Raw genomic sequence first — 72,089 nt, 5'->3', positions numbered from 1 at the left:
TGCCAGCTAAGGGAAATTGCTTCTGGTGGGCTTATGGACAGGAATGGAGAAAAAGGCATTTGCCAAGTCAATGGCTGCATACCAGGTACCAAGAGATGTGTTAATTTGCTCAAGCAATGAAACCACATCTAGTATAGCAGCTGAAATTGGAATCACCACTTGGTTAAGCTTACAATAATCCACTGTCATTTTCCAAGATCCATCTATCTTCTGCACAGGCCAAATGGGAGAGTTGAATGGGGATCTGGTGAGAATCACCACCCCTGTATTTTTCAAGTCCTTGATGGTGGCACTAATCTCTGCAGTCCCTCCAGGGATGTGACACTGTTTTTGATTTACTATTTTTCTAGGTAGAGGCAGCTCTAGTAGCTGCCATTTCACCTTTTCCACCGTAGTAGCCCTCACCCTACCAGTCAGGGAGCCAATGTGAGGGTTCTGCCAGCTGCTAAGTATGTTTATGCTAATTATGCATTCTAGCACTGGGGAAATGATCACAGGATGTGTCTGGGGACCCACTGAATCTACTGTAAGTTGGACCTGAGCTAAAATTCCACTAATTACCTGACCTCCATAAGCCCCTACTTTAACTGGAGGACCACAATGATGTTTTGGGTCCCCTGAAATTAATGTCAGCTTAGAGCCAATATTTAGTAGTCCCCAAAATATCTGATCTGATCAGACATTTGATCATTCCCTTTCCCCAATGCACAGTTACCCTGGTAAAAGGCCAGAGGTCTCCTTAGGGAAGGATGGGAGAAAGATTCACTGCATAAATTGTTGGTAGTGTAGTGGGGTCCTTCCTCAAGCGGACCTGGCCTCCCCTTTATTCAAGGAGTTCTAGGTCTGTAAACTGGCTCAAGTCTGGAAATTGATTGAAGGGCCATCGTTCTCTGTTTTTACAATTCAAATTAGTCTTTTGTCCATTCACCCTAGAAGTTTGTTGCTTGTATAAATTAAGTAAGAAGGCAGTAAGCTTCCTATCAATTTCACTAGTAGGAACACTGTGATTAATTAGCCAATGCCAGAGCTCTGTAAGAGTCAGATTCTTCTGATTGCCGCTTTGCCTCTGCTGTCCTTTTTGATAGCTACACCCACCTTGCCTTTGATGGTTGAGTGCTGCGACTTGGCCCCTGCCACCTCAGAATCCAATTATTCCCATTGTATTTAAATTATGTGATTGAGTGACTGTGGTTCCTACTGTTAGATCTGACATACAGAGAAGAGCAATTACAGGGCTCTTCAAAGAGGCAGAGGCTGCCCTTACAAATCTATTTCACAAGGCATTGGTCAAAGGTATATCTTCTGGACCCTCCCAGCTGGGATGAGTAGGACTAAAGTGACTAATCCATTCCAAAATCCCAATCTCCCTAAGCCTTTGGATCCCTTCCTCTACTTTAAACCAAGGGAGATTAGGCATTTCCAGCTTGCTCACAGTGGGCCATCTTTTAATCCATAGTTTAGCTAAACAAGCAAATAAGCTATCAGAATCTTTTTTAACTCCCCAAGCTGCAACATTAAATGCACAGTCCCTACTTAGTGGGCCCAAATCAATAAATTCAGCCTGATCCAACTCTATGTTCCTTCCACCATTTTTCCCCACCCTTAATATGCATTCCCATGCTCGTTCTCTAGATTTCTGTTTATATAAATTGGAAAACTCAAGCAGTTCTTTTCGAGTGTAGAACACCTCCTCATGGGTCACACTCTTAACCTTACCTCTAGGGGCCTGCCGGGACTTTAGTCTAGTTATAGGTCTAGAAGGAAACATGGGTGTTGGGAGTGGCTCCTGAGAAGAATCAACATTATCTCGCCTGGCAAATGCCTCAGGGGAGGCCATCGCTGTTGCCTCAGGCAGCACAGGGTTTATCTCCTAAGACAGGTAGAAAGGCTGATGGCAGCATGGGTTGGTGAGGGTATGTTGCCACTACTGGGGTTGGGATAGCTGTTTCTTCTGGCAAGAAAGGTTCATCAGAGTTTACAAACTCGGTGTCCCCAGCTTCATCAGGTCCTCCCACACGTCCCCATTCCAAGTTGCAGGGTCCCATTCTGTTCCAATCAATGCCCTCACTTTAACAGTAGACACCTGGTGAGGCTGTGCATGCACCTTTCATTGCAGGTCAGCCACTTGCATGATAAGAGCTTGTGTCTGTTTTTTCACATTTTCAGTTCTTTCTCTCCAGGAAATAAGACTCTTGCTCAGGACAATCTTAGCAGATTTGAGGCTCAGTTTCTGCTTCTGAAATCAGGAAATAGAATCCCAAAGTGCTGGGATTATAGGTGTAAGCCACCATGCCCAGCCTGTAGGTGCTTATTTATTACAATTACATTGAGAAATTTCATCTACTAAGGAGCATTTTGCTTTTCAAAACATCCCTGATCTACATGATTTACCAAAAAAAAAAAAAAAAAAAAAAGTCTCATCTGAGAACTGTGAACTGTGGAAGAAATCAAAACTATTTTTTCTTTTAAAAAGCCACACCCACCCAGGAGGCGGAGGTTGTGGTGAGCCCAGATCGCGCCATTGCTCTCCAGCCTGGGCAACAAGAGCGAAACTCCATCTCAAAAAAGAAAGAAAGGAAAAAAAAAAAAGCCACATAATGAAACCACTCATGAAACCCTAACAATGTACTTCACATTGAAGTGGAAAAATATCCAAAAGGAGCAGCTTCAACTTCCATGAGGTGAAAGTGCACAATGAAGATTGCTTGCCTTTGCTGCATTTGGGAGTTATATGGTTATTTAGTAACATTGTTTAAGAACTACTGGATATTAATGCAATCCTGCATAAAAATATAATTTATTCGATGTGAAAAAATAAGACAGGTCTTATTACTAGGAACCACCAAGACCAATCATCATGAACATTTTTAAGATTGTGTTTTATTTTTAAAAAAATTAAATGTGTGCAGCTATTATCTTATGTTGAAAAGACTGAAAGTTTAAAACAACAGAAATTAATATTAAAAATTTTTTGTTCACACTTAAAAATATACTTTACATGTAAATATATAAGTGTATAATACATAAAATTAATGAGAAGATTTTACTAAATACATTCCATCAAAAAGTACTATAAATGTAAGCACTTATTTATAAAATCATTAAGTGTTTTCTATGGCAAGCCAAGGGTGGTGCTTAATTTGAAGCTATAATATTTATATATATTGATGTGAGGTACCATATAAAGATTAACATTTTAAAAATGCATTTGAAAGTAACCTGTAACTAATTAAGTGCTTGCTTATGCAGCCATGTTTGTTATGGATTATTTCACCTGTTCATTTTACTGAGGAGGTGAAATCAAATTTTATGGAGCAGGCTTAATTAAATTGATCATTCAATGATCCAGACTTTTCAGTAAGGCAACAAAAATAACCAAGCGGACTTTTCAAATATTCAACAATATTTAGTATCCACAGCATGAATTTCAACATCCGTTATATTTTGTTTCTCAGAAAATATAGGCTTTATTGCCCTAGAGTTCCCCTTATTATATCATATAAGCAATATCTTTTTAAAGAATAAAACATTAGCCATCAATCACATATTATAGAATACAAATGAGAGATTAACCTTTCCTGAAGAAAAAGAAAATTGATTATAAAGCACAGAAAGATGATGATACTGAATTCATTTATTTGCCATATGGGTGGATATGTATATAATTTGTTATATCTGTAAATATCTTATTAAAGATCCTATTTTTTGTTTCTACATTCAAATCTTCCTTCTTGCTTTTAATAGAGCATTAGCTCCTCTGAGCTTCAGCAAAACATGCGACAAGGTTAGAAACTGCAGAGAAATATGACACAGGTGTGATGAAAACTCCTTTGTATTAATTCATGAATTAATATGAGTCTCTGATGTTGCAGACATCTCTAGATTTTTTCCTCCTTATTTCTTTTGATTGGTACCATTTGACATTACTGTTCTTTAGTATGTTAGTCCTTTATTTGACATCAGAATTTATCATAGCTTTGGACACGTTGGATACTGATACTTTCTTCTTTTATGGAAATAGATGATCATACACAGAACTCTTGTAAATTATTTCTAAAAGCAGAAAGGAATAGTAAGATAAATATTGAAGGACAAGTGGATTCAAAGATTGAATTCATTTGTTATTTCTAAAAACAAAGCATTAAATATTCATGTTGCATTTGTTCATGACAGTTAAACTTCTTGAGTGGAATGCAGAGATCTTTTATTTCAGCACTGTCTTAATGCAGGATTAGTTTATTTTGGTAATATATTATTGTTAGAATTAAACCAGGCTTCAGGCTTTTCAAGTTTGATTTGGGCTTTTACTTTTCATGTCTATGTGTGGTCCTTTGGTCTCAAGCTTTGATAGATTAACGATGACCACAGATTCTTTCCAATCAGTATTCCCATCAAGAGGCAGAGGCTATTTCTGACACCGGCCTGTGACCGGTTTGACCAATTGTATGTGGCAGAAGTGCCACCATGACAGTTCCAGGTCTGGGCTGTAAGAAGACTGACCCTTTCCACCTTGGAGTTTCAGGGCTCTGAGTATCTTGTAAATGTTGACTACCCCATCGACCACCTTGTGAGGCCCCGGGGATACATAAAGGGGCTCAGCAAAATCCAGGCTTCCAGATGCCTCTGTCAAGGCACCAGTATGTGCCTGAAGCCCTCGTGACCCCTCCACACCAGACATCAGTCCAGCTGCTGGCTGACAACCACTGAGTAAACCGAGGGATGGCACCCAGAATGGAAGAATCACCCAGGGGAGACCTGCCTGAATTCCTGACACACAGTGAAATGAAATGAGATGGTGGCCATTTGTAACCTCTTGTTTTGAGGTAGTGAGGCAGAACAAAATGGCCAAGGGAATGGTTAGTGTCACAAAGATGGCCAATAATATTAATGGTATTAATTAACTTGTGAACAACAATAAAGCTAAAATTTAAATTCTGAGTTTCTAGTTCTATATGTAGTCGACCCTCTGTATCTGCAGATTCCACCTCTGTGGATTCAACCAACTGTGGATCAAAAATATTTTTTTAAATTGTGTCCGTTCTGAACATGGACAGATTTTTTTCTCATCATTATTTTCTAAACAATACAATAGAACAACTGCATTTACATAGCATTTACATTGCATTAGGCATTATAAGTAAATTAGAAATGATTTAAAGTAACAGGAGAATGTGCATAGGTTATATGCAAATACAGTGCCATTTGATATCAGGGACTTGAGCATCTGCTAATGTTGGTATCTTAGGAAGGTCCTGGAACCAGTCCTTCATGGACACCATAAACCTTCAAAATGTCCTAATGACCTCCAAACCAACCCAATGAAAATTTAAAATAAACACATTGATTAAAAAAACTTATTCTAAATCAGTGACTTGTGTATTAACCATTTATGTTATTGACTTAATTTTCAACTTTAATCCATAGTGTAGGTCAAAGCAATGTATATTTAATAACCTGTGCACTTACGAACTAGGTATTTTAAACAGCATTTTGAGTAAAGGAACCTAAATTAAGAAGATAGTATGCTACTTTTTGAATGTGGTGGTTGACCTCATCAGACAAGATGTAGTGGCAGCCGGTGGAGAGTGTGTTTCATAGCCCTGGCCTCCTGGGTCACTCAGTTCCCTTTCATTACTTCATCTCTTTATTGTCTTGGAGGCTTCTGCCTGGACCCCTCATTCTTCTCCATGGTAAACCCTTCTCGTGCAGCTTCATGACTTGCTTAAGGTCACTCACTCAGTGACATTTTCCTTTTGACCGTTCAATAACAAGATGCTTAATTCCTTCCTTCTTTATAACTCCATAGACCCAGGGGCAAGGACAATAAATCTCTGGATGTGCATCTTCACATAGAGTCAACCCACTGTAGTCCTGGTGACCAGTGACTGTGCTTCATGTAGTTCAATGCAGAGGTTGCAGAGGTGCAGGCTTCTTCAAAATCTTGTGGTTTTATTGTCAAAACACAGGACCTTTTAGGGTGCAGGGAAAGAAAAGGCTTCTCACTGACTCAGCCTATGTGTAACAGGGCAGGAAGGGGTGGTTCCTATGTGTGCAGGAGGGAGAGGGTAACCAGCCATATCGGCGCAATGCCCAAAACACCATTTTTAACCTGTAAGTCATAAGACAAAGGCAGGAACCAAACAACAAGAGAGCAATTCAGTTTCATTATAGACACTACTACCCTATTCATCTGCATAAAGCATCTGAGATAAAGCTATTTTGATAAATAAAATCATGTTCACAATGCAGAAAACAGTGAGCATCTGAGACTCATGGAACTCTAGAAACTGAGAAACTGTATTATTCAAACTCCTAATGTGGTGTGCCTGGGGCACACAGACCTGGGTAACATCTTCCATGTAACCAAGGACACACGTCCAGTGAGTGCCTGAGACAGGAGGAGATCTCTTTGTCTAAGCTCTCATGGCAATGATCTTTCAACCACATCATACATGATAAAGAAACTGTAGAGGGAAGAGAAATTTGAAATTGAAGATATTTACCCATCTTCCAATGGTTTCTAGATTTTTCCTACTTTCTTTCTGACCTGAAATTTTTTCATTTAAAGCACATCAAGTTTAGGCCTCTGAATTTGGAAACACGCACGTATACCCCAAGCATGAACTTTGGATTTACAAGTGTTGAGAAGTATTAACTGTGTGTTTAATGGGATTTTGTTGTTGTTGTTGTTTTTTGCTAAGTGGAATGTGGGATTTGTTCTGGCTTGCCAAGTATTTCATATAAATAGTTTTCTTAATGAAAAGAGGCTTGAGAAAGATTCTTACTTTGAAAAGGAGATTATGATTAAAATTCTTCAAATTGTAGCCCACAGGGACAAATATTATTATGGACTAGGTGATTCGAAGAAATAATTTAAAAATCAACTCTACTAATTAAATTTCCAAATTCATGCACAAAGACTTGGCTTAATTAGTAATTCCATATACATATATGCAATAGAATGAACAGCTTCCTTAGCACCTGAACTATGAGTCATTTTTGCCCAAAGCAGGTGAGGATAGTGAGCTACTCTACAGGATAATGGAGACTTGGGGGTGGGGCGTGAAGAGTCTGGCATTATATTAAAAGGATATTTTATTTACTGAAGTAGTTACCTGTCAACTAATGCTATTTAAGCGCATTCTTTTAAATAGGAAAAAAAACCCCTGGGTTTTATGTTCTTCAATTTCTTGAATTAAGATGATTAAAAGTGGAGATTAAATATAATCTTTATTCCAAAGTCACTCCTGTGTACTATGCCAGATACTTAGGCAGCAGTTAAATTCCTTGAGTCCACTAAAATTGCATTTGCCCTGTTACCATTTCAGCAAAAGAAGCTATTTTCATTTGTGAATACATGATTTAGTTATAAATATTTCAGGCGTATGTTTTTCATCTTCTATTTGCTTACTGACTCTTTTCCCCCGAATTTTCTGTAGCCTTGGTGTATAGGATTGAACTATATTTCTTTTCTTTTTTTTTTTTTTTTGAGACAGAGTCTAGCTCTGTCACCCTGGCTGGAGTGCAGTGGCGCGATCTCCGCTCACTGCAAGCTCTGCCTCCCAGGTTCTCGCCATTCTCCTGCCTCAGCCTCCCGAGTAGCTGGGACTACAGGCGCCTGCCACCACGCCCAGCTAATTTTTTGTATTTTTAGTAGAGATGGGATTTCACCGTGTTAGCCAGGATGGTCTCGATCTCCTGACTTCGTGATCCGCCTGCCTCGGCCTCCCAAAGTGCTAGGATTACAGGCGTGAGCCACTGCTCCTGGCCTGAACTCTATTTCTTATAACCTGGTTTGTGTAAGTGCACAGGATGAAGAGTTTGGGGGGGCTGAAGGCAGAACTTGCTAGGAAGGCTGACTCTTTTTTTCTCTATGGAAATTTCTTCAAATGCCCTGCATCAAGTGACACTCCATGGAACCAAGGGAGTATCACACTGCAGTCATTTGCAGCTTATTTTCCAATTACCACCCTACCTTGGAGCTCTGAATATGTTCACTGGGCCATCAACATCCATTCCTGCCTCCTCTTGTGTGCCTTATGGTATGGTAGAGGCTGGAAAACTAAAAGCCTATTTCCCAGACTCCTTTGTGGACAGGGTCATGGATGCAAATTAGATGCATTCATGCTCTACCTGCAATTCATCTCTGAACTGAAATCCCATATCCTGCTGAGGTTTCTGCAGGCAAGCAAGGTCCCAGGGACACGAGTGTGGACAAGAGCTGTGGAGGCAGCCTTGTGGATCCACTTTCTGGTCACAAGTGCGGTCAGGAGGTATTGAGCTGGTTGTAGAAGAGGAGATAGCGGTGGTAGTGCCTTCCAGGTTCTTAGATTGAAGCTATAGCAGTGGTTTCTACACAAGAGAGAGCCATTATTAGACCTGACTCCTACCATTCTAGCCCTTGCAAAAATGTTATATTCCTTGTATTAAATCTTCTCCTTAAAATACGTAAAGCAATTTATTGCCCTGAATCTATCTGATATGCCTAGCATATGGCAAGCCCTGGAAGGTTTTCCTGCTGATGCAGAGATCCCCAGGTGGCATGCAGGATTTCTTATTCCCAGTTGATCCTTGATTTTTCCCAACCTTCCCACTTGGCCCTTAAGTTCACTTATTTGTTTGTTTGATATGGGTTTTGTTTGTGGTCATGGCAGTGGTTTATTCTACTGGATTTGGAGGGAGGTAGAGTCTTAGATTCATTTTTATTCCGCCATCTTTCCCTTACATTGAAAAGAATGATTTAAAAACTCATCAAAAAGAAATATACTTCAGGTTAATTTTCTTTGACAAATTTCTTTGACAAATTCAGGTCTTCCCCGAAGGCCTTATAAATTCAAAGTGAAAAGAAAACGTACAATTAATTATATTTGTAATCAATTTGTTTTGGGTCTGTTTTATGGTACAATATTATATTTTGTATATGCACTTTTTGCACCAGAAAGTTTTTAAAAATACATATATCTTGGCCACTTTAAGCATTTGCTCTTTGGATCACTGACTATTTACAGTGTTTATTATGCACCAAACAAAGATGAGTGAGACAAATTATCAGCTTTATTTCTCCAATGAATATTATTGCTTCAGAAACTATCACTATATGTTTCTAAAATATCAATACACTAAATATAGTAACCTACCTTTCTTAGACCTTATTGAAATGGAAGAATGATGAAAATTGATATATATTGATTCTGTTACTGATACTGTCTGATAGTGGTCACAGAAAATTTCATAAGCAATTATCATTCAACTTTTACATCTGGGGAAACAAAGATCAGAAACATAAAATGACTTCAAAATCATTTTCCAGGCCACTGAATAATGGAGCTGAATTCAAAATCCATGGTGTTTTCACTTTCCTGTGCATTTCTTCAGGAGATACAGTTTACAAAAAGGTAAATTTTAGAAAAAAATAATATACATGTTATCTTATATCTGAATGGTCTTACTACATCTCAAAGTAATTTGTAAGTTCATTATTTCATTTAGTAAACATTGCCAGGAGATAGACTGGCAGGAGTGGAAGTATTGTGTCCATTTTATACATGTAGGCAATAGAAGTATCTAATCTAAGTTTTTACCTTTTACTAATTATATCAAGTTATTGTTTGTTTTAATGTTTCAAAAGTCACGTGATTGCTAGGTAAAACACCGACAAATTCTTTAAAGAAGGACAATAATTTTTACTTTTCTCAACTTTCTTGGATAAATACATTTAGAAAAGTTAACAAAAATTAATTAGAGAAACTGCTCTCTGACAACTTTTATGTATAATATTTATGTCAATTTTACTTAAATGGCAATGTTCAATTTTTCAAAATTTGATTTAAAAAATGTGCACAAACATCAAGAAAGAATGTATGAGTAATGTTTTAATCAGTTTTTTAAAATTTGCCTGAGGAATGAGTATCAGGAAAAAGGATATAAATGCATCCATAAAATTTAAAAATAAATGTTACTGCATTATGGCACTAATCTGTGAGTTAGGACTATTACAGAAACATAATGCTGCTTAGTTCAAAAACAAACACGCTTACTCTGGTCCCCTTCCCTTGGCTGTGACTTTACCAACCTCAGTACTTTTCCAAACATCCTCATTAACTATGGACTTGAAGAAACAGCAAGCAGCATGCCAGCTCCAGAGGGCATTGCTCCCTGTGTAACTGAGCTGCATCCAGAGAAAGAAAAGAAGTGAATGCATACATGGAAGGTGCATCACACAGACATGGCATTCAAAATACATGTGATGCCCTTGAAAGAAGAAAATCAGAGTGATCAAACAGGGAGGTTCAAAGAGACCTTGGGAATCACTGACACTGTTCCTTCTGCCAGGCAAAATTATACTAAACCCACCTGGGATTGTTTCAAAGTAAGCTATTTGCCTTTGGTTGTTTTTCTGTTTTACACTAGTCAGAATTTGTTCATTTTTAATCTCAAAGTTATTTCATACTTCAGCTAGTTTTCAGAATTGTTGAAATTGCTTATTTGTTGAGTTGCATAATACACCTTGCCCACATTCAATCCTCTGCCCCATTTAAACTTGCATATTTTGATAACCCCTTACGTGACCATGATGAATTGTGATTACCTCCTGAAATGTCACAGGCAGGTGAAAGTATGACTCAATTTCAACTTGTTATCCTTGATGCATTTCACATTAATTTACATATATCTTTCTCTAAGATTACAGACAAGAGGGAAAATGGAAGAATAATTTCATGGATCTCTTAAGAACTGTTCAGAACATTAGTTCTTTCAAAACTGTGGTTGCCGAAAATTCAGCTGAGATAACAGAGAGCTCCCTTCACGGATGATACAGGAGCAATTCAGATCCTACTGCTTTCACACAAAAAAGTATCAAAATCTAATTCCTAAAAATGCAAAATGTTGCCAAGTCTGCCAGCTATAACTTAGCAAAGCTTTCAGGGATTTCCAGTGTGCACTTTCATCTTCTCACCAGCCATGTGTATATACACAGTGACTTCCAATGTTCCATGTTTTCTTCTTCCAAAGACACATTTAAACAACATGTTGTTGCTAATTTTGGGATTTTGCAGTGGGTGCATGTAACTATGAACAATCACGATGCTTTGCAAATCATTAGCTATCAACATACAGTGGATTTTGCAGTACAGAGACAGCTTGAAGTAATAAACACTTGACAATCCTAAATTTCTAGAACTTGATGTAATTTACTAAACGAAGAATATAAAACCATTTCTATAAACAGAGCAAAATGAAGCCCCAATAGTGAGGGCATAGAGCAGGAAGAGCATGTTGAAATATGACTTTTGCATTTGTATGTATGACTGAAAATAAGAGGTGGCAAGCTGCCTATTCTCAACTTTACCAACTACACACATTTTTCTGTGAGGCAGTCTTGCTATTCAGGATTGCCTTAAGGAATCTGAGGAGATCAACTGCAATTGTAAACAAAGAGGGCACTAAACCAAGCAGTGTCAATGTATTACCATTAAGAAAGGATCCAATAAGATTGCTGATATTAAAAATTGACTCTTAACATCTTCATATTTTAAACGTGGTGTTGAAATAAATATTAAATAGGACAAAACCAGTAGCCAAGGAGATGATGACAAAAGACTTTCTCAATCCACGTGAACTGCTTGTTTTGATTACATCCTTTACCCAGTATTATGTTTAAGGGATTTGGCTATAACAAAATAAGTGTCTATTTCAAAATCTGATGATGAATTTCTCCCATGGATGCATTGGTTTGTAAAGATCAAAATTGAATGATTAAGCTATGGTAAAATTTCTCTAATATTCTACTCAATGCGCTACAACATCAGTCCCCAACCTTTTTGGCATCAGGTACTGATTTTGTGGAAGACAGTTTCTCCATCCAGGAGTGGAGGGCGGGGTCAGGATGATTCAAGCACATTACATTTATTATGCACTTTATTTCTATTATTATTACACTGTAATATGTAATTAAGTAATTATAAAACTCATCATAAAGTAGAATCAATGGGAGCCCTGAGCTTGTTTTCCAGTAATTAGATGGTCCCATCTGGGGGTGATGGGAGATAGTAACAGATCATCTGGCATTAGATTCTCATAAGGAGCATGCAACCTAGATCCCTCGCATGCACAGTTCACAATAAGATTGGTGCTCCTATGAGAATCTAATGCTGCTGCTGATTTGACAGGAGGCAGAGCTCAGGAAGTAATGCAAGTGACAGGGAGCAGCTATAAATAACAGATGAAGCATTGCTCCATGGCTTGCTGCTCACCTCCTACTGTGTGGCCCGGTTCCTAACAAACCACAGACAGGTACTGGTCCCTGGCCTTTACAACCAGTAATATTCATAAGAGCAAACATTTGGATGTTTACTGTATTCCAGGAACTTTTTATAGTGTTTTACATGGACTCACTTAATTCTCATCACAAGCCTACATAGAAGGTATGATTATTATTCCCATTTTGCAGATGAGGGAATGGATGCACAAAGAGATTAAGGAGGCTACCCATGGCCACATAGGAAGAAAATAGCAGAGCCACCATATGTACCAGGTAGCCGGGTCCCAGAGCTTGATATATTCTAGTGTCTCCCTGGAGATCTCTACAAATTAATCAACCAATAGGTGACAAGTTTCTAATACTGACTGTAATAGTCACTTAGCCAAGACACCCAGTTGTCATAATTATCTGTCCTCTTTCAATATTTCTTTTCCATTTCTCATGCTTGTTTCTGTTCTGCAATGCTAATCAATTTTTCATGTGGCTGTCTCTGTGCCAAGAACATCCTTTCTCAATAATCTCCTAGGAAGTTTTCATGGTACATGATTTACTACATAATTAAAAGAAAATGGTTTGCTTTGACACCTACTTGTAAATTGCCTCAATTTGGAAATGAAAACACAGCTTTTTAGGCTCAACTATAAGGACTTTATTTTCTAAACTGAATATGTTCACAGTTTATTTTTACAGTAAGGAATATATAGATCATAAAATATAATAAGTGTAACTCTTTCTTTAAATATAAATATATTCATATTTTTATTTTCCTATTTTTAAAATATTTTTCTTTATTTTATATTTAGATTTAAAAGCATGATCATGAGTTAATTTATTAACACTGCTATTTATGATGTTGCTTGTTTTTCTGTGTGACAATGATGTACATTTGCTGAAACAAAAATTAAGACTCCCATCTTGACTAACAGCAAAAAAGAAGAAAAGAAGCTAAAGAAGAATTTAACCAGTGTAACCCGTTCATCAATTCTTAGTGTTCATCAATTCTAACACATTCATCAATTCTAACACATTTTGAGAAGTGGCAAGCTTCTCTCTGACATTGTGTCCTTTTCTGAGAAATGTCCACTGAACTATAGCTGGCATTCTATGTGAGAAGCATGTGCCAGAGATTGCAAAAGAAAGATCATGTGATGTCAACCCAAGCCACAAACTGGTACATGAACCTGTTGGCAAATCATAGTTTATCACTCCCTGTCCATGAGTCATTTGAAATGGGAGTGCCAATTTTAGCAGATGTGTTTTCTGTCTCCATAACAAGTTGTGAATATGAATACTTATTTTCATAAATAAATCTGATTGTCAATATAATCTGAGTTTTCTTAGTGTTACAAACATCTTACTGCCTGCATAAATTGAAGCATCTTATAGGATGACTTTTGTAGCATGCAAGATCAGAGTGAAGTAGGGCAACTTGAGTAACAATTTATGGTAAATTGGTAAATTATACAAAATGATTATTTGTTGTCTTTTATTATTTGTTATCAATTTTAAAATTTCAAATATTTAATAAGGAAGGATAAAAAGACTAGAAACAGAAGAATATGCCTATTTTATGGGCAATGAAAAGACAGTGTAGACTCTAGGAGTTTACAATGGAGGTTGAGGTATAAGACAGCTTTGTATAGGTCAATATTAATAATTTATCTTTTGGGACCAAAATTAAACCATGTGGTCTGCAATCCACCTGATAAAGCTTCATGGAAAAGTTAAATCTTGATCCAGGCCTTAAAAATATAGAATTGGAGTAAAACCAAGGTAGTAAGTAAGATGATATTGAAGAAATAGATTTCGGTATGAGAAGATAACAAAATAAGAAAGCATAACATTTTTGTGAGTGATGTACTCTTGGCATTTGAGAAGTCTTTAAGAAAATTAACAGCATCAGTTAACAGGCTGGTTTGGAAGAGGAGGATGAGAAAGTTGGGAGTAATCAGGAAGTTTTGTCCAGAATCCGAATGTGAGGAGAGCAGCTTATGTTGAGATTAAAGCATTGAATCGGAGCATGCTTCATAAGAATTATCAGCAGAACACATACATTGATTGCGTATGACAGTTCCAACAAGAATTAGTCATCAGAAAATTCTCGAGAAAGTTTACTGGACTTCATGGGGAAGGAAGATGTTAATGAATATAGGGAGATGACAAGTTTGTTTTCTGTACATGTCGTTTTTGATGAGAGAGTTGCTTATTAAAGTAAGTACATCATGTTCCTGGTCTTTATAACTTTGTAGGAAAAGAAAGATAAGTTCCTAGAAGCCAAGATGTAGGTTTTCGATTTCTTCTGTAACTCCGGCAATTACTGCAGATGTTTAGCAAATATTTAATGGTGTTATATGAGCTGGAAATATGGGAGAGAAATTAAAATTTCAAGAATAAAAATGTAGACAAAGTGTTTATCATGATTATAAAAGGGATAGTTACATACATAAAACCTGATCTTCAAAATTAGTGTTTGTCTAGGTAGGAGAGAAAAGGATTGAGGCCATAATTCTGGAGTAACAGGATACAGAGAATGTAGCTGAAGCTATAGAAGAAGGAGAAGAAAGAGGAAATCAAGAAGTAGAGGATTGTTGATGTCAAGAGACTATTCAAAAAGAAGTATATAAAGGTCAAATGCAACAAAAATATATTTGAGGCCAGGAGCGGTGGCTTACACCTGTAATCCCAACACCTTGGGAGGCTGAGGCGGGCTGATCATGGGGTCAGGAGTTTGAGACCAGCCTGACAAACATGTTGAAACCCCATCTCTACTAGAAATGCAAAAAAATTAGCCGGGCATGGTGGCATACACCTGTAATCCCAGCTACTGGGGAGGCTGAGGCAGGGGAATTACCTGATCCTGAGAGATGGAGGTTGCAGTGAGCTGAGATTGTACCACTGCACTACAGCCTGGGCAACAGAGCAAGACTCTGTCTCAAAAAACAAACAAACAAACAAAAAAAACAACAAAAAAAGATATTTGACACTAACGAATGACAGAAAGCTATTAGTTTCAGCTAAAAGTGATTTTGCAATCTGCAATCTAATTCTCACTAGCCCTTTAGACTTTGCATAACTTTGTATTTTAGACCCTGTTTTATAAAGTTTTGAGAAGTTTGGCCATAGGCAAATCAAGAGTGTTCTATGGATATAATAGCCTGGTATTAGACAGCATTGGTTCAATTGCATTGGTTCTTAGCTGGCCTGGCACTTAGAATTCCCCTCACCAAGACAAGTCATTGCAGCCAATTCCAGAGTTTGTGTAAAACATGTGTCAGCTGTTCATGCTTCTGCTAGTTTGATACCATAACCAGAATGGAGATCAAAATTAATGCTCAAACTAAAATTTCACCAAGAGGCTTGTAGCATGAAAACCCTTTCCTGGCCGGGCGCAGTGGCTCACGCCTGTAATCCCAGCACTTTGGGAGGCTGAGGTGGGTGGATCATAAGGTCAGGAGTTCGAGACCAGCCTGGCCAATATGGTAAAACCTTGTCTCTACTAAAAACACAAAAAGTAGCCAGGCATGGTAGTGCATGCCTGTAGTCCCAGCTACTCGGGAAGCTGAGGCAGAAGAATTGCTTGAACCTGGGAAGCGGAGGTTGCAGTGATCCAAGATCATGCCACTGCACTCCAGCCTGGGTGACAGAGCAAGACTCTGTCTCAAAAAAAGAAAAAGAAAAAGAAAACCCTTTCCTCTCACTCTTGGAAAATTAAAAACAGACTTCTTGTGCTTAGGACTAAGCCCCTTCTCTCTTCTGCTTTAGTTCCCTGTTCCTTAAAAATAACTTGATATTAAATAAAAGTCTTCAAGCATTAAAAAAATAAATTATAAAGAATTGTACAATATTAAGGCACAACTAATGACAATAAAGTAGCAGTGGTAGTAGTAGCCACAGTTATAGTAGCAGCATTAGTTAGGTAGTATAGCATTAGGGTAGGGTGGTATATGGGAGGTACAGGTGATGTCATTATTACCAACTCTCCCTTGTGATTTGAAACTTTCTTTGTGTCCACTACAGCCATAGAACTCCCTAACATGGTGGTGACTACTTTTCTGTTTTACTAAGTTTTATAGATTGTATTTACCTTTATAAAAATAGTGGCTGAATTTTGTTCTGCCTACTACTGAGTAATGTTCACACACACACATACACACACACACACACACATATATATATATATTCTTCCTAAGGGTAGTGGAGGCTGGGATGTCGTAGTGAACGCAAGCATCAGAAAGTCTGTTCCTTTAAAAATATCCTTCTTGGCCGGGTGAGGTGGCTCACACCTGTAATCCCAGCACTTTGGGAGGTCAAGGCAGGTGGATCACGAGGTCAGGAGATTGAGACCATCCTGGCTAACACAGTGAAACCCAGTCTCTACTAAAAGTACAAAAACTTAGCCAGGCATGATGACAGGCACCTGTAGTCCCACCTACTCGGGAGGCTAAGCAGGAGAATGGCGTGAACCCAGGAGGTGGAGCTTGCAGTGAGCCAACACTGCGCCACTGCACTCCAGTCTGTGCAACAGTGCAAGACTCCATCTCAAAAATAAAATAAAATAAAATAAAACAAAATTAAATTAAAAATAATAATATATTTCTTGAAAGGCCATTATTTATTTGGATTAACAAACTCTTTTTTTGAAGATTGCAGAATCCCATAGGATTAACTTGCCTTTAATCACTGATATAGCCTGGCTGTCATCTTGAATTGTAATCTGAATTTTAATCCCCATGTATTGGGGGAAGGACCTTGGGGGAGGAGATTGGATCATGGGGGCAATTCCCCCATGCTCTTCTTGTGATAGTGAGTGAATATTCACAAGATCTGATGGTTTTATAAGGGACTTTCCCCCTTCTCTCTGCACTTCTCTCTCCTGCTGGCTTGTGAAGAAGGACATGTTTGCTTCCACTTCTGCCATGATTGTAAGTTTCCTGGGGCCTCCCCAGCCCTGTGGAACTGTGAGCCAATTAAACCTCTTTTCTTTATAAATTACCCAGTCTCAGGTATGTCTTTATAGCAGTGTGAAAATGAACTAATACAATCACACCTCAATATTATATGAGATTGATAAATTCATTGAATTCAAATTTGGATTAGTTGGGAAAAGTAGAAGAAAGAAGAGAGGGGTAGGAGAAGGACAAAATGCAAAGACTAGGAGATAAGCACTAACAAAAGCCTGACAGAACCCTGATCTCTCCCTTTTAATCTTAGGAACCTCTGGAAGCATTTCACAATGGGCTTAAATCCATGCTCCTTTTTGATGTCCCTAACAATCTCAAATACATAGGATTTTGTGAAATTTTCCTCTTAGGTGCAAAGGGAGGGAAGGGGATTAGATTCCTCTGCAATCTAATTCTCACTAGCCCTTTAGACTTTGCATAACTTTGCATTTTAGACTCTGTTTTATAAAAAGAATAGCTTGAAGAGAATTTATAAATGCCTAAACTTGAGGAGACAGTTTTTCTAATTAAAAGAAACTAAAAAAATAGTAAAGAGAAATATAATCTGGCAGGATCAGGTGATAATGGCAGGCAAGAGGAAACATCTGGAAAATGTACGGGGGGTAATCACAGGCCCACTTTTTCTGGGGACTGAGCTTGACTCCTGCTACTGAGATTTACAGCCTTGAAGAAATATGAGTTCAACATCTGCTTATGTATTCCCAAATGGTGCATGCAGCTAAGAACAGTGCTTATGACACTGATTACCTTAGAAACTGCATTGTCCATTCCTGCAAATACTTTTTTTAATTTATTTTTTGTTGTTGTTCAGACAGAGTTTCCCTCTTATTTGCTCAGGCTGGAGTGCAATGGTGCTGCTGAGACCAGCTAGGCCGGGGAGACCCTAACCTAGTGGCGCTAAGGAATTAAAAACACACACACAGAAATATAGAGGTATGGAGTGGGAAATCAGGGGTCTCACAGCCTTCAGAGCTGAGAGCCTTGAACAGAGATTTACCCACATATTTATTGACAGCAAGCTAGTGATAAGCATTGTTTCTATAGATTACACATTAACTAAAAGTATTCCTTATGGGAAACAAAGTGATTGGCCGAAATAAAGGGATGAGCTCTGGCTAGTTATCTGCAGCAGGAGCATGTCCTTAAGGCACAGATCACTCATGCTATTGTTTGTGGTTTAAGAACACCTTTAAGTGGTTTTCCGCCCTGGGTGGGCCAGGTGTTCCTTGCCCTCATTCCAGTAAACCCACAACCTTCCAGCATGGGCGTCATGGCCATCATGAACATGTCACAGTGCTGCAGAGATTTTGTTTATGCCCAGTTTTGGGGCCAGTTTACGGCCAGATTTTGGGGGCCTATTCCCAACATGGTGCAATCTCAGCTCACCACAACCTCCACCTCCCAGGTTCAAGCGATTCTCCTGCCTCAGCTTCCTGAATAGCTGGGATTACAGGCATGCGCCACCATACCCACCTAATTTTGTTTTTGTATTTTTAGTAGAGATGGGATTTCTCCATGTTTGTCAGGCTGGTCTCGAACTCCCGACCTCAGGTGATCTGCCTGCCTCGGCCTCCCAAAGTGCTGGGATTACAGGCATGAACCACCGCGCCTAGCCCATTCCTGCAAATACTTATATATTCTCCATGCCCAAATGGAACTGCTATTGTAGTAAGTCCTACATGGCAACCTCCAAGTCCATTTGAAAATTTCCATTATTTTTAGGCCCCAAGGGCCAATCTGATTACACATAGAAGCCCCATCTATTGAAAGATGAAATAAAATGAATAGCATTGTCGAAAAATTTCCTTGTGTTAATGCTTTAGTGGTTATTTAAAAAAGATTTCAGATAGAGGGATAACAACTGAATTTATTCTTTAGGCATTTAGTACAATACGTTGATAAATATTGTATGGCAATGTAAATTCATATGTTATATGAAATGATACATTTTAGGATTTTTATGATTTCCATGTTATACCCACATTTTTAAAAGTATGCTAAGAAAAATATTCACTAGCCAACTGGGACATTTCCCTGTTCACTTATTTTCTGTAATTTAGCACACATAATTCTTTTTAAAAGGTTATCATTAGCCCTTCTTTTCTTTTTTTTTCTTTTTCTTTTTTTTTTAAGACAGAGTCTCGCTCTGTTGCCCAGGATGGAGTGTAGTGACATGATCTCTGCTCACTGCAACCTCTGCCTCCTCCCAGGTTCACGCGATGCTCCTGCCTCAGCCTCCCAAGTAGCTGGGTTTACAGGCACGCGCCACTGTGCCCAGATAATTTTCATGTATTTAGTAGAGACAGGGTTTCACCATGTTGGCCAGGGTGTCTCAAACTCCAGACTTCAAGTGATCCAGCCGCCTCGGACTCTGAAAGTCCTGGCATTAGAGGTGTGAGCCACCGCACTTGGCCAGTTCTCATTTTCTTAATGTAAAATAATCTATGATTTAAGACTATTGGCACTGTTCAACTTACTCATCTATCTGCTTTTTTATAAAGCATTCAGTGGCTAAATGTGATTGGTTTAAGTGTAAACAAACAAACAAAAAAATCACTTAGGACAGAGAGATAAAGCCATTAAAGTGTAACTGCCTATTTTTCCTTCTGGCTGTTAAAGTGTGATCAGTAATTGACTCACAGGTAAATCGTTTTGAGAGGTTTCAGTTTGCTTATCTGGCCTTGCCTGATATCAGAGGTGCTCACTGGTTGTTTTTAGATCTGGCAAGAGTTAGCTAGTCAAACCTCTGTACTGAATACTGATGCTGGAAATCTTAATTCTGTATTCCTATGACTTGGAAAGGAACCAACTGCTCTAGGATTTGTTATTGTAGAAAAAAATTCCGTTTAAAATGACTGAATACTCACTTTTATTATTGACTAAGTCTTGGAAGGTAGTGATTCATTAGGATTTTTTTTTTCCTTCAAACATTTAGTTTTAGTTTGAATTTGGCCCCAATTCTGAATGACAAATGTGTAGCTTTGAGCTGAGTTACTTAACTTCAAGTAACAATCATCTTTAAGCTATTTTATTTTTGTTTTACGTAACCTATTGAAATCCTACATCTTCACTTAATGGGATAGTATAATTTAATTAATTTAACTAATTTAATCCATGTTAACAAATTAATTCCATCATCTCAGTGACTTAATAAACAAGATATCTTATCCATTCACCCCCAACTGTGTTGCAGGTCCAAGGATTCTCCAGGGAAGCTCTCTTCTGAGTAGTAACTCAAGAATTGAGTCTGTTTCCATCTTCAGTCTTCACATTATCAACATAATCACTCTGGCAGAAGATGAAAGAGGGAAAGAAAACTCATGCCTCAACTTTGAAAGAGCATTCCTCCTTCTGTCTAATTGGCCAGAATTAATCACATGGTCCCAAAATAACTGGAAGGGAGGATGGGAAAGAAAGCCTTTCTATCTGACTAGGACAACGAAATGAGATTCAGACAATCAACAAAAATCCTCAACAACATTGTAGTTTGTCAAACCTAGTAACATGAAAAAGGATAATACATTATTCCAAGCAGGGCTTATCCAGGGAATAAAAGACTAGTTCAACATTTAAAAATTAATGTAATTCGTCTTATCAACCTAATGAAGAAGGAAAAACATGTGAGCATCCACATAGATATAGAAAAAATACTTGACAGAGTTCAGCATGTATCCATGATAAAAACTCTTTAACAATCTGGAAATAGAAGAATACTTCCTTAAGAAAAAATGAGTCTACAAAAAAAGTTATAGCTAACATCATACTGCATGGTGGAAGACTGAATTCTTTCTCCCTAAGATTAAGAAGATAAAGCTGTCCACTCTTACTACTCCCATTAACATCATGTTGAAGGTCTTAGCCAGTGCAATAAAAAAACTTATAAAATAAGCTGGGCATGGTGGCTCACATTTGTAATCCCAGCACTTTGGGAGGCTGAGGCAGGCGGATCACGAGGTCAGGAGATCGAGACCATCCTGGCTAACATGGTGAAACCCTGTCTCTACTAAAAACACAAAAAATTAGCTGGGCATGGTGGTGGGCGCCTGTAGTCCCAGCTACTCAGGAGTCTGAGGCAGGAGAATGGTGTGAACCCTGGAGGCGGAGCTTGCAGTGAGCAGAGATTGCACCACTGCACTCCAGCCCGGGTCACAGAGCAAGACTCTGTCTCAAAACAAACAAACAAACAAAAATAATAAAATGAATATAGAATAAATAAGTAAAATTAAAACAATTTTCATATGACATAATTATGTAGAACATTCTAAAAAATCTATAAACAAGCTATGAGAACTATTGTGCAAACTTACCAGGTCACATGAAATAGGGTCAATATGCAAATCTAAATCACATTTATATCTGCTAGCAATGAACAATTGAAAATGAAAATTTTAAAATTACACACAAAAAAATTAGGTATAAATCTAACAAAATATGTTCAAAGTATATGCACTGAAAACTATAAAACACTAATGAAAGAAATCAATAAAGATGAAAAAAATTAAAAAGAGAGATATATCATGCTTATTAGTTGGAAGAATTCAAACTCAAATTTGCTGAGATATTAATTGTCTCTAAATTGATTTATAGATTCAACACAATTCCAATTAAAATCCCAGCAGGATTTGTTGTAGAAATCAACAGGCTGTGTGTAAAATTTATGTAGAAAGGCAAATAGTCAAAAAAAATTGTAACAAAGTTGGAGGATTTGTTATACCTAATCTCAAGACTTATTACAGAACTACACCAATCTAAAAGGCATGGTATTAGCCTAAGAGTGGACATATAAATAAATGGAATATAATAGAGCCAGGATCAGCAAACCATAGCTCCTGGGGCCAAATTCAGCCTAGCAACACAGGTGCACTTATTCAATTGTATATTTTCTATAGCTGCTTTTGTGGTAAAGAGAATTAAGTAGTTACAAACAAACATTATGTGGTCCACAAAGCCTAAAATATTTATTTTCTGGACCTTTTACAAAAGGAAAAAAAAAAATAGCTTGCTGCCCCTGGAATAGAATGTACAGAAAAACACTCACACATCTATGGTCAATTGATTTTTGACAAAGGTAAAAGACTATTAAATGGAGAAAGTATAATCTTTTTAACAAACAGTGCTAGAACAATTGAAAATTCATATGCAAAACAAGCAAATAATTTGATGCATTGCATTTTTAAAATTAATAAAATTCAAAGTGAATTATAAATTTAAATGGAAAATCTAAAATTATAAAATTATTCAAAAGGATAAACTAAAAAAAAAAATGACAGTACCAAATACCAGTTAGGATTTGGAGACAATGGAGACATATATTTCTGGTAAAAATGCAAAATGGTACAGCAAGTTCACAAAAGAATTGGGAAGTTCTCAGAAAGCTAAACATATAATTATCACATGACCCAGCAACCTTTCTCCTAGGTATCATTCCAACTAAAATAAAAACTTATGTTAACACAAATACTTGTATGCGAATCTTTAAATTGGCTTGATTCAGAATCAACAAAAACTGGAAACGACTCAGTCACGCATCAGCCGGTGACTGCAGAAGCTGTGATATATCCACACAATGGAATTCAGCAACAAAAGGAATAAACTACTGATACAAGCCACAACATGGATGAATTCTGAAGTGATTACTGTAAGTGAAGTATGTCAGATTCAAAAGACCACATATTATATAATTCAGTTTTGAAATATGCAAAACCATAAGTATAGAGAAAAGATCAGTGGTTGCCAGGGAAGTGTTGACTTTAAAGCAACCTGGGGTTTTTTTTTTGTTGATAAACTATTGTTTATCTTCATTTTTTGATGATCACATGAGTGTATGCGTTTGTCCAAACTCACACAACTATGTCCTAAAGAGGAAGAATATTTGTCTGCAGATTTTAACTTAATGAAAAAATAAATATTTATTATCAAGTAATATAGGGCATAAATTATTTAGAGCAGCAGTCCCCAAACTTTTTGGCACCAGGGACTGGTTTTGTGGAAGATAATTTTTCCATCCATGGGCGGGGGATGGTTTTGGGATGATTTGAGCATATTACATTTATTTTGCACTTTATTTCTATTATTATTACATTGTAATAAATAATTAAATAATTTCACAACTCACCATAATGTAGAATAGGTAGGAGCCCTGAGCTTGTTTTCCTGCAACTAGATGGTCCCATCTGGAGGTGATGGGAGACAGTGACAGATCATTAGGCATTAGATTCTCATAAGGAGCATGCAGCCTAGATCCCTCACATGTGCAGTTCACAATAGGGCTCATGTTCCTATGAGAATCTAATGCTGCCACTGGTCTGACAGGAGGCAGAGCTCAGGCAGTAATTCGACCAATGGGGACCAACTGTAAAATACAGATGAAGCTTTGATCCCTTGGCTGCCACTCACCTCCTGCTATGCAGCCTGCTTCTTAACAGGCCCTTCCTTGTCCAGGGTTGGGGACCCCTGACTTAGAGTATTACTGAATAATGGCTTGATCTTGGAGAAAGAAAACTTGGGTGAGATACCAGTTCTACTAGTTCTGAGTAATATGAACTTGGGCAATTTGCTTACCTTACTGTGCCTTAATTTTGTTGCTTATCAATAGGAATAGTAATTATACCTATACTTTAGGGTAGGAGAAACAAATCAGGTAATGCCTGAAAACTACTTAAGGCAGCATCTAGCAAGTAGTACATATGGTACTAATGTGTAGGAATAGCAGGATGCTAGCATATGTTCCACACAGATTCTTACCCACTGTCTTATTTCAACTGATTCATGTTTCGCTTAAATACCTACCATTTGTCAAGTACCAGAGGGAGTCAAGTGCACAGCTCTTGCAGAGTTTATGATCTCACTGAAAAGATGAGTTACTCATATGAAAATATTTAATTAACCAAGACCTCATCTGGTCTGCAACATACACTGCCATGATATTACACAGAGGCACTGCATGCAGTCTTGGGTACAGAAATGCAGGGGATTAAGGTCTGTCGAGGCATTTGCCCTCAAGGTTATTACAACCTAGATGTAGAGATAAATATGAACACAGATCTCAAATCACTAACATATTTTAAAATGAAAGTGCAGGCCGGGCGCGGTGGCTCATGCCTGTAATCTCAGCCGAGACGGGTGGATCACAAGGTCAGGAGATCAAGACCATCCTGGCTACCATGGTGAAACCCTGTCTCTACTAAAAAAAATACAAAAAATTAGCCGGGCGTAATGGCAGGCGCCTGTAGTCCCAGCTACTAGGGAGGCTGAGGCAGGAGAATGGAGTGAACCTGGGAGGCAAAGCATTCAGCGAGCCAAGATCACGCCACTGCACTCCAGCCTGGGCGACAGAGAGAGACTCCATCTCAAAAAAAAAAAAAAAAAAAAGAAAGAAAGAAAGAAAGAAAGTGCAATAGGAGAAGTAAAATTTATCCCATTTCAGCAGGTGTAGCTAAAAGGAAAAAAATAAGTACAATGTACCCCCAAATTATTTATTTAGGAGGGTTTAGAGGGATAGACAGAGATAAGAAAAAAAGGCATTTTTTAAAAAGAGAGTACATATGTTTAAGTGTCAAAAGGAAATTGTGGTCAAAGACAACTTGAAATGTTGGAGAAATTCTTCTAGACTGGTTAGTTGAATCTTGAATTAAGAGAAATGGAAATTTTATGGATAGTTTAGAAAAAAATGAGGACAAAATTATAAACAATTTACAGTAGAAGAGAGTTTATTAATCCAAAATAACACTAGGAAATATAGTATTGCTATGTCTATGGTATCATGTGGGTGGAAGCTATTTTACCCACATTCTTTTTTTTTTTTATTTTATTTCATTGTTTAGAAAACAGAAGGGCTCGAAAGAAATTTAAGACATTCTGTCCTCCCTCCTTCCTCTCGGAGTCTGGAAGCATCTGTTTTAAAACAGTGTCAGAGTCCCTGTGTTGATTAGCACCGCCTCTTGTTCAGTGGATTCTCACATACTTTCCTGCAAGCAATTCATTATTTCTTCCCACTCACTTACGCAGCTTCCTCTAGCTCACCAAGCAGAGGCCAGACGTGAGTGGCTTTCTCACTGTCTGATATTGGGCTCACCTCCCACACTGTCTCAGAGCAGTCTCGTCCAGTGGGCAGAACACCGATTGGAATCCAAATCATTCCAAACAATGTCCTTAGCCCACAGTTCGAAGAATTCTAATACCAAACACACTGGACTGTGTGTGTTGGGGTGTGGGAACACAGCGCTGTGGCAGATTCTATGTGGATATTTGACGAAACAACATGCATGGACATCTATGTAAGAACAACTGTCAAATGTCTATTGAGAGGAAAAACAGTATTTGGCTTATACAGCAGCTAAAGAAATGTGTCTGCGATTACAAAAACGTTTGTTCTTTCAGAGGAACAGTTTGTCTTTATTGTTCTTATCATGGCTTTAGTTTTTGGTTTCACTCTCCATCCCCACTTAGCACCAGCAAAGAAGGTATAGAAACGTGGGTAAATGATTTCACCTTGCTTGGCCTCTTGAATATAACTGAAGAATGGGTTGGACTGTGGTTGTGTTTCTTTCCAGCTACAGATTGTCCAAGTCCAAAGACTTGAGGGCTGGGAGTTCACCCAGAGAGCAGGTGAAAGAGCCCCAGCTCATGGTAGCTGCTCAGCACACGTTCAGTTCTTTTTCCCAAGGTGGCCCCTTAAATTCCTGTCCAGCCTTATAAATGCATGATCCTGCAAAGGAATAATTAGAGGGAGAAGGTAAACATTGACAAGAAACATAAATAACCCCAAAAAACAAAGAATTATAATATGAAAGGGTCACTACACCACCCCCTCAACACCAACTTGGTTTAGAAAGACAAGCAATGAAAAAATACAGAAGTTCATTGTACTAAAGATAGGAAGAAAAAAAAAACGAGGATAAAACCATGAACTAGAAAATCAGCCTCTGGAGTCCCGATGACGGGAATGAACAGGCCTATTTGCATCTCCTTTCACACCCCTATTATCCGAACCCAGGGAGTGTCATTGTGCCCTTGACCAAAACGATCCCCCATGCTGGGAAGCCTAAAGCCAGGTATTCATGATTGCAAAAGTACCAGATGTTGCAATCTTGGCTTATTGTTTATGCACATAATTAGATATACGTATTTCTATTTTGAGCTCTGCTGATGCGTTTTCAGCTAAATGGCCTAACAAGCACGTTATACATATAGAGAATTAAAAAGTCAGATTTTCCACAGATTCCAGCAATACTATGCATTAACTTCCTCTGAGGTGCAGTTTATGCACATGAAAACACCAGAGCCCTAACTGCTGCTGGGTTTACCTAAACTAAGTTAAGACCTCAGAACAAAGTTATTTACTTAGCACGGAGCCAAATGACCAGTCTGAAGTTTTTAGGGAGATAACCTTTAACCTAACTCCTGGGGGAAAAACAAAGCAATGAAATAAGATTTGTGTCTTTTGTGAAAACAAAAGTAACTCTTGCTCTAAAATATCCACCCCCTTCTTTTAAGGAACAATCAAAACCCCCAAAACGCAAAACCTCAAGTTATCTCTGAAAACACAATTAAAAGCATGAATTTCCAATTCAACTGCAAAAGAAAAAAAATTATTGGTTCTGCCATGCTCTTAATGTATCCTAAATACTGATTGCTATCAACTGACAGAGTTACAGAGAATGTGGTCAGAAGACAAAGCACACAAAGAAAATTGCCTGCGAAATAGGGGTTTTAAATTCTCAAAGGCTCATATTTTCCCCAAATGATTGAAGGGGGAGATTGTGGGAAGATGAATGGTATTGAAAAGAAAGTACACCTCAATATAAGAAAATATTTTTAAAAATCGAGTTGGTAGCTCATCCCCAAACCTCCAGACTGTCACTGTGTGTGTGTTTGTGCCATGTGTACTTTTATGGCTTTTTTTTTGAGACGTAGTTTCACTCTGTCGCCCAGGCTAGAGTGCAGTGGTGCGATCTCCACTCACTGCAAGCTCTGCCTCCTGGGTTCACGCCATTCTCCTGCCTCAGCCTCCCGAGTAGCTGGGACTACAGGTGCTCGCCACCATGCCCGGCTAATGTTTTGTATTTTTAGTAGAGATGGGGTCTCACCGTGTTAGCCAGGATGGTCTCGATTTCCTGACCTCGTGATCCACCCGCCTCGGCCTCCCAAAGTGTTGGGATTACAGGCGTGAGCCATTGCCCCCGGCCAACTTTTATGGCTTTTTAGGCTCAAAGAAACAATGACTTTGCACTAAGAAAAAAATATATATTTATGTATGTATGTAACTATATATACTATACATATGATACTATTTGGAATAAATATATCTAACATATTGGTGGAGAAAAAAACATGGTTTTATTTCTATAAGGAGGAGAGAAATCTGAAAAAGAGAACATTTATTTGTATGAATGCAATAAATTCTAGAGCAAACTTAAACAGTAAAATAGTATAACATTGAATCATTTAAAAAATTTACTAGAAGAGTGCCAATGAAGGAATGCACTATTAATGAATTTATTTGGATGTGAGCTATGTTAATTGATTACCAAATACTACTGCTTTTTTGAAAAAAAATCGAATTTTTTTTTGCTCTGTGACCCAGGCTGGAGTGCAATGGTGCGATCTCTGCTCACTGCAACCTCTGCCCCCTGGGTTCAAGCAATTCTCCTGTCTCAGCCTCCCAAGTAGCTGGGATTACAGGTGCACACCACCACACTTGGCTAATTTTTGTATTCTTAGTAGAGCTCGTGTTTAGCCATGTTGGTCAGGCTGGTCTCGAACTCCTGACCTCAGGTGATCCGCCCCCCTGGGCCTCCCAAAGTGGTGGGATTACAGGTGTGAGCCACCACACCTGGCCAGAAATTTTTATAGTCAGCATAAAAGTGTGTGTGTGTGTGTGTATATATATATATATAGTGTGTATACACACACACACACACACACATTCTATATATTTTTTTCTCTATTTTCTTAGAAAAGAAATCTTGGACAGGCACGGTGGCTTACGCCTGTAATCCCACCACTTTGGGAGGCCGAGGTGAGTGGATCACAATGTCAGGAGTTCAAACGCTGTCTCTACTAAAAATACAAAAATTAGCTGGGCATGGTGGCGCGTGCCTGTAATCCCAGCTACTCGGGAGGCTGAGGCAGGAGAACTGCTTGAACCGGGACCCGGAGCTGGAAGTTGCAGTGAGTCGAGGTCACGCCATTACACTCCAGGCAGGGCTACAGAGGGAGACTCCGTCTCAAAAAAAAAAAAAAAAAAAAAAAAGAAAGAAAAAGAAAAAAAGAAAAGAAAAGAAATCCAAGGAGAACAGGAGGAAAAACAAACCTAATATTTTAAAGTCAAGCTCTTCTCAGAGTCTCTCATGGAAAGAAACCATCACTCCGTCAGCCAAGAGCGAGGCCAGAGAAGGGAGGAGCTGCTGGGGAGAGAGGACTGGCCAGAACCCGAGTCTCCTGCACCATCATTAGGATGAGGAATTCTGGGCTGTCATAGTGAATATGGGAGCTGCATGAAGAAGAAGAGCAGGGCATTGGTTTTGTTTTGCTTTAACGTGCCATGCGGCCTCCTGGAACCATCCCCTCTAACATGGAGGGGAAGCAGGAACAGGCTGTGGATGTGGGCACACAGCCAGGAAAGAGGCAGCGTCACCTCTGCTCGCCTGGGCAGGATCCTTGCCAGGTGATACCTTTCAGCGCCTGAGGATGTGAACACAAATGACAAACTCCTTTCCACGCGCCGTGGTTCTAATCCAAAATTGCTACCCTTCTTCAGTTGTTAGGGGAGTAAACATGTGCTGCTTTGCACACATTGGTTTTACTCCTTTGACTTCTTCCTTTCTCCTTTTAAAAAAGTGGTACCCAGTATTTTCTCACCAGTATTCTATTGCCCTGTTGCAGCCAAATTTTATGGTGGCAGAAAGAATTAGCAAACCAGGCCAAGAAACACACTGAATTTGATTTGATATGAAATTGTACATTGCATTTCCAACTATTTCCATCATTATAGTAATTGATTTATTTCTGCTTTTATGCTGACTATAAAAAGTTTCTATTTTTTCAGAAAAGCAGTAGTATTTGATAATAAATGAACATAGCTCAGATCCCAATAAACAAAATCATTAATAGTGCATTCCTGCATTTGCCAAGTTTTAATAACTTTTTTAGAAGATCGAATGTTTTATTATTTTACCCTTTAAATTTGCTGTAGTATTTAATGCATTCACACAAATAGATTGACTCTATTTTAGATTTCTCTCATCCCTATAGAAATAAAACCACGTTTTATCTCCACCAATACATTACATTATATTTAGTACACATAGTATAACAATGTATAATATATAAAATTATGTAACATGAATTACATAAACATCACAAACAAAAAATTTCTGTTAAATATTTTTACTTAGGTGACTATTTCAAGATATGCAATTGCCAGATATCCTTTGTTTTATCTTCACTCTGTTATTAAAATGAAATCTATGGATTTGTCACTCTCTCTATATGTATATAAACCCCCTTGGTTGCAAAATAAATCTTTTTACAAACTGTGCTCACCACATGACAAAACACTTATCTGGATTTTAGATGGTAACTGTGATCTCAATCAAAATTATGCAATGATAATTGCAAATACTGTTATCAAAAAGTACCATAGTTTATGAAGTTAATGTTTATTTTTCTGTAGCTACCTACTATTCTCTTTCTGATATTGCCTAATTCCATCACAGTTTGTCTATGTTCTATGTGTCAAAGACTTAAACAGAAATGAAACTTCAGGTGCATAGAGTAATAATTCTACCTCTCTGAGAAAAAAGAGGTGAAATTAGGTTATCTATGAAACTCCTGTGGGGCCAGAAATGTGAATACAAAGGCACAGCCCCGTAGCGAGTGACACCCGGCATCCCACAGTCCACCTCAAAAACAGCTAAAGGAGTCATTGCTCCATGACCTATTTTGCCCACAAGACAGTTGGATGCCATGTGACAGTCTATTTTAGGGATAAAATTATTGTTAAATCAGAGTATCCTTCATGACCCCTTAAATCTGGGAATTGGAGTTGCTCGATTTTTCGGCAGTCATTAGAAAGAAACTTGCTGGCTGTGTCTACATATGTAATGATACAAATGCAAAAGAGAAGTTCCCACTTCATTTTTATGGCAGAGAGTCTGAGAAATTCTGTTCACTCTATGTGTTTGGACCAGTAGGCTATGTGAAAGGAAAATATCTTATCCCCAAAATCACAGAGGAAAACTCAAGCCTGGAACTGCTTAGGGGAAACCTGCCTCCCATTCTATTCAAAATCACTCTTCTGCTCACTGAGACAGATGCATATCTGATTGCCTCCTTTGGAAAGGCTAATCAGAAACTCAAAAGAATGTAACCATTTGTGTCTCATCTATCTGTGACTTGGAAGCTGCCTCCCAGCTTCATTTGGAGTTTTCCTGCCTTTGCTTCAAGTTGTCCCGCCTTTCCAGACCGAACAAATGTACTTCTTACATATATTGATTGATGTTTCATGTCTCCCTAAATGTATAAAACCCAGCTGTGCCCTGACCACCTTGGGCACATGTCTTCAGGACTTCCTGAGGCTGTGTCACGGGTGCATCCTCAACCTTGGCAAAATACACTTTCTAAATTAACTGAGACCTGTCAAATTTTGGGGGTTCATAGCTACTACTCATTAATTTGGCCAAAGCTTATTACTCAGGACCATTTTGATAAGAATGATTTAACTGAAATCTAAATTAAATGAATTCGATTTTGTATTTTTTATTTATTTATTTATTTTTCTGAGATGAAGTTTCGCTCTTGTTGCCCAGGCTGGAGTGCACTGGAGCACAATGGTGTGATCTTGGCTCACTGCAACCTCTGCCTCCTGGGTTCAAGCAATGCTCCTGCCTCAGCCTCCTGAGTAGTTGGGATTACAGGCACCCGCCACCACGCCCGGCTAATTTTTGTATATTTAGTAGAGACGGGGTTTCACCATGTTGACCAGGCTGGTCTTGAACTTCTGACCTCAGGTGATCCACCCGCCGCGGCCTCCCAAAGTTCTGGGATTACAGGCTTGAGCCACCGTGCCCAGCCCAACATTATTTTCTTTCTTTCTTTTCTTCTTTTCTTTTCTTTTCTTTTTTTTTTTTTTTGAGACAGAGTCTTGCTCTGTCACCCAGGCTGGAGTGCAGTGGGGTGATCTCGGCTCACTGCAAGCTCCGCCTCCCGGGTTCACACCATTCTCCTGCCTCAGCCTCTTGAGTAGCTGGGACTACAGGAGCCCACCACCACGCCTGGCTAATTTTTTGGTTTTTTTGTATTTTTAGTAGAGACGGGGTTTCACCACGTTAGCCAGGTTGGTCTCGATCTCCTGACCTTGTGATCCGCCCGCCTAGGCCTCCCAAAGTGCTGGGATTACAGGTGTGAGCCACCGCGCCCGGCCATTTTCAGGTATCTTTATAGCAATACCCCACTTCTAAGTACCAATTTTCTTAGACCATTCTTGCACTGCTATAAAGAAACACCTGAGACTGGGTAATTTAAAAGAAAGGTGGTTTCCTTGGCACACAGTTCTGCAGGCTGTACAAGAAGCATGACAGCACCTGCTTGTGGGGAATCATCAGGAAGATTCCAATCACGGCAGAAGGCAAAGGAGGAGCAAGCATCTTACATGGTGAGAGCAGGAGTAAGAGTGAGAGGGGAGGTGCCATACACTTTCAGCGCCAGATGTCTCAAGAACTCACTATTGCAAAGACAGCACCAAGGCCATGGCGCTAAACCATTCGTGAGAAATGCACCCTTATGATCCAGTCACTTCCCATCAGGCCACACTGCCAGTATTGAGGATTACGATTTAATGTGAGATTTGGTGGGGACACAGATCTAAACCATACCACCATTTCTTCAATTAAAAAAATAATAACTGAGAAGGCTTTATTATTGGAATTTATGATAGGTACTATAATACTAAAACATGAAATTCCAGGTCAATAGTGGATACTTAATAAATATCTGTTGAATGAATGAATGAAAAAAAAATCTGTTTGATTCTACTTTATCTCCTTCTTATTTTTCATATTTTACCCCCATTTTAGTTTATACATTATCTTTTGTGGAATGAGAAGAAATGAAGAGCCTGTGTTCACAAGATGTACAAAACTATTGAAATCTAAATACTCATGGAATTACTCATGTGGGTGTGTGTTTGCATTTTTTTATAATTTAAGTTCTGTTTCATTTGATTTTGTTTTCAACAAAAATCCAAACTGTCTTTATATTGGTAAGACTGGTAATTTTGCTAGACCTTTTCCTAATATTTTCAAAGCTGTACTAACATGAAAACTATACATGTGCATGGATGCCTGTATTCTTTGTAAATCTTGGTATTTATTTATATTATTCAATTAAAATGTTAGCTTAATTCCTTTTCATGTGGTATATTTTTGTGTACTTGGTTCTCAGTGAGACATTTAGTTATAAAATTGTAGACTCCGTAGTAACTTTCTGAAATATTTATTAAAAAATTTTTTAAAAAAATCATTCATCTAAGTGATTATCGACATATAATTTTTATCTATCACTCATTAACCTTACAATTTTTAGCTTCAATAAAACTGACCCAAGATTGAGGACTATGGCAAAACCAGGTGAACCCATCAGATATATCTATCAGATATGCGGTGACCTATTATAAAGGAATGCTTGTCATTTCATGCCTAGCATATCAATATTTTTTTTTTTTGTAGACGGAGTCTCGCTGTCCCCCAGGTTGGAGTGCAGTGGTGCGATCTCGGCTTACTGCAGGCTCCGCCCCCTGGGGTTCATGCCATTCTCCAGCCTCAGCCTCCTGAGTAGCTGGGACTACAGGCGCCCGCCACCTTGCCCGGCTAATTTTTTGTATTTTTAGTAGAGACGGGATTTCACCGTGTTAGCCAGGATGGTCTTGATCTCCTGACCTCGTGATCCACCCGCCTCGGCCTCCCAAAGTGCTGGGATTACAGGCGTGAGCCACCGCGCCCAGCCTTGCCTAGCGTATCAATTTACTGCAATGTTATTTTCATGGAAAATGCTGTTTAACAGGTCTAAAAGAAAAGTTTTCTATATTTTCTGAGTTAATTTGCTGACCTCTGTCACCAAATTATCTAAAATAATGTATTTTTAATTGCCAAAAGCATGAATGTCTGCATGTGTATTTGTATGTGTAGAGAAATAAAGAAAACTGCATTGTTTTATTTAGTGCATTTATGTGAAATACGTGTCTGAAAGAATGGACGAGACACCACCATCAGTACCACGCCACGTCTATAAAAACAGAAGCACTAATCAAAAGCTGTTTTATTAGAACCTGCCTTTGGTTTTTCTTGGAAGAGTAGATTTCATCAGATTTTAGAGCAGTAATGTACTCAGTCTTTCATAGCACAATATTGAGGGTCTGATTATTCCCCCAACTCATGGATAAATATTCTATTATTATAAAAATATTTCATTGTTATTATGGGTCCAGGGAAGGGGGGGGGGGTAAAATCTAGAGACAGAGGTAAACTTACCATTAAAGGTAGAGATGGGATCTTAAAATATTAATATTCCCACTAGTTGCTGGAGATTCCTTTCTGATTTTCCTCTGTGTTTCCCCTAATGTTTCCATTCAGACCAAGACAAAAACTAGGATGTGATTTGGAATAAAAGGTGATCTCCTACGAATCCAGACTTGCGCAATGGCTGGGCCCTCATTGGCTCCCTGAGGAACAAAGGTAGGTGAGCCTTACTACTGTTCTTAGGAACCTGGCGTTCACAGGATTGCAGGGCCCTGGTACATTTGTGAGCGAGTGCATGGACGCATGTTTACAGGAATCTCGTATGCTATCTCTCAGACACAGATAAACTTGTCAGCCACTTACCAGGCATTGAAAACTGTTCCAGACCCAAAATATCATCCCATCAGTCCACCAGCCACTCAGAAATTCTCTAGAGTTGAGTCACCCCTTATCTAGGCCAAGTTCCTGTTAAATACCAATAGCTTTAATTAGGGGCGAAGTAACATATTAACCCATTAGTAAATCTCAGCTGTTTTGCAGCCAGCAGGACTTTCAAGGAAAGGGGCAGATGGCAGAATGCATGATTCCAGATTGATGCAGACCATGGGTATTGAGTGAAATGTGAAAATCATGGCAGGGCACAGTGGACAATGCAATTGTATGTGGTGAGAATGAACATCTTGCCATTTTGAAGGATACCAAGATAAGGCTTTATCCTTGAGAGACAAGACTTGCAATAACTACAGTGCCACATCTACTGTGATAACAGCTATAAGTCAGACATTAAAACATGAGTAAAACCTAATACATTTCTTCATAAAGGTATCATCAACTAAGCTCAGAAAATCACAATAAAAGTACACAAATAATAAAAGCACAGCAATCGATATAAAGTATCAGTAAATACTTGTCTAAATGAACAAGCATCCCTGTAGAAGTACTAGTAATAGAACATAGAATTTCAAAGAAGGGTGAAACAGTGTATCTAGCTGTACTTTTCACTAAAGACTTTAGAAAAATTAGGCCGTTTTAAAGGCTGGGTAAGATGTTAGCAGGTTGATATAAAAGGAAGGAGGAAAGGGACAGCACATCTGGTACACAGAACAGCATTAACCATGGCACAGGGCTGGGAAAGTTGAACAGATATTTAGGAACCTGCTTAGAGTTCACTTTGGTTATAGCACAAGAAACATAGGAGAAACAGTGGAGAAAAAGGAAAAAGGGATAGCCCTGTTTTAAGGGAGAACACTGAAAACCATTAAATGTTGGACTAAGGTGCGTGTATTTAATGACAGAAATGCACTGAAGTTTTTATTGGAATTTTTAAAACAGAAAATGACATCATTGTTACCCAAGTTAGAAAATTTCAGTCCTACAAAATGGAAGTCACATGCAAGATTAGTGACAGGAAGAGACACCAGGGTCCATCAGATGTCCAGGATGGATATCCAGGACATGTGGCAGAGGATCTTTAGAAAAGTGACTAGGCTGTGAGGGCAAAGAGGATGAAAAAGGGTCAGAACAATTTTTGAGTTTCAATTCTACAAAGCTGTCACAATGGGTAAAAAGGGCAAAAGAGAAGACAATGTAGTGTTTGTTCTCGTTTGGTTCACAATGGACACATAAAGGAAAATGTTCTCCAGATATCCAGTGAAAGATTTTGGCAGACAGTGGAAAATGTAGCTTTTGGATTCAGGAGGTCATCAGGTATAAAGGACAATGTCTGTGTGGGATTTACAGGGAAGTCGACAAGGGTTGACTAAGAAGCCAAATGGAGGATCCAGGTAAGCTGGGGAACATGTGGAGTCAGCGTGATCTCCAAGTTTACATGACACTTCTAGGAACAGGAGAAAAGATGAGAGACTTTAGGAATTACTCAAGTATGAGAATTAGCAAAATGCTCAAGTAGATGAGGGAGAAAATCACAGAGAAAAAATGTCTCAATAACTCAATTAACTGGAATCATTTAAAAATCACTAGGGCAATTCCTTGCTGGCAAGCTCAGTCATTTTCTAGAAATGATGTCATATGAAATAAAGGCTACAACCTTTATTTCTAGCTTCTCATCTATAAATTACCTTGAGAATCTTAAAAAATGAAAATAAAGATCATCTTCTAGCTTAAAGGAAAATATCTGTGTTCATGTGAGGCAGACTCTTGCTTCGACCCTCATGACATGGAACACGTGTGTCCTCTTGTACCCCAAACAGGTGTGGCTTCATCAGGGTTTCCTTTCTTTCTTTCTTTCTTTCTTTCTTTCTTTCTTTCTTTCTTTCTTTCTTTCTTTCTTTTCTTTTCTTTCTTTCTTTCTTTCTTTCTTAACAGCATAAAGAGGTGTTTTTTTTTTAATTGTGTGTATGTAACATTAGGCAAAATTATTTAAAGTCAATAAATTTTTATTCGAGGAATTCCATCTTGTGATTTCTTTCATTCTCCATCAAGGTCACTTTAGATCCTCTAAAGAACTGGTGTCAAAATTTATCTTCAAAAGATTTGTCTTCAAGTTAGCCCTTTTTACTGAAACTGATGCTTATTTTAATCCAGTTGTCCTGTCAGCCCATAATTATTTTATTTTGGTTTTTGTCATCTCCTTTTTACATGGATATACTGATGAAGACTTCAAAATTCACCTATGGAAAAATCAAGAATCTTTGAGGTCTAATTTCTTTAACCAACTTACTTTAGGGTCATTTTTAGTATAGGTGGATCTGCCTCGTTCTCAATTTGATGCCCTAAGCAATCATACTCAATAGTACAGATGTGTGGAATATGTCAATACCTTTAACTCCAGACATCATGTTCTCAAGATAAAAGCTTTTAAAACCAAATGCCATCTTCTGTATCAAGTCAACATGAAATTGGAATACAAATTTAATACAGCTGAGGATTTCCCTCATATCCCATGCTTTTTAACTATCTATTCTACAGTCCTAGAATCAATCTTTTTGAAATTAAGAGTCAGGGTCTGTCTTTGCTGCCCAGGTTGGAGTACAGTGGTGCCATCAAAGCTCAGTGCAGCCTGCAACTCCTGGGGTCAATCCTCCTGCCTCAGCCTCCCATTCCTGAGTAGCTGCAAGTACAGGCACATGCCCCTAAACCCAGCTAATTTTTAATTTTTTGTGGAGATAAGGTGTTACTTTCTTGCCCAAGCTGGACTTAAACTCCTGGCTTCAAGCAGTCCTCCAACCTCAGTCTCCCAAAGTATGGGGATGGCAAGCATGAGCCACTGAGCCTGGCCTGGAACCAACCTCTGTGGTTATCAATACTCCCATCAGTTAACTGTCTCAGGTATCATAATATCCCTTCTTATATGTATCAAAACTCATACTGAACAATGAGTTCCAGGTTGCAAAAGAGGACTTATTTTTTGCACCTATCCACAAGTCTTTGTCCACAAGTTAAACAAAAACATACAGAAGTGCAGTCATCGGGGTTTTCTTGACCACTGAACTCCAAACATCATCTTTGCCTGTGTGAGCAAGAAAACAAATTCTAGTTGGACTTTTTAGTAGTTATAGAGAATGACAACCAGCAAAGCAACTCAAAAGATTAAAAGCAATGCTCGAATTGACTCCTAATAATTACTCCTATTACCAAATGGCAGTCAGTGATTGTTTTCTCCCATTTCTCAGTTTTTCACATGCTTTCTGATTATAATAGATTTGTGAATCAGCAGGGGAAGAATGTAGTATGAGGAACTTAGATATTCTTGTGATTGCTGCAGAAAACAAAATAACTGATGAGTCGAAGAAAACTAGTCTGTGTAATGGATTTTGTGGCCTTTGAAATTATTCCGGCCGGGCGCGGTGGCTCACGCCTGTAATCCCAGCACTTTGGGAGGCCGAGGCGGGTGGATCATGAGGTCAGGAGATCGAGACCATCCTGGCTAACAAGGTGAAACCCCGTCTCTACTAAAAATACAAAAAATTAGCCGGGAGCGGTGGCGGGCGCCTGTAGTCCCAGCTACTCGGGAGGCTGAGGCAGGAGAATGGCGTGAACCCGGGAAGCGGAGCTTGCAGTGAGCCGAGATTGCGCCACTGCAGTCCGCAGTCCGGCCTGGGCGACAGAGCGAGACTCCGTCTCAAAAAAAAAAAAAAAAAAAAAAAAAAAAAAAATTATTCCAAAAGTTCATAAAGTGTTTTGTTTCATTCATTTTATTTATTTATTCTAAAGATTTTTCATTAAATATTTAATCAAATTAAATAATTATAATAAATAGCATATAGGCTGTGTAGAATGCTCTGGAGAAAAAGCAAAGATAAAGAATGGGTGGACTCTGCCCTCAGGGTGCTTCTGGTCTGCTAAGAAAGATAAGGCATATACAAGAATAACTACAATGCAAAGTAAAATATTGTCAAGAGCAACTTGCATTTCTCTTACAGAGTAACTGTTATAACCAGAATGACCTTTCCACGATAAACAACTATAAAAATTAAACACAGGCACTATAGGGCTGTGATACTTGAAAGAATGAAAACACATAAATTGAGCTTCCTGATGGCTCCAGCCTTTTGCCTGGAGGCACTTTCTAGAAATAATGCGGAGATGTGCTGTCCAAGCAGAGAAGAGAGATCTCAATGAAATGGGTAGTCAGAAATCAGAGTTCAAGGCTGCCAGGCAGGCTGCATGTACAGGAAAGGGAAAAGTACAGGAAGAAGTGGTGCTGAGAAGCAGCCATGGAAATGTACATCGCTTTCTCCTTAAGTTCTTGGAGGAATACCAAGCAGCACACAGAGACCTCACTGAAAAACCAGGCATTTATCTGAGACCTGAGAGTGCAGTAGAAGTGCATCTATCTACTCTAGACCTGTAAGACTGACTTTTTTTTTCTTTCTTTTTTTTTTAGACGGAGTCTCGCTCTTGTTGCCCAGGCTGAAGTGCAGTGGCATGATCTTGGCTCAGTGCAACCTCTGCCTCCTGGGTTCAAGTGATTCTCCTGCCTCAGCCTCCCGAGCAGCTGGGACTACAGGAGTGTGCCACCACACCCAGCTAATTTTTGTATCCAATCTCTTGACCTTGTGATCCACCCGCCTCAGCCTCCCAAAGTGCTGGGATTACAGGAATAAGCCACAGTGCCCTGCCAAGACTGACTTTATATCCACCTTTACAAAGCTTTTACAGACCATTGGAAAATGAAGCAAAAACTGTTAGTAAACTGTCTACCAAAACCAAACAATCACTCATAAAAAAAATCTTGGCTTTTGATAAAGTGATATTTCACAATATCCACCATAATTTTCATTTTAATTACTAGATATAAAAAAGTGACCAATAACTAATGAATTTTTTGAAAGTCAGTAATTATAGACCCAGAAATGACAAAGAGGTTGGAATTAGCTGACAGATATAAAGGAACTAATGAGCTTAATGAGTGAACAGATGGGGAATCTCAGTAGAGAAATGGTAATTGTACAAAATGTTTACATGGAAATTCCAGACCTTAAAACCTAAAATATCTAAAATTAGTTAATCACTTAACTAGTTAGTAAATTGGATACTGTGGAAACAATATCAGAAAAGCTGAGGAAATCGCATTAAAAAATAACAAAAAGCACATAGAATAAAAATGCTGAAATATTAAATAATGACAGTTTTAAAGACAGTGGGGCAATATCCAATGTTCTCAAATACATGCAATTGGACTCCTAGGAAGAAAGGAGAAAGAAATTGGGATAGAAAATGTATTTGAAGAAATAGCCCCAAATTTTCCAAATTTGCTGAAGATATCAACTCTTAGATCCTAAGCATTCACTAAATTACAAGCAGATTGAACATATACACAATAAAAACTTGTATAACTATCATAGACATATCTCTGAAAAAAACAATGATAAAAAGCAAACTTTTTTTTTTTTTTTTGTTCAAGACAGTCTCACTGTGTTACCCAGGCTGAGTGTAGTGGGACAATCTCGGGTCACTGCAACCTCCACCTCCTGAGTTCAAGCGATTTTTGTGCCTCAGCCTTCCAAGTAGATAGGATTACAGGCATGAGCCACCATGCCCAGTTAATTTTGTGTGTGTGTGTGTGTGTGTGTGTGTGTGTGTATGTGTGTGTGTGTTTAGTAGAGATGGGGTTTCACCATGTTGGCCAGGCTGGTCTCAAACTCCTGGCCTCAAGTGATCTGTCTGCCTTGGCCTCCCAAAGTGCTGGGATTACAGACATGAACCACTGCTCCAGGTCTGAGAAAACCTTAAAAAGCAACAAAACACTAAGTATAATACACCACAAATAGAAGGAAAACATAAATAAAAAGTATTGTATTTCTTATAAAAAAGACAGCAATGCAAGCCAGAAGACAAGGAAATTCTATCTTAAAAATACTGAAAGAAAAGATAACATGTCAATCTAGAATTCTATAACCAGTGAACATTTTTAAAAAATGATGTTGAAATAAAGACATTTTAAAATAAACTAAAGTTAGAAGAATTCAGCACCACAAACTTGCATTGAAAGAAATGTCAAATAAGGTTCTTCAGACTAAAGGAGAAAAATGTCAGATGGAAATTTGGATTACACTTTGAAATAAAAGCCATGGAAGTAGGAACTACACTGGTAAAAATAAAGACATTTTCTTTTTTTAAAACTTGTTTTTAAAAATTGAACCTTAAGGCCAGGCGTGGTGGCTCATGCCTGTAATCCCAGCACTTTAGGAGGCTGAGGTGGGCGGATCACAATGTCAGGAGTTCGAGATGAGCCTGGCCAGCATAGTGAGACCCCATCTCTACTCAAAGTACAAAAAATTAGCCGGGCATGGTGGTGCACGCCTGTAATCCCAGCTACTCGGGAGGTTGAGGCAGGAGAATCCTTTGAACTCGGGAGGTGGAGGTTGCAGTCAGCCAAGATAGCACCATTGCACTCCAGCCTGGACAACAGAGCAAGACTCCATTTAAAAATAAAAAAAATTTAACCTTGTTATCATGGCTATCCTTATTCAAACCCCCTGAAGCTTTACTGGTGCAATTACCCTCATAATTGCCCACAGACTTACTCTGTCCTTACTATTCTGCTTAGCAAATTCAAATTACGAGTGAGTCCACAGCCGAATTATACTGCTCTCTTAACGCCTTCAACCATTACTTCCACTAATAGCTTTTTGATGACTTACAGCAAATCTTACCAACCTTGCCTTACCCCCCACCATTAATCTAATAGGAGGACTCCTTGTAATAATAGCTTCATTCTCCTGATCAAACATTACCATTATGCTTATAGGACTTAATATATTAACCACAGCCCTTTATTCCCTTTATATACTTGTCACAATACAACGAGGAACATGTACATGCTATATTAACAGTATTAAACCCTCCTTTACAAGAGAAAATATATTAATATTTATACATCTTTCACCTATTCTTTTTATCTCTAAACCCTAAAATAATTATAGGCTTTATACCCTGTAAATATAGTTTAGTCAAAATATTAGATTGTGGATCTGATAATAGAAGTCTGTAACTTCTTATTTACTGAGAAACTATGCAAGAACTGCTAACTCATGCCCCCATGCCTAACAACATGGCTTTCTCAACTTTTAAAGTATAAGAGCGACCCATTGGTCTTAGGAACCAAAAATATTGGTGCAACTCCAAATAAAAGTAATAATCATGCATTTTTCCATTACTATAATAACCTTAATCTCCTTAACCTTACCAATCATTATTACCTTCATCAACCCTCGCAAGAAAAACTTGTAGCCATATTATGTAAAAATAGCTATCGCGTGCACGTTCACTATTAGCCTCATTCCCACAACGTTTATGTATACCAACCTAGAAGCCATCACCTCAAACTGACATTGAATAACAATTCAAACCCTTAAACTCTCATTAAGCTTCAAACTAGACTACTTCTCCATGATATTTATTACAGTAGCACTATTCGTCACCTGATCTATTATAGAATTCTCAATATTATATATAAAGTCAGATCCTAACATTAGCCAGTTTTTTCAAATATTTACTTATCTTCCTAACCACAGTATTAATTCTGGTTACTGCCAACAACCTTTTTCAACTTTTTATCAGATGAGAAGGTGTAGGAATTTTGTCTTTTTTACTAATTGGCTGATGACATGGCTGAGCAGATGCTAATACAGCAGCCCTCCAAGCAATCCTACGTAATCGCATTGGTGACATTGACTTCATTTTAGCCATAGCACGATTCCTCTCATCCTCTAATACATGAGAACCTCAAAAAATATTTATCCTAAATCCTATCCCCGATTTTCTTCCATTAATTGGCCTTCTCTTAGCAGCAACAGGAAAATCAGCTCAACTTAGTCTCCACCCCTGACTTCTTTCCGCCATGGAAGGCCCAACCCCATTCTCAGACCTACTCCACTCTAGCACTAGAGTTGTGGCAGAAGTTTTCCTGCTTATCCGCTTCCACCCATTAATAGAGAATAACATGTTAATCCAAAACCTTACCCTATGTTTAGGAGCTAGCACCACCTTATTTACAGCAATCAGTGCTTTAACACAAAATGACATAAAAAAATTATAGTATTCTCCACCTCAAGTCAACTAGGCCTTATAATAGTCACAATTGGCATTAATCAGCCACACCTAGCATTCCTACACATCTGCACCCACGCCTTTTTCAAAGCTATATTATTTACATGTTCAGGATCCATCATCCACAACCTCAACAATGAACAAGACATCCAAAAAACAGGAGGACTATTTAAGACTTTACCCCTTACTTCCTCCTCCCTTATTATTGACAGGCTAGCACTTACAGGTATGCCCTTCCTCACAGGCTTTTACTCTAAATATCTCATCATCAAAAGCACAAACACTTCATATACTAATGCCTGAACCCTCTCTATTACTCTCATTGCCACTTCTCTAATAAGTTTCTATAGTATCCAAATTATTTCCTTCACCCTAATAGGACAACTCTGCATCCCAACCCTAATCAACATTAACGAAAATAACCCTTCCCTAATAAATCCAATTAAATGCCTTATAATCGGCAGTATATTCACTGGATTTCTCATCATCAATAGCATTATCCCTACTTCATCTCCCCAAACAACAATATCACTTGATCTAAAACTTACAGCCCTAAGTGTAGCCATCCTAGGACTCTTACTGTCAATAGAACTTAGTTTTATAACTAATACTCTTAAAATAAAATACTCATTACAAATATTCAACTTCTCTAATATACTAGGATTTTACCCAATCACAACTCACCGTACAACCCACCATAAGGTATATACAAAATAAAATAAAATATACAACAGTGGAATAAAGGATGAGGGAGCAGTGAAAGTATGTTGTTACACATCTCTCATCTAATATGTGAAGTGGTATGTAATATTGCCTTTTCGACAGAGACTGTGATATGCTCTCCGTTTGCATGCTGCAAACCATAGACCCACCTCTAAAACTAAAACAAAAGTGTATTGTTAATGAGACAATAATCAAGATAAAACAGAATACACACACACACACACACACACACACACACGCACACACACACACACACACCACTTATTAATCCAAAAGAGGTGAGGACAAGAAGCAAAGGGAAACAAAGAATAGATGGGCCAAATAGTGGGAGAAATGACAGGATGTAAACCCAATTACATCAATAATTACTTTAAATGCAAACGGATGAAACACTCCACAATTTAAAGTACAAATTGTCTGTCTAGAAAACACACATACAAGATTCACTATATGCTTTTAACAGGAGATTTATTTTACATATAAGAAAACAACTAGGTTAAAAGTACAATGATGGGAAAAGATAAAACATGCAAATGTTAATCATAAAACAGCTGGAGTGGGTAGAAAGTGTATGTTTCAAGGCATGGAGTATTAACTGAGATAATGAAGGACATTTCATAATGATAAAAAGTTCAATTCTTTGGCCGGGCGTGGTGGCTCACGTCTATAATCCCAGCACTTTGGGAGACGGAGGTGGGCGGATCACGAGGTCAGGAGATCGAGACCATTCTGGCTAACACGGTGAAACCCCGTCTCTAATAAAAATACAAAAAAATTAGCCGGGCTTGGTGGCAGGCGCCTGTAGTCTCAGCTACTCGGGAGGCTGAGGCAAGAGAATGGCGTGAACCCGGGAGGCGGAGCTTACAGTGAGCCGAGCTCGCACCATTGCACTCCAGCCTGGGCGACAGGGTGAGATTCCGTCTCAAAAAAAAAAGTTCAACTTTTCAAGGAGACATATATGCTCACCTTATAAAAGAAACTCAAGATACATAAAACAAAAACTGAGATAATTAAAGGAGAAATAGACAAATCTGCAATTATAATTGAAGATATTAACTCTTCTGTTTCAATTATTAATAGAAACTAACCAAAAGTAAAACAAAAAATAGTAAGGATATAGAAGATCTGATCAACACCCTCAGTACACTTGACCTAATACAACAGTTCATCAACGAGCAGCAGAATATACATGCTCTTCAGGTACACATGGAATATTTACAAAGATGCACCATATGATGAGACATAAATCTCATTAATTTAAGACTACTGACATGACAGAGAGTGTATTTTCCAAACATAGCAGAAGTAAAGTAGAAATTAAAAGCAGAAAGATATTTGTAGAATCCCCCAAATATTTTTGATTTTTGAAAATCAAAAATCACATTTTTTTTTTTTTTTTGAGATGGAGTCTTGCTCTGTTGCTCAGGCTGCAGTAGAGTGGGCGATCTCCGCTCACTGCAAGCTCCGCCTCTCAGGTTCACACCATTCTCCAGTAACTTACCTTCCCACCAGACAGCTAAAGTTAAAAGGATTGACATCAGGCTGGGTGTGGTGGCTCACACCTATAATCCCAGCACTTTGGGAGACCAAGGTGGGCGGATCACCTGAGATCACGAGTTTGAGACCAGCCTGACCAACATGGAGAAACCCCATCTCTACTAAAAATACAAAATTAGCCAGGTGTGGTGACGCATACCTGTAATGCCAGCTACTCGGGAGGCTGAGGCAGGAGAATCGCTTGAACCTGGGTGGCAGAGGTTGCGGTGAGCCAAGATTGCGCCATTGCACTCCAGCCTGGGCAACAAGAATGAAGGTCCATCTCAAAAAAAAAAAAAAAAAGACTGACACCAACTATTGAAGAGGTAGGCAGCTGAATCTTATTCATTAGAGTATAAAAGGTTTTAAACACTTTGGAAAATATGGCAGTATTTATCCATGATAAATGAAAATGTATGTGCATAAAGATTGTTCATAGTAGCTTTCTTCTAATAGCCAAAAAACTGACAATAATAAATTTTCATCCATGAATGAACAAGTTATGTTGTACTCATCCAATGGAATACAACTAAGCATTAAAAATAATCAACAATTGATAGGTGATAAAATATGGTTTACTCTCAAATATAGTTTAAGTGAAAGAAACTACAATATTAAAGAAGACACTATTATACTGAATGATTCCTTTTATATGAAGTCGTAGAAATAGTAAAAATAATCTGTAGTCAAAGACATCAGAACACTAGTTGCATTCGGCAAGGAGTAGTAGTGGAGACTGACTGTCCAAGGGCCATAGGGAATTTTCTGGGATAATGCACATACTCTGTATCTCTATTTCAGGGGTATGCATTTCTTAGCACACATTAAACTATACTATTGAGAATTGTGCATTTTACTATATATAAAGTTGTTCTTAAGTAAAAACAGTAAAAAGGGAAAAAAAGTGGTCAAGAATTTAACACACAATGTGTTAGGATAGTTATGATGGGAAAAAAAGATTGTGTTCATTCTGTGAAGCAAGTATTGTGGATATCTTAGAAAAGGTGATATTTCTTCTGGCCCTTAAAAATTATAACGGATTCTGGACCACAGACATTGTGGGAAGGAAATTCCAGTAAGATTTATGTATAAGAGTAAGCAAAGGTATAATTACAGAAGTATGTGGGATATTCAATGAGCAACAATTAATTTCTTTTAGCTAATGAGTAAAAGGAATGATGAAGCCAGATGGTTGAGGAATTCAAAGGGAAGAAGATTGGATTTTATTCTATAGGTAATTGAGGGACACAAGTGATTTTGCACAAGTGAGTGAAATGATCAGAACTATGGTTTTGAAGGTATAATACAAATGACAAAGTGAATGAATAAGAGAAAGAGAAGAAATTGTGAGGCTCTTGAAATATTCCATCTAGATAAAATGAATACAGCTGCCGTAGGAAAAGAAAGGAGGGATCAAATCAAGGAACAAAACATTCTGGGTGTAAATCAGAAAAACTCAGCACATGTTGGACCAAAATAGCAAAGAAAGAGTAGGGCTAAATAATGATGTAAGTTTTCAAGTTATAATTGCCCAGTAGAGTGTTGACAACATAAATAAAATTTCTTGGGTCTATTTCTGAATTTGCCTTAGGTAACAAACTGTTTAAATAATATTTTTAAAAAATATAGTAATGGTTTAATTTGTGTCATGCTTGAAACAGACTGAAAGAGTGTCTGGAGTTTAATGAAGACCAGTTGTATGTTTAGGCAGAGGTTCTCCTGGTTTCCTTATAAGAAAGAAACTGTCGAAATTTCCACAACTCACTTCCACCCCAGCCAAATATGCCTCTTATGCTACTTTCATTCGTTTTCATTAATACTCTACTTCCATTAGAAATAAAAATACCTCCTAGAAGGTGTCACATACACATCCATTACTATTTTAGTCTGAATCAGTGTCTTGAAAAATAACTTCGTGGTCATCTGTCAGGCCACAGAGTCATGACATGGAGATCAGGTAAGTTTCAAAGAAACAGTGGGGGTGGCGGGGGGAAAGCATCACCTTATAGATCCCTGAAGTAAGGAGTCTGGGAAGCCAGGATGAAATGGAGTCATGAGGACGCAGCCTCTCTGAACCAATGCAATGAAGGGAAGGGAGAAGAAAAAAGCAGAGGGAGGCAAAGATGTGGGAGAGTAATTTCTATCCATTTCTTAACTGTAAGACCAAATAGTGACACAAAGCAAACAGCAAAATCTCCAGTAGCTGTAGCATAGGCAAGCACATTCAGTGTCAGTCATAATGAAAGAGGATGAGGAATTGTCTTTATTCAGGCTGTGGTAACAAAATACCTTAGACTGGGTAATATATAAACATTGCAATGGGTCTGGAGGCTGGGAAGTCCAAGATCAAGGCATCAGCAGATTTGGTGTCTGGTGAGGACCCTTCCCTCATAGATGGTGCTTTCCATGTGTCCTCACATGGTGGAAGAAGCAAGGCAGCTCTCTGGGGCCTCCTTCACAAGGGCATAAATCCCATTCATGGGATGGCGTCCTCATGGCCTAATCAACCCCAAAGGCCCCACCTTCTAATATCATCACCTTGGTGATTAGATTTAAACATACAAATTTTTGGGGAACACAGACATTCAGACAAGGAATTGGCTTTGTGCCAGCACCATCACTTCCATTCAGGCAAACTGTGAAAGAGAGGACTCAAGATGTGTAGTAATCACTGGTATCTTTGGGTTTCTTCCTCTCCCATCAATCACTATCAAAACCAACTTCGACACTCAGGTACAGAAAAATGATTAACCCCTGAAAATGTTACTTGCTTTCTGTATAAAGTATGGTAGTGTAGCTCAATGGCTTTCACCTTTTTGGCCCAAAGTAAGAGATGCATTTTACAATATGTCCTTATAAGCACAGGTATATAAAACAGACAAAACTGATACTGAATTCTCTTCCATTCTATTCTATTTCATCCCATCTCCTCTTATTCCATCCATTCCACTGCACTCTACTCCACTCTACTCCATTTCATTCCATTCTAATTTGTTCTACTTTATGTCATTAAAAAATTCTGGTCTCAACCTATGCATTGATGTCATGGCTCACTAAAAGATTGAGAATGACAATTTGAAAAGCACAGACATGTTGTATCAGAGTTCAGGCTGTGTGTGCAGGTGTGAGTTCCTCTATGTGTGTCTATATTTAACATGTAAATGTACCCCTTACTCTGTACCCCAGACATGTACATTTTGCTATCCTCAGTCCTATCATATGTAATACCCTTTTTATAACTAATAGGTTGAATCACTCCTTTACTTTCCTGGAAAAAATCAAGTGCTAATGTAACACACAGTGCTCACATAGTATTAAGCAATTATTATACTAATATAAAATCAAAGAGAAATACTTTATGATAAAAATATGGATTTCATGCCCAGGCACAACCACACTAAAAGATGTACCAATTTTTTCTGTGTTTTTTTTTCTTTTTGTGGAGAACAGGGTCTTGCTATGTTGCCCAGGCAGATCCGGAACTCCTGGGCTCAAGTGAACCCCCCAACTCTGCCTCCCTAAGTGCTGGGATTACAGGTGTGAGCTACTGCACCGAGCCAGACTAGAAGATGTTATAAAGTGATCCCACTCACACCTATGCATACAGTCACCATGAACCTGACCACTCCAAATTTAGATGACTGTAAGGGTGTTGTATTGGAGGCTCACATACTACAGTTGTGATGTCAGCAGCTACCTGATTTTCCAAAATGTTGAACAACTCTTGGTAAAGTTCTGATCAAAACAAATTTGTATTCAGGTCTATCTTCACTCAAGTAAGCTTTGCATCATTAGTAAATTTATTGCATATTAAAACCCTGCAAATGTTATTTGTATTTATGTATAAAACAGATTTAGGTTTTAGGATCAGAAAATTAGATAATTGGTTACATGAATATCCAGAAACACCCTAAAGTTGTGTGGGGCTCTCTCACTCATTGCAGAAGATTTAACATCCTTGGCGTCTATTCTCCAAATGCATCCTCTCCTAATCTGTGTGAAAATCAAAACTGTCCTATAATTTTCTAACTGCATCATCTTTTTTGAAAACACAATTCTAGAGTAAGGCAGCCCTGCCATTTATCAATTGTTTGGTTTTGGGCAAGCTGTTCAACCTAAGTCCCAAATGTCCTCATCAATAATATTGAGAAAATATAAAGAACTATTCAACAGTGTTTTATTGAAGATTAAGTTAAGTCTGATATAATAGCACAGTGCCTAGAAACACAGTGAGCAGTGTAATAGTTGTGTGTAATCTTAATAATTGTTATTTTAGAGGGTCTCTACATTACTGCTGTAATAAAAATGATAATAATAATTGAACTTCAAAATATACTCATTCTATGACATACAATCGTTCTTCTAGTACAGAAATAATCAAATAGTATACAAAGATTTTTACACAAATGTAATTGCTACAGGATTATTTAAAACAAGAGAAAATGTGAAATACTCCAAAATATTCAACAATAGAAGTTGTTCAAATATATGATGAAAATATAACATGATTGGACACTAAAACCCATAAGAACAACCTGAGAAAATGTTTAAAGATAATGCATAGATAAGTACAAATTACAAAATGGCATATACAGAATAATTCAAGATTTATTAAATATATATATATAGTACATGCATACACAAGTATTTATAAAAGTCTTGAAAAAGATAGGCCAACCTGTTAATAATGTTTTTCCATGAACAATTATATGATAGGCCATATTTTAAATGATTGTCATCATTCAATTAGTCAATGAGAAGTCTGAATTAACTTTTCAACAGAAAATAATGTTTGAATGGGTATACATCTATATATCTCTGCTTTTGTTGTTTTTTACAGAAAGCAAACAAAAAACAATCTTGTCTTTTTTAGTAGCATTGCTACTAAAACACCAGGGGTTCGGTCTAGGTCCTGCTGCTTACTGCACAGAAAGCCAATGACTGAGACGCCAAGTATTGTCAAGGAAGAAGGCTTTAATCAGGTGCCACAGCCAAGGAGACAGAAGCTCAGTCCCACATCCATCTCCCTGACTGAATAAAATCAGGGGTTTATATTGCAGGCAAGAAATGTAACAATGTGTAAGAAAACAGGAACTTGGGAGAGGTAAAGAAGCCGTCATGGTGAAAGAGGGGTCCAGCATCGATACCATGATCTGGTTTCAGTTCTTCAGTACTTTTTGTGAGGCCTGAAGGTGGTCTCCTGAGGAAGGAACTCAGATAAAACAAATATGTTTCAAGCTTTTTAAGATCAGAAGGGTCAATTTCTACGTTTATCAAAAAGAACATTCTATGAGACAATTGGGTCAATTTCAGTATTACCATCCTGGTAAACAAAAATGATTACTCTTACAGCAAAATCTCAAGTCACTCAACAGATGAAAGATCTTGGCTGGTTTTGCAATGAGTGAGGTGGGTGAGAAAAAGCATCGGTTATTTACCGTCATGCTTTTAGGTAATCATCCAGACTACTGATGGAAAAAACCCATGTCCTATGGAGAGTGCAGTCCATGTTCTTTATTCCCTAAGCAAATCCCTATCACTTCTGGAGATGCTGCAGTGAGCACTGGTCAGATTCCTTCTGGTGTTGAACTGCTGGTCTTCACCACATGTGGCATATTACAAAAGTCCATGTCATGAAACCCTCTGGGATACCATAATGAGGAACTGACAAAGAAGAAAAACATTGCAAAGTGCAACAGCAGCAATAATAACCATTGAATTTGCTTGCCTTTTCATTTGTTTAAAGTATGTATACAAACATGCACAACAATAACATTACTAAATATTGGTGAGAACCAACATTTGAAATTTACATAATTATTGAGCTTGGTGAAAGCTGAGTCTAAAAATTGATGATACATGAAGAAAGATAATAAACAATTGCTTAAGAGCCATTTTCAACTACATTTCTGGAAGGTTTTAAATTTTCCTTTATGAGCAGTCATAGCAGAAATGTGGTTTTTTTCCTAAGCCAACTCTTACTCTGTTTAGTCTCTAAGCCCCTGAGGTGCACACTGGAAGATGGGGAAGGAGCTTTAAATAAGCCAAGATTTTATGAATATAAAAAATTGAATCTAGGCTATGTCTAAATATAACATTACTTTCCAATACATAAAGTAATTTATTTAAAAAAATCAATTTAAAGTCATAAACATGGAGCTTTTGAGTCACTTGTGTGATGCAACAAAATATATAATTAGAGGTGTCTTCTAATATTATTCACCTGAGCTAATTTTGCCAATTAAAGCTAAAAGCATGAGAACAGGTCAATAACATGGATCCTTTTAATTCTTTTTGAAACAAAAGTCCTGTGTATCTCTCCTGTTCTAGAAGAGAATGCTTGTTTTGTGATAACTCCATGTTTCTGGTTTACCTTTTTAACTAATAAGGAAGATAATTTCTTTTTTCAGTTACTCATTTCCTCTTACATAATGCAGTTCTGCAGTTTAAATGCTAATTGGCCATTTTGGCTGAGGAATTCCTACTTAAAAGGTTTGCCATTTAATCCTAAAGTGTCTTTTGATTTCTTGAGAATGATTAAATGGAAATTCAGCCCTGGTTCAGTATCGTAGAAGCCCATGTGTGCTCCCCTGTTGAATTTCCATGGTTTGAGCATCCTGCTGGGAAAGTCAGGCTGAGATTTTATTGAATTGGGCCCTCCGTATTCAGACTCAAAATAACCTCCAGCACACTGATAAAAATAATGACCCTTTTGCAGTTGTAAAACTTGAAACTATTCCTTGAATGTTAACTAATACCAAAAAGCTGTTTCTGCAAATGAAATGTGGGCATTGGAGCCAAGAAATTACTCTGGATGAAGACCTAGAAATGACATTCCACTCTCTCTTTCAGTAATTACAGAATTCTGAACTTTTCATCAAAGTGGGTGAAGCCATCACTCTAGATGTCATTAAGAGAAGGGTACGTAGAGATGATGATGACCCTGGCAGTGTGTTAGGATGTAGTCATCTTTGCCTACAGAATTCACCAAGAATGACTTCTTAGTCTCCAGTGCTAATGGCTTCTACAATAATAAGATTATGTAGCTGATGGAAAGCAAAACTTAAAAACTCAAATAAGTGTTAGGAAATGCTGTAACTTGCAGTATTTGACATCTATTTCCCAAAGCCCTTAACATTGTAAACACTTTCAGGTAAAATGACTCAGTTCTCTCATCTTCCTTCTCTCAGAAGCCAGGAAGTCTTTTACTCACAGCCCGTTTAATGGGCAATGGGAAATAGCCCTATTAGCTAAGTTTATTTATGCTGACACAAAGAAAACCATGAAGAAAAATCCAAGTTCTAAACTGTAATTTATTCCTGATAAGTAGTAAATCAGCGGGATTCCACTGCCCAAGTAGGGAGGGACTTGCTGTTAAACAAGAACTGAAACATAATGAGCCTCATAAATGTTCACAGCCTTACGGAGCAGTTATTTATACATGAGCTCATTCAACAAACTCTCCTGCTGGCCTGGCCATGATAACCTGGTGTACCCAAGACACTATAAGATATATAAGAAAAATGGTGAACGAATTCTAGAGTTGAGTTCAAGAAAAGTTTTTTGTTCTCAATTTTCTTCTTCCAAGCTTTTCTGAACACCTATGTCAGTTTTTCAAATCCAAGTCCTCTGCTCCTGTTGTTGATGTTTTTGGTAAAGGTAACAATTGTCTAGACCATATTATATGAGATGTAGATAAACAAATTTTGACAATTTTTCTCCAGCTAAAACAGAAAATGGTTAACCCCATAAAAGATGAAGTAGAACATTTATAGAGCAAAATCATACTTTTCTTATTGCCTAAGTAAATTATGGTCTGATACAGTGCACACATCAAATATATGAATGAGTGCATTTCTATATTCAAGTAGAGAATGTGACAAAAAATTGGGCTATAGTGAAGCATCATATTGAAATGATCAAAAAGAAGCCTGATGGGTTAAGAGAAAGAAGGCCTGAATTTTAATCTCAGGTTCTCTATTTTCCAGCTATGTAAACTACATTAACTAACATAACCTCAGTTCTATAAGTTTGATCAGAAAGTAAAGGAACAGAAAGAAATGAATCTGGAGATGCAGGAGTGGAAGGAGGTAGGGGAAATTCTGGAACACAAAAGCACTGTTAAGTTAGGGTGGAGCTAAAACAGATGGCAGTGTGGTGGCCTGGTTACCTGGTAGCAGCATGAGTATCTGGAACACCTTGGGGTATGTTAGGCCGTAAACAAACAAAGAAAAAGATAGAGTGCCAAATGTTAGCTTCTACCGTGTGTGTGTGTGTGTGTGTGTGTGTGTGTGTGTGCGCGCGCGCGCGCAAGAGGTCACCTTGGATGGTTTGGAACATTTCCCTGAGAGTGTAGTCTAAAACCCTTGCTACTATGTAACCACTGGCATCTGCTTCTAGCCCACAAGCTGCTCTGCATGTGGAAATACACCTGCTTTTGAATTGCACTGATGTTTTCCAGTAGACTTGGTCTTTTGTTTTCAGCAAGGAAGAGGAGGGAGAGAACAAGGGCTTTGTTTTCTTATTTAATTGTAAGTCCTGCTTCTGACGCTTTTTCCATAGCTCAGCTTTGTCTATAAATTCTCAAGCAGGCCAAGCACACACTTTGAATTTTGTGTAGCCCTCGCTAAGGCACTGAAGGGAAAGTAAAAGTGAGAAGAAAGAGGGAGAAAGGTCAGAAAAAGGACCCCGGGGCACATTTTATTACACCAAGAGTATACCTGATACATGTTCTAAAGATGCAGGTCTCACAGATCAAATCCTGGGAACAGGGTCAGGAGCTCAATTCAGGTATTCAAGATGGGGCACTCTTATGAGCTCTCTTTAAATATAAATGCAGATTTGATTGCTTTGGGAACAAAATGCCCAGGAATTCACTGACGATAGTAGTCTGTTGTTACCTCTTTTTGTTTTCTTTCTATGTTGAAGAGTTTGCTGTTTATAAGTGGGACTTCAATATCCTAAGTTTGTGTTGAGACATACTCACTTGGAAAAGCCATTTTTAACCTGGGAGGGATTTTAAGGACTAACAGAAATGGAGGCCAAAACAAAAGGGCTACTCCCTATATATAAGACAGCTTTGGCTCCTCTTCTTCTGTGTCATGCATTGTTTCCAAAATACTCTTGGCTCCCCTGATGGGAAACTTGTGCCTGTGAGTGAAACTCCTTATGTTGATTTGCATGTCTAAGTAGGGACATCACAATCTGTATGACCTCATTAAAAGCCTTTTCTTCATTTACCTAAAATGTGCATGCACTGCATTTCTCAAATAAAAATATTAACTCAAAGGAATACACCAAATTATAATAACAGATTATATAAGCAATTTCTTAAAATATATGTCTTAAATATATTTACCTCCCTGGGAAGGGACTGAAAGCATGGCTATTCCCAGAACTCTCTCTCGTTCTTTCCCTCTTCCCTTCACTTTGCTCTAGAAAGCATCTACATTTTGGATCATATACTCATTTCTATGCATAACTCTAGGAGAACTTTGAAAAGTATGGTCCAAGTTTTATAAAAATTGCATGGACTTTATTTCTGCACTAGAAAAAGTATTATCATCTATTTAAGAATCAGTCATTTATTGAAAGTACAGTTTACAGAAAAAAAATAAAATGAAAAACATGTGTTTTACCTGCCTTTGTCCACGAAGATGAATAAAGTCTGTGAAACCATAAAACACACACGTGGGACACTCTTTTTGTCCAACACAAACCAGACAAAAACCTAACACAAATACAAAAATTGTAGTTTTAAATAAGAGTGGTTCCTTCCATAAAAGCAGAAACTGGGCTTGACGTGGTGGCTCACACCTGTAATCTCAGCACTTTGGGAGGCTGAGGTGGGTGGATCACGAGGTCAGGAGATCGAGACCATCCTGGCTAACATGGTAAAACCCTGTCTCCACTAAAAATACAAAAAATTAGCCAGGCGTGGTGGCGGGTGCCTGTAGTCCCAGCTACTTGGGAGGCTGAGGCAGGAGAATGGCATGAACCTGGGAGGCGGAGCTTACAGTGAGCTGAGATTGCGCCAGCCTGGGTGACAAAATGAGACTCCGTCAAAAAAAAAAAAAAAAAAAAGCAGAAACCAGTTATTTCTGTAATAGTAAGAAAATAGGTGACGGGCACTGTGGCTCACGCCTATAATCCTAGCAATTTGTTAGGCTGAGGCAGGCGGATCACCTGAGGTCAGGAGTTCAAGACCAGCCTGGTCAACATGGTGAAACCCTCTCTCTCCTAAAAATACAAAAATTAGCTAGGTGTGGTGGCACATGCCCATAATCCCAGCTACTTGGGAGTCTGAGGCAGGAGAATTGCTTGAACCTGGGAGGCGGAGGTTGCTGTGAGCCAAGATCATGCCACTGGACTCCATCCTGGGCGATAGACCAAGACTCTGTCTCAAAAAAAAAAAAAACTTTTTGGCAAGAGCCAAAAAGAAACTCCTGGATGCTTGAATCTCCACTGTAGGAGAGATTCTGCCCTCCCTACAGCACATGGCTCCTGTGTTCCTCCATGCACGTGCACATCCTGCATTAAGGATGCAGGAGAGGAAAAGAAGCATGCATGTCTAGGCATCTAATAAGATGGAACCACAGGAAAAAGCTAATAAGAGAAAAACATCCAGAAGGGAAGAAGAACAGATTTCTTAGCTACTCGTAGTGAGTGGCAGCGGAAACTGAAAAATGCTCACGTTGTTTTTTTTTTAAGAGGATTTACAATAAGATTTTATTTATAAAAGCAGGGAAGTAATAGTTCCTCACTGTTGACTTTAGGTCATGACATGTAGACAAAAGGTTGAAATCCTGCAAAGGTACCAAATAATCTATTTTGGACACCCAAATATATACTCGGACAACATCATAAGTGCTAACACATGCTGTATAAAATACAAGTGTAAGCAAAACGGATGTTATGGCGTTCAGGAAGGAATCCATGTAATTTCTAAGATGCTTTATCAGTGTGTCTTCAGTTTGACTTCACCAGAGAGTATTGCTGAATGCCCTAAGAGGGTACACCAAGCCTGTCTTCAGGAGTAGAACTTGAAAGTGATGATTTAATAGAACAGGATTAAATTCATAAGGAAAGTTGTTTTTTGCACAATGCTATTACGTGCTTTAACTTGAAAATAGATTTTGGATAAAATTAAGTGTGCAACTCTTAAGTGTCCAGTTTAATGAATTATCACAAAGATAAATTGCCCATGAAGCCACTATCCATGTCTCATGGAAATAAAACTTTATTTAAATCTCAAGAACTTCACTTGTGTTCTCTTCCAGTGACTATGGCCTCTTTCCAAATATAGCTGACACTTTGACTTATAAGACTATTGTTGGCTGGGTGTGGTGGCTCACGCCTGTAATCCCAGCACTTTGGAAGCCCAAGGCGGGTGGATCACAAGGTCAGGAGTTCGAGACCAGCCTGACTAACATAGTGAAACCCCGTCTCTACTAAAATACAAAAAATTAGCCGGGCATGGTGGTGCGTGCCTGTAGTCCCAGCTACTTGGGAGGCTGAGGCAGGGGAATTGCTTGAACCCAGGAGGTGGAGGTTGCAGCAGTGAGCTGAGATCACACCATTGCAATCCAGCCTGGGGGACAGAGTGAGACTCCATCTCAAAAAAAAAAAAAAAAAAGACTATTGATTTTTTAAAAATTTTCTATTCATAGAATGATGTGGTTTAAATTATTTGTAATTGACTTATTTCACCTATCATTATAAGATTCATTTAGATTATTGCACATAATATTAGTTCATTCATTCTTCCTGCTGATGATAATCCATCATCATCATTATGAAATCCAAATCCATTTCCTAGTTCTACTATATATGATCATTTCAGTTATTTACAGTCTGCCTTTTACAACTATAGCTTCTATAAACATTTGTAAATATTTCTTGATATTCTATTGACTATACCTTGGGAGTGAAATTCTCTGGCCATAGGCTATGTGTATATTCAACTTCAAGGAACAATGTCAGAGTCTTTTACAGTGAGTGGTCCAATTTAGTCTCCAGCCAAGAGCATATGGAAGTTCTATCCACATCAAAATATTTTATCAATTACTGAGTGAAGTGTGTGAAAATCTCCAACTGTGACTGCATATTTGCCTCTGATTTTATTTCTGAAAGTTATGTGTTTACATATTTTGAGACTATATTATTAGGAGCATGCAAATGTGGAATTATACATCTTCTTTTAGTTTATTGTTTTAGCCTCATAAAAGTCCTTTTTGTCAATACTAATGTTTATTCTTTCAGGTATACTTTGTACCATATTAGTATAGCCACACCAGCTTTCTTTTAAGTTAGCTTTTGCCTGATACATCTTTGCCTTCATTTTGTTTTCTGCAATGGATTTAAATGAACTCTTTACTATGGTTTTCTATTGACTACCTTTTCTGTGTTCCTTTTCCTCTCTTTCATGACCTTCTTTCAGATTTAGTACTTAACGAGTTTTCTGAACTTTTCCTCTGCTAGCTTGGTCCTTATGCATTCTCTTGTTATCATTTCAGTGGTTTCCTTAGGCATTACAATTTATATTCTTGACTAATGAGACTTGCAATAAGTCAACATTTAAGTACATCCCAAACAGTAAAAAATAACCTAATAACTCCTTATTCGTATTTTCTCTTTCATAAATTTTGTGGTATTGTTATCATACATTTGTATTCACTCTGTTTTTAAAATAATATGGGACATAATTTTCTCATACAGACAATATTTATTTAGATTTTCCCATATATTCACCCTTAATTTATTCCTTCATCCTTCGTGCATTCCCTTCCCCCCACCTAGACATATATCTCTGGAGAACTCTTAGTATTTCAAGAATATACTTTCAGGGATCATTTCTACAGCTTGTTACTAGTATTTCTGTGTGTGTTTGGGATGAGAGTGTGTTTAAAATTTAATTTCTTGGTTGGGCACAGTGGCTCACACCTGTAATCCCAGCATTTTGGGAGGCTGAGGCAGGTGGATCACAAGGTCAGGAGATCGAGACCATCCTGGCTAACATCCATCTCTATTAAAAATATGAAAAAAAATTAGCCAGGTGTGGTGGCGGGCACCTGTAGTCCCAGCTACTCAGGAGGCTGAGGCAGGAGAATGGCATGAACCCGGGAGGCAGAGCTTGCAGTGAGCCAAGATCATGCCACTGCACGCCAGCCTAGGCAACAGAGCGAGACTCAGTCTTAAAAAACAAATTAATTTCTTTTAGCCCTTTAACAGATATTTTATGGCTAAAAGAAATATGTGAAGAGAGAATTTTTTGAAACTGGTGAAACACATTAAGTCACAGATTTAAGAAGCACAGAGATCCTTAAGCAACATAAACACCAAAAAAAGCTCATACACACACACACAAACACACACACACACACACAAACACAGAGACAGAGACAAAGACAGAGAGAGAGAGCTTTACTTTAATATTTACCTTAATGAATTGGCTCATGTGTTGTGATTCAATGCAAAAAGTTAGCAAGTCTAAGTCTGAGATCTTCAGGGCAAGTCAGCAGGCTAAAGACCTAGGAAAGAGCTGATGTTGCAGCTTGAGTCTGGAGGCAGAATTTCCTCTTCCTCTGGGGACCTCAGTCTTTTTTCTTTTACAGCCTTCAGCTGATTTGATGATGCCTACCACATTATGGAAGGTAATCTGCATTACTCCATGTCCACTGATTTAACTGTTTATTGTACTAAAAAACATCTTCACAGCAATATCTAGACTGGTGGTGTCTGGCCAAATATATCAGTACTATAGCCTAGCTAAGTTGACACATACAATTAACCATCACATTTGATATGGTGCAATTGCTCATAAGTCAGGTCAGAGCTATAGTTAAGAGAAGATACCCTGCCTCCCCAATAAATTATTAGATTTTTCTAAAGTATTGCAATGGACACTTGCTAATGCTTATGGAGTTTTGTTTTTTAATTTATTTTAGTTTCAGGGGTACATGTTCAGGTTTGTCATCTAGGTAAATTTCATGTCACAGGGGTTTGGAGTACTGATTATGTTGTCACTCAAGTAATAAGCACAGTACCTGATAGTTTTTAGATCCTTTCTCTCCTCCCACCTGTTACCCTCAAGTAGGCCCCAGTATCTAATGTTCCTTTCTTTGTGTTCATGTGTACTCAATGTTTAGCTTCCACTTATAAGTGAGAACATGTATTATTTGGTTTTCTGTTGATTTGGGATAATGGCCTCCAGCTCCATGCATGCTGCTGCAAAAACATGATCTCATGCTTTTCCATGGGTACATAGTATTCCATGGTGTATATGACTGCATTTTCTTAATCCAGTGTACCATTGATGGGCATTAGGTTGATTCCTTGTCTTTGCTGTTGTGAATAGTGTTGTGATGAACATACAAATGCATGTGTCTTTATGGTGTAACAATAAGAGATCCTTAAGGAAGTGCTCAATATGAAAACAAAAGACTGTTAATGGCCACAACAAAAACACACTTAACCACATAGACCATTGACACTGTAAAGCAGATACATAATAAAGTCTGCATAATTACCAGCTAACAAGATGATGACAGGATCAAATCCACACATATCAATATTAACCTTGAATGTACATAGGCTAAATGCTCCAATTAAAAGGCATAGAATGGCAAGCTGGATAAAGAAGCAAGAACTAAATGTATGCTGTCTTCAAGAGACCCATCTCACGTGCAATTACACCTATAGGCTCAAAGTAAAGGATGAAGAAAAATCCACCAAGCAAATGGAAAACAACAACAACAGAAAAGCAGGAGTTGCTATTCTAATTTCAAACAAAACAGACTTTAAACAAACAACAATCAAAAAAGACCAAGAACAATATTACATATGGTAAAGGATTCAATTCAATAAGAATACTTAACTATCCCTAAAACTGGGTATAGGAGGAACATACCTTAGCATAGTAAAAGCAATGTATGACAGACCCACAGATAATATGGTATTGAATGGGGAAAAACTAAAAGTTTTTCATCTTAGTTTCATCTTAGATCTGGAACACAAAAAGGATGTCCACTTTCACCACTGTTATTTAATATAGTACTGAATGTCTAGCTAGAGCAATTAGACAAGAGGAGGAAATTAATGGAAAATATCTAATAATTTGATTTAAAAATAGGAAAACATTTGAATAGACATTTCTCAAAAGAAGATATACAAATGACAAACAGGCCTATGAAAAAGTGCTCACTATCATTGATCATAAGAGAAATGCAAATGAAAACTACATTGAGAAATCACCTCATCACAGTTAAAATGGCTTTTATCCAAAAGTCTGGAAATAGTAAATGCTGGCAAGGATGTGGAGAAAAGGGAACTCTTGAACACTGTTGGGGAGAATGTAAATTAGTATAAACACTATGTAGAACAATTTGGAGGTTCATCAAAAAATCTAAAAATAGAGGTTCTTTATGATTCAGCCATTGCACTCCTAAGTATACACCCAAAGCAAAAGAAATCAGTACATCAAAATGATATGTGCACTCCCATGTTTATTGTGGCACTACTCACAATAGTCAAGATTTGGAAGCAACCCAAGTGTCCATGAACAGATGAATGGATAAAGAAAATGTGGTATGTATACACAATGGAGTACTATTTAGCCATAAAAAATGAGATTCTGTCATTTGCAACAACATGGATGGATGAAACTGAAGGTAATTGTGTTAAGTGAAATAAACCAGACACAGAAAGACAAACTGCACATGTTATCACTTATTCGTGGTGAGCTAAAAATTAAAACAATTGAATTCGTGGAGATAGAGAGTAGAAAGATGGTTAATAGAGGCTGGGAACGGTGGGGAACAGGGTGACAGAAAGGTGGGGATGGCTAATGGGTACAAAAAATAGAAAGAATGAATAAGACCTAATACTTAATAGTATAACAGGGAGACTATAGTCAATAATAATTTAATCATACATTTAAAAATAACTAAGAGGTATAACTGGATTATTTGTAATACAAAGGATAGATGTTTGAGGGGTTGGATACCCAATTTTCCATGATGTGATTATTATGCGTTGCATGCCTGTACCAAAATAACTCATGTACCCCATAAATATATATGCCTACTATGTACTCACAAGATTTTAAAATAAAACATATATATAAGAAAATAAATATATATGCACCCAACACAGGAGCACCCAGATTCATAAAACAAGTTCTTAGAGACCTATGAAGAGACTTAGATAACCACACAATAATAGTGAGAGACTTCAACATGTCACTGTGTTAGACAAAAGTGCCCAGTATTAGACAGATCATCAAGGCAGAAAACTAATAAAGATATTTGGGACCTGGAGTCAACACTTGGCCAAACAGACCTAACGGACATCTACAAAACTCTTCACCCCAAAACAACAAAATACACATTCTTCTCTTCTGCATATGGCACATACTCTAGAATTGACTACACAATTGGCCATAAAACAATTCTCAGCAAACTGAAGAAAGCCAAATCATACCAACTACACTCTGAGACCATAGCACAATAAAAATAAAAATCAATACTAAGTAGATTGCTCAAAACCGTAAAATTATGTGGAAATTAAACAACCTGCTTCTGAATGACTTCTGTGTAACAATGAATGAAATTAAGGCAGAAACCAAGAAATTCCTTGAAACTAATGAAAACAAAGATACAGAATACATGGGACACAGTTAAAGTCATCTTAAAAGGAAAGTTTATAGTACTATACATGCACATCAAAAAGTTAGAAAGATCTCAAGTTAACAAGCTAGCATCATATTTAATTTTTAATTTTTATTTTTCAGGGGGACAGGGAGCAGAAGACGGTGCACTCACAGTACTGCCCGGCCACATGCCCCCCTAACACCACATTTAGAGGAACTAGAAAAACAAGAGCAAACTAACTCCAAAGCTAGAGGAAGAAAAGAAATAACCAAATTAGAGCTGAATGGAATAAAACTGAGACACAAGAAACCATACAAAGATGGACAAAACCATACAAAAGATGGAGATTTGTATTTTGAAGAATAAATAAGAGTGATAGACTGCTAGCTAGAATAATAATGCATATAGATCTTAAGGGCAGAAAGACTCACACTGAGTTTTGCTTATGATTATTTGTAATCTATATACATTTTAATATTGAGTTAGCTAATATGGAAATATTAAAATGTATACAATAATACACTATAGTGAATATCTGGTACTCTTCCAAAATTGCTTTTGAGGCCAGTGAACTCATTCCTCAGTTTGTAGGCATGGTGGCTTATGCCTGCAATCCCAGCACTTTGGGAGGTCAAGGCTGGCAGATCACTTGAGGTGAGGAGTTCGAGACCAGCCTGGCCAACATAGTGAAACCCCATCTCTACAAAAACTACACAAATTAGCTGGGCATGTTGGCACACGCCTGTAGTCCCAGCTACTCAGGAAGCTAAGGCAGGAAAAGCGCTTGAACCCAGGAGGCAGAGGTTGCAGTGAGCCAAGATCCCGCCACTGCACTCTAGCCTGGGCAACAGAGCAAGCAAGACTCTGTCTCAAAAAAAAAAAAAAAAAAAAAAAAAAGAAAGAAATATTTGTTCCTGATGCTCATAGTTGTGTCTGTCATTGGAAAGTGTTCTCAGCTTCAGAACTGCTTCACTCAAGCATGATCTTTCCTAAGTGACAACAATGGCCAATCACTGTCAGTGGCCTGTTTACTACAATTTAACAAAATTCTGAGGGACAATTCCAGCTATAGCTGCAAAGTTCCCCATAGGAATCCCTAACGTTAAATTTGAAGCTGCCCCAGAGGTCAACCTTTTCCTTTGCCCAATCCTGCCTTACTCAACTCCTTATACTTCTCCAGAGCACTTTCTAACAAATTTATTGCACTTGTTTTAGGCATGTAATCCTGGGAAGCAGGGATTTGTATGCAAAAGTCTTTATTGGTGAGTGTTCTCAGTAACAATACTTTCAGGGAAATACGAGTGGAGGAAAAAGTTGAACTGTGATGTAATTGCATTAAAGCTTTATCTAATTCCAGGGAGTTCAGGGCTGAGATGGCCTTTTATAGTCTTACTGAATCAAAGCAAGGGATCTAGGCCCTTGTACCTTCACCTGGAGCACTCATGGAATGTAGGCTGCCCCTGACAAAGGCCCATAGGTTTGGGTGAGGCAGCTCTTTTCAGCAGAAGGAAAATCTTGGGAAAAGACTTCCCTTTGAGTCATCAGCAGGCAACACTCTTGGCAACTAGGTCAAAGAGTGCCTTGGTCTGGAAGGGAGGATCCAGGTAGCACACACAGTGTTGATTACAACACTTAATTCTCTGTCTCAGATTCACATTCCTGATTCCGGAAGTGGTCCTAAGAAGCAAACTCTAAAATGTAATTTTGGACCTGGCTGCTGGACAATAAAGACCCTTACTTTAAACAGATGGTGCATGGATAACAACTATTGTGCAGAAGTCAAACTCCTTTTTTTTTTTTTTTTTTTTGAGAGAGAGTCTTGCTCTGTCACCCAGGCTGGAGTGCAGTGGCGCGATCTCGGCTCATTGCAAGCTCCACCTCCTGGGGTCACACCATTCTCCTGCCTTAGCCTCCCTAGTAACTGCTGGGACTACAGGAGCCCACCGCCATGCCTGGCTAATTTTTTATATTTCTAGTAGAGACAGGGTTTCACCATGTTAGCCAAGATGGTCTCGATCTCCTGACTTCATGATCCACCTGCCTTGGCCTCCCAAAATGCTGGGATTACAGGCGCGAGCCACTGTGCCCGGCCAGAAGTCAAACTCTTTAGACTTTGACTAATGTAAACCTTCTCTGAGGGAGAATCCTAGTGAAAGGAGATGTGCTGTCTGTTGAAATATATCCACAGTAAAGGAAATGATACACATAAAAATCTGGGAGTTTGGTAGCTGTTACTAAGTACCAATGATTTGCTAAAAGAGATCAGATTGGGAAGGTTAATTACTAATTTAGACAAAATATGAAAGTCAGAGGATGTTCTTGATGTGAATTTTGTATAGCTAAAAGGCAAACGGGGCAGAAAAGCAGGCTCAGGATTTAATTTTAAAAGTAATAAAGCTTCAGAGAAAGTGTTTAGCCTGACCAGGTCTCATATGCCAATGTGAGTGCACAAATAGGGAAATGCTGAGATATTGAGACTTGAGATTGAAATACCTGGGTATATACAGCTCAAAATCTTGAACTCACACATTCCCTTAAACCTATCGGATCTGACAAAGTGGTCTACTTCCCCTTGTCAAAACATAGGCCCCCTGGAAAGAAAACAAAAACGAAACCAAACATAGCACGCCTTACATACAGATCATGCAGAAGTCTCAAATGAGGCAGGTGCCTTTATGACAATTCCTGCCCCCATCTCAAGATCTACCCTTAAAGCCTTGAATTCTGATAATGATGGATTACATGCTACAGAATATAAAATTGGAGAAGGTAGAGTTCATGTATATAGAGCACTCTCCAATTTTACAGGATTTATTGCCCCAGGAAGAACCTAGGAGATATTATCAACACATTGGTGAGATGGACTGTGGAATATTGGAAAGAGTGACAGCCCACACAAGGTGAAATAGAAATATCAGAAGTGCCATGGCACATGATGAATAAAACAATCAAAAGGTAGAAAAAATGGGTATGTCAGAATACAACAAATCAGGAAATTCCACCAGTTAACTATTTTCGTGGGAAAGGCCAGAGGAAACTCCATTCTCCAAAACAACAAGAAATACGACAGTGAAAGAAACACAAGTGTTACTGAGATGCTCAGTCATGGTTGTCTACTGAGGGTCAGGGCTGCTGGGAGGCAATATTATCAAGAGTTGTGTGCTTTGAGAGCAAAGGGGATGAAATAACAGATGCCAGGAGTTGGTACTTAACTGTCAGAAAAAGGTTTGGCAAAATTAATGGTGACGGATGGTCTTAGTCTGTTTTGTCCTGCTATAACAGAATACAACAGACTAAGTAATTTATAATAAACATAAATTTATTGGCTTATGGTTTATTGGCTTATGGTTCCAGAGTCTGGGAAATCCAAGATGGAGGAGCTGGCATTTGTGGAGGGCCTTCCTGCTGCATCCTCCCATGGCAGAAGGTGAAAGTCCAAAAGAGAGCCTGAGAGATAGCGAGCAAGAGGGGATCAAACTCAACTTCTTGTAGGGAAACCACTCCCAAAATAACAAGCCCACTCTGATGATAGTAGAATCAATCCATTTATGAGGGCAGTGCACCTGTGACCCAATCACCTCCCATTAGGCCCTACCTTCCAACACTGCTGCATTGGGGATTGAGTTTCCAACACAGAAACGTTGGGCAGCACATCCAAACTATAGCAGATGGCAAGGTTGGGGCTGCAGCCAGAGAAGCCCAGGCCTAAGAAAACTATGGAGATAACTAAGTGAACTCACAGTTCTTAGGGGCAAGATAATGGGCATTCAGAAAAGATATTATTGTTCTCCTCCGGTATATAAGCTTGGAAGTTGACATCCCACCCTAACAACAAGTGAAAAACTGAGGCCGGGCACCGTGGCTCACGCCTGTAATCCCAGCACTTTGGGAGGCCGAGGTGAGTGGATCACGAGGTCAGGAGATCGAGACCATCCTGGCTAACACGGTGAAACCCCGTCTCTACTAAAAATACAAAAAATTAGCCTGGTGTGGTAGCGGGTGCCTGTAGTCCCAGCTACTCGGGAGGCTGAGGCAAGAGAAAGGCATGAACTGGGAAGGCGGAGCTTGCAGTGAGCCGAGATGGCGCCACTGCACTCCAGCCTGAGCAACAGAGCAAGACTGTCTCAAAAAAAAAAAAAAAAAAAAAAAAAGAGAAAGAAAAAAAAAAAAAAGAACTGAACACAATGAAAAATCAGCAACTCTTTTTTAGATTTTTCAGAGAAGTGAGGTCACAGGACCTCTGCCTCTCAAATTGAAGAAACAGGTGAGCACAGAGAATCATCATCTACTGGGACAGAAGTCCATGAGCAGGAGCCACTGCAGGAATTCGTACTGGGACAGGAAACCCTAAGCTGTAATTGGCAAATTGCCTGAGGCTCAGAGTGGATAAGCTTGAGAGTTAAAAATCCCAAAAGGGTCCAGTCTAAGAAGGACCCTCACACTTTTGCAAGTTTTATTTCCAGGAGCACCATCAGGGCCTTAGAGTGAATATCAATGAAAAATTTCCTTGCCAGGGAAAGGAGAAAAAAATCAGTATGAAATAAATCATGGTTTATTTTGTTATTATCAAGACCTGCCCTTAAGGTAAACTACTTTACCAAAGTCTAAATTATTGGGATGTTATCAGAGCCTAATCAACTTGGGGAAAGTAAATACCCAATTCCAGCCTGCTCAAGCTTCCACATGATGGAAAGGAAATGGTTAACTTCCACCCCTTTAGCCTTCCACACAGGAGAAGGGAAATACCCATTTCCAGTATCTCTGAGAGGAAATACCTAACTTTAGTCAACTCTAACCATGCTGTCCCACATAAGGTGGGGTGGGGAGAGCTGAGAAGCACTAGTGAAGTTCCCTCTGCTTCAATGTGGACTCGCTTCTAAGACCCACTAAAGTTTCCTGTGGGGTGAGCTGAGGCCTCAGTTCTAACCAAGCTGTTGGTCACTTTCTCCCTCTGCCCCATCCTGCCCTCTTCACTTCTCTATATTTATTTATCTCCAAAGAGCCTTTCCTGGAAAACCTCTTAAGGCAACTTTCTGTTTTCAAGAAATTCAACCTAACACACACACACACACACACACACACAATGAAGGTACTAATTATCCACTTCTATCCATTTATCTCAGGTAAGTAGGATATGGTGCTAAGGGGGGTAAAAGTTGATGATAGACTCTGCATCGGTAAAAGTAGAAGTGAGGATTGGAAGTAATGAACTATTAGGTTTCTGTCAACACAATACTAAGTCTAGTACACTTCATTGAACTTAATGTTCATAAACTAGTTTATAAACTTTTTTCTCTGATAGAAAATTTGATATAATATAGAATGTTTCCATAAGAAATGTACCTGCCCCAAGTGATTGATCGAAGATATATGTGTGTTTTATGGCACAGGAACTGGAAATACAATATTTACAGCTCAAAATAATTCCATAACAAACCCTGAAAACACAATAAATCTGATTTCCCACCATTAATGGGTCAGTAATGTCATTCAGCTAAAAGAATCACTTTGCAATTAATTAAATTACTTGGATCACCATGTTCACTGTTTTAGCATATTCCGTAAGACCTAGGAATTCTCTTGTACTACTGATTCTCTTGTATTACTGATTACAGTGTGCGTTTTTTCTACTTTTCAGCTTATTTTCCTTTATTTATTTTGTTAAGGCTACTATCCAAGGATTTCTTCCCAATACTAAATATGTTATTCATGGTTTTCAAAACTGCCTTTTTTCAGAATGCTAAATTTTAAAAAGCAATTTATACTGTTTCTCTGATTTTGCCGCCTTTTGCGACCATTCCCAAGTTAATGACTCCACTGAGTTTGTTAATATACTTGCCATTCTCTAATCCTGCCAGCAAATAGGACTGCTGTGAATGCCGCACATGAACAGGCCTCCAGCCATGCCATCACCTTGGTTTATGAGCACAGCACTGCATGTTTAATACTAGTCAATTTAACTACAGTCCATGCATCACTTAACAACAGATACCTTCTGAGAAATGCGGTTAGGAGCTTTTGTTCTTGTGCAAATATCCCAGAATGCATTTACACAAACCTAGATGGTATAGCCTCCTACACACCTAGGCTATATGGTATAGCCTGTAGCTCCTAGGGTACAGCATGTTACTGTACAGCATGTTACTGTACTGAATACACAATTGGAACACAATGGTAAGTGTTTCTGTATCTAAACATAGGAAAGGTACAGTAAAAATACATTATGAAAGCTCTGGCTGGTCGCGGTGGCTCATGCCTGTAATCCCAGCACTTTGGGAGGCTGAGACAGGCGGATCACTTGAGGTCAGGAGATGGAGACCAGCCTGGCTAACACAGCGAAACCCTGTCTCTACTAAAAATACAAAAAAAAAATTATCCGGGCGTGGTGGTGGGCGCCCGTAGTCCCAGCTACTCGGGAGGCTGAGGCAGGAGAATGGCGTGAACCCGGGAGGCGGAGCTTGCAGGGAGCCAAGATTTCGCCACTGCACTCCAGCCTGGGCGACAGAAGGAGACTCGGTCTCAAAAAAAAAAAAAAATTAGGCAGGCATGGTGGCACGCGCCTGTAATCCCAGCTACTCCCTGGGCAACAGAGTGAGATTCTGTACACCCCCCCCACCGCCAAAAAAAAGCTCCATTATAATCCTATGGGACCACCATAGCACACGAAGTCCATCTTTGACTAAATATCAAATATCATTATGTAGTGTGTTGGCAAAATTCTGCAAGTATGCATAAACCAAGTTATTTTTGCAGAGAAATATCCACTTGAAAAAGAGAAAAAAAAATATATACATACATATATTATACACACACACATATATATATACACACACACATATATATAGTTCACATAAAAGTTATGGGGCCCAGAGGCCAGGCGTGGTGGCTCACGCCTGTAATCCCAGCACTTTGGGAGGCTGAGGCGGGTAGATCACGAGGTCAGGAGATCGAGACCATCCTGTCTAACACAGTGAAACCCTGTCTCTACCAAAAATACAAAAAAATTAGCTGGGCGTGGTTGCGGGCGCCTGTAGTCCCAACTACTCGGGAGGCTGAGACAGGGGAATGGCGTGAACCCGGGAGGCAGAGCTTGAAGTGAGCTGAGATCGCGCCACTGCACTCCAGCTTGGGCAACAGAGCGAGACTCCGTCTCAAAAAAAAAAAAAAGTTATGGGGCCCAACCAATCCCTGAAAATAAAAGGATATCCATATTTGGGGTGTTGATTTGCTAATGAAGAGATCCCATTCAAATGTGTAGTACAGTACTTGCTGATAATTTCCTGTTTTTTTTTTACAGTAAAATTGTAAAATGGCAAGTGGTAAAATGGGAAGGATAACTGAACATTGTATCAAAACAGGAAATTAATTTTTTAAATGCTATATGATTAAAAGTTTTTTATGTAATAATATTTTACATGTTGCCCGAAGATAGGAATTACTGGTTTGTTTGTTTGTTTGTTTGGTTGGTTGGTTTGGCATTTAAGGTAAGCAATGGATGTAATTGATAGATATTAGAATATTCTATCATTCCTTGGAAAAGAATGGCTGTTAGAAAATAATATAATTATGAAGGCATAATATTTTGTTACTTAAAGATAAAATATTACAGCATCCGCTATTTATATACCCCTCTATTTGCTGTAACTTAAATAATAAAATATAATAACAGGTTTATTAGATTATCTACTGTTCCCTAATAAATTATCCCCAAACAATATTCCTCCTATTACAGTTTCTTGGGTCAGGTGCCCAGGCGTAGGTTAGCCAGGCGCCTCTGGATCTCACGAGCCTGCAATCAACATTGTCAACTAGGTGTCCCATCATCTTAAGGCTAGACTGGGGGATGCTCTACTTCTAGCTTCCTCATGTGACGACTGTTGATGGCCTCGAGTCCTCATTGACTGTTGGCTGGAGAGCTCTGGTCCTTGTCACGTGGGGTCCTTGTCACTCTACTCTCCACAAGGCAACTCAAAACATGGAAACTGGCTTTTCTCATAAGCCAGTGGGAAAGCAAGAGAGGGAAAGTAAGACAGATATCACAATGTGTTCATAACCTAATCTCCAAAGTGACATCCTAGCACTCCTGCCATATTCACTAGGTCCATTACACATTTAAGAAGAGGAATTACAGAAGGGCATGAGTACCAGGAAACGAAGATTATTTGGTGCCATCTCAGGGGCTTCCCACCACAGCAGAGCATTGCCAAAAGCCATTCATTGACTCCTACATAAATCTCCTTATATATGAGAATTATCACTTAAGGCAAATGCATTTTTTTTCCTTAGGGAGAAACATGACTTTGAATTATAGCCTTAATTTGAAATTACGCTTTTTAAAAACTAAATAATCATAGGCTTTTACAGGTAATGTTGGATATACTCTTTATCAGTGAGAATAATATGTAAAACTTCAATGGCATAATAAATCTATAGTCAACGCCCTGGCAAGGTCCTCTTTAGGAAACTGTAAGGTAAAGTCCTGGTGCATCCAATCATGATCTAAAATGATAATGATGATAATTAATGACCTTCACAGAAAAGTAGCATTAATTCCATAGATAGCTGATTGTATTTTTAAAAGACAAACAAAAACCATAAATATATTTTATTGTGTAGCTATAGTGTTAAGTTCTTTGCTTAACCATGGCAACTAGGTTGATCTCCATAGTGTGTGGTTAATTGCTAGGACTGTAACCCAAGAGAACAGGACTCTTGCTTGACTACTCCACTCCTGTACCTGCTGTGGACAATCCTGGTCTAAGAGCAAGCCATAGGACCACCCTAATAATTTCCCTCCCTCCCTGTTTCACTCACTGTCAATGATATTGTTTTAGTTTAGATCCTTCCACTTCGGTCCAGCTCTGATAACTAGTCTCCCTGTCATGAGTCTCTCAAACATCCACAAATCTACCCAGTAGACCACAGCCACAATGCTCATGCTACTCTCCTATTTAACACCCTTCATCAGTTTCCTGATGGTTACAGATAAATCCCAAGGCTATTTTAATGATGTGCAGACCCTGCCTCTTTTTCTTAAACTCATCGTTAATTCTTTTTATTATTATCATTATTATTATTATTATTACTATACTTTAAGTTTTAGGGTACATGTGCACAATGTGCCGGTTAGTTACATATGTATACATGTGCCATGCTGCTGTGCTGCACCCATTAACTCGTCATTTAGCATTAGGTATATCTCCTAATGCTATCCCTTCCCCCTCCCCCCACCCCACAACAGTCCCTAGAGTGTGATGTTCCCCTTCCTGTGTCCATGTGTTCTCATTGTTCAGTTCCCATCTATGAGTGAGAACATGCGGTGTTTGATTTTTTGTCCTTGCGATAGTTTACTGAGCATGATGATTTCCAATTTCATCTATGTCCCTATAAAGGACATGAATTCATCATTTTTTATGGCTGCATAGTATTCCATGGTGTATATGTGCCACATTTTCTTAATCCAGTCTATCATTGTTGGACATTTGGGTTGGTTCCAAGTCTTTGCTATTGTGAATAGTGCCGCAATAAACATACGTGTGCATGTGTCTTTATAGCAGCATGATTTATAGTCCTTTGGGTATATACCCAGTAATGGGATGGCTGGGTCAAATGGTATTTCTAGTTCTAGATCCCTGAGGAATCGCCACACTGACTTCCAAAATGGTTGAACTTCCAAAATGGTTTACAGTCCCACCAACAGTGTAAAGGTGTTTCTATTTCTCCACATCCTCTCCAGCACCTGTTGTTTCCTGACTTTTTAATGATTGCCATTCTAACTGGTGTAAGGTGGTATCTCATTGTGGTTTTGATTTGCATTTCTCTGATGGCCAGTGATGATGAGCATTTTTTCATGTGTCTTTTGGCTGCATGAATGTCTTCTTTTGGGAAGTGTCTGTTCATATCCTTTGCCCACTTTTTGATGGGGTGGTTTGTTTTTTTCTTGTAAATTTGTTTGAGTTCATTGTAGATTCTGGATATTAGCCCTTTGTCAGATGAGTAGGTTGCAAAAATTTTCTCCAATTTTGTAGGTTGCCTGTTCACTCTGATGGTAGTTTCTTTTGCTGTGCAGAAGCTCTTTAGTTTAATTAGATCCCATTTGTCAATTTTGGCTTTTGTTGCCATTGCTTTTGGTGTTTTAGACATGAAGTCCTTGCCCATGCCTATGTCCTGAATGGTATTGCCTAGGTTTTCTTCTAGGGTTTTTATGGTTTTAGGTCTAACGTTTAAGTTTTTAATCCATCTTGAATTAATTTTTGTATAAGGTGTAAGGAAGGGATCCAGTTTCAGCTTTCTACGTATGGCTAGCCAGTTTTCCCAGCATCATTTATTAAACAGGGAATCCTTTCCCCATTGCTTGTTTTTCTCTGGTTTGTCAAAGATCAGATAGTTGTAGATATGCGGCATTATTTCTGAGGGCTCTGTTCTGTTCCATTGATCTGTATCTCTGTTTTGGTACCAGTACCATGCTGTTTTGGTTACTGTAGCCTTGTAGTATAGTTTGAAGTCAGGTAGCATGATGCCTCCAGCTTTTTTTTTTTTGGCTTAGGATTAACTTGGCAATGCAGGCTCTTTTTTGGTTCCATATGAACTTTAAAGTAGTTTTTTCCAATTCTGTGAAGAAAGTCATTGGTAGCTTGATGGGGATGGCATTGAATCTATAAATTACCTTGGGCAGTATGGCCATTTTCACGATATTGATTCTTCCTACCCATGAGCATGGAATGTTCTTCCATTTGTTTGTGTCTTCTTTTATTTCATTGAGCAGTGGTTTGTAGTTCTCCTTGAAGAGGTCCTTCACGTCCCTTGTAAGTTGGATTCCTAAGTATTTTATTCTCTTTGAAGCAATTGTGAGTGGGAGTTCACTCATGATTTGGCTCTCTGTCTGTTATTGGTGTATAAGAATGCTTGTGATTTTTGCACATTGATT

General features: G+C 38.5%; 1 non-coding gene and 2 pseudogenes across 1 annotated transcript, besides 3 other annotated features; 2 read left to right on the top strand and 1 right to left on the bottom strand.

The window, feature by feature from the left end:
* Window positions 25,807-26,345: an enhancer, noted in NCBI's record as "OCT4-NANOG hESC enhancer chr10:36738407-36738945 (GRCh37/hg19 assembly coordinates)". NCBI's record gives its function as "activates a minimal SCP1, AML or CMV promoter by ChIP-STARR-seq in naive and primed H9 embryonic stem cells {active_cell/tissue: H9 hESC(naive and primed)}" and the evidence as "EXISTENCE:reporter gene assay evidence [ECO:0000049][PMID:30033119]".
* Window positions 26,346-26,884: an enhancer, noted in NCBI's record as "OCT4-NANOG hESC enhancer chr10:36737868-36738406 (GRCh37/hg19 assembly coordinates)". NCBI's record gives its function as "activates a minimal SCP1, AML or CMV promoter by ChIP-STARR-seq in naive and primed H9 embryonic stem cells {active_cell/tissue: H9 hESC(naive and primed)}" and the evidence as "EXISTENCE:reporter gene assay evidence [ECO:0000049][PMID:30033119]".
* On the bottom strand, window positions 37,036-37,163 carry LOC124900298 (small nucleolar RNA SNORA40). Its single transcript, XR_007062406.1, has one exon. It is a non-coding gene; the product is annotated as a small nucleolar RNA SNORA40 (small nucleolar RNA).
* Window positions 40,650-41,133, top strand: MTND4P18 (MT-ND4 pseudogene 18; annotated as a pseudogene).
* MTND5P17 (MT-ND5 pseudogene 17) lies at window positions 41,346-42,961 on the top strand (annotated as a pseudogene).
* Window positions 53,418-53,919: an enhancer, noted in NCBI's record as "NANOG hESC enhancer chr10:36710833-36711334 (GRCh37/hg19 assembly coordinates)". NCBI's record gives its function as "activates a minimal SCP1, AML or CMV promoter by ChIP-STARR-seq in naive H9 embryonic stem cells {active_cell/tissue: H9 hESC(naive)}" and the evidence as "EXISTENCE:reporter gene assay evidence [ECO:0000049][PMID:30033119]".

This window comes from Homo sapiens, chromosome 10, assembly GCF_000001405.40.
Source record: "Homo sapiens chromosome 10, GRCh38.p14 Primary Assembly".
Classification (NCBI taxonomy): domain Eukaryota; kingdom Metazoa; phylum Chordata; class Mammalia; order Primates; family Hominidae; genus Homo; species Homo sapiens.
The sequence above is the reverse complement of the archived record's forward strand: the minus strand, read 5'-3'. Positions and strand labels throughout refer to the sequence as shown.